General features: G+C 46.7%; 3 protein-coding genes across 3 annotated transcripts; all 3 read left to right on the top strand.

The window, feature by feature from the left end:
- Positions 1-40,419: 40,419 nt before the first annotated feature.
- On the top strand, positions 40,420-41,920 carry LOC136460761 (uncharacterized). Its single transcript, XM_066460341.1, has 3 exons — positions 40,420-40,646; positions 40,730-41,243; positions 41,900-41,920. Exons 1-3 carry the CDS (start codon positions 40,420-40,422, stop codon positions 41,918-41,920), a joined length of 762 nt encoding a protein of 253 aa, XP_066316438.1.
- A 184-nt stretch (positions 41,921-42,104) lies between these two features.
- On the top strand, positions 42,105-54,729 carry LOC136456220 (uncharacterized). The gene is made up of 6 exons (XM_066456007.1): positions 42,105-42,481; positions 46,419-46,504; positions 46,824-46,970; positions 47,158-47,281; positions 53,953-54,236; positions 54,342-54,729. Exons 1-6 carry the CDS (start codon positions 42,283-42,285, stop codon positions 54,432-54,434), a joined length of 933 nt encoding a protein of 310 aa, XP_066312104.1. The 5' UTR covers positions 42,105-42,282; the 3' UTR covers positions 54,435-54,729.
- A 1,513-nt stretch (positions 54,730-56,242) lies between these two features.
- On the top strand, positions 56,243-58,140 carry LOC136458488 (uncharacterized). The gene is made up of 4 exons (XM_066458430.1): positions 56,243-56,553; positions 56,999-57,099; positions 57,622-57,768; positions 58,006-58,140. The coding sequence occupies exons 1-4, from the start codon at positions 56,484-56,486 to the stop codon at positions 58,138-58,140; spliced, it is 453 nt and encodes a 150-aa protein (XP_066314527.1). The 5' UTR covers positions 56,243-56,483.
- Positions 58,141-71,610: the final 13,470 nt, after the last annotated feature.

Below are 71,610 nucleotides of genomic sequence, written 5' to 3'. Positions count from 1 at the left end.
ACCTTGCCCAAATGACTCTAATTGAACTCTACAACAAAAGTCATGAAGGGTTCGTGTTGAGCAAAGGTCAAGAAAATGCCTCAATCGGTCAAAAACTCTGATTTAATCTTTACCATGATGCTACTTTGACTTGGTTTGAACTATGGCTTAGAGTGTCTGCATGGCAGTGGAACTTAAATAAAAGTCGAAGTTTGAGTGGATTAAAACAAACTTTATTTTTAGACCAAGAGCTAGATCGGCTTGTAAGAAAGTCAAACCGAGGCTCAAACTTTGAATCAGCAGCTGTTTTCAGTACTTTCCAAGTCTGGAATTCATTGTCATCGACATTGGCATTCCGCGTTCTCCAAATTTTGTTAAGCAATTCAATTTGGTCCAAAGATAAAAGTTGGAGACAATTTACTGGAGGAGAGTATACAAAAAGATGGCACTCGTTTGACCTTGTCTTGACCATCGATTTTTGGATTTGATTAATTAGCGTCAACACGTTGACACTTGCAAATTGGACGCTAATTAACTGCTATTTCAAAGCCCTAGTGGCTATGACCCCTCAATCAAGTTTGTAGACCATTAGGAGAGCTACAACTTTGCTTTAATCACCCACTCTAGAATATGCCTCGAAGATGCCTAAAACTTGTCTCCAAAGTGGCCACATCGTCGCCCACCAGATGCTCGAGAATATGCCTCTAAGGTGGGAGTGCGTGGCAGCCATGCAGGAGCTCGCCCCACCATGGCTCTCCCTCTCCACTCTGTGTGTCCCAGCAACCCTGCCACGTGTCCTGCTGCTCCAAAGCGGACGCCCGAGCCTCCCCACTCCTCCCTCGCGCACGCCCTTGCCATGGCCATTGCCGAGCGGCAGAGCTCCTCCCAACCACCACCTTGCCCCTCTGCTGTGCCATGCCTTGCTGCTCGCTCCACCCCGCCGCTCCCTTCTCCATTCTCCACCATGGCACGCAGCTCCCCTGGCCGCAGCAGTGGTCGGAGCCGACCTACAGCAGGCCGCCGTCGTGGCTAGCGGGTAGCGCCCGAGGCTAGGCCGGAGCCAGCTATGGTTGGCCAAGCGTGGGCCATGTGTAGGTGCGGCCAGCCTCCAACATGCTCCCGCACCTCTTCCCCGCCGCCGACGGCAACCTCACCGGCCAGGAACTGACATCCCGAGCCCGTACTCTGCTCCGTTCCCGTGAGGAAGAAGAAGAGAGGGTGGAATATGGAAATAGAAACTCTTTGCTGGGTCTAGCTGTGAATCTCATGACTCATGAGAATAGTGCTATTGTACTGCAGGTTGATTAGAAAAATTCCAGGGTTCCCAATGCGAAGTCGCCTTTTCTTTTCCTTTTTCCTTTTTCTCTTTTGCAGGAAATCGGATGAACTTCGGAAAATCATTGTAAATCGTAGAAAAATCCTAAAATAGCAAATTAGGACTTTTTGGAATCCTTGTGAAATTATCTATGCAGTAGATCTATAATATGGCAGGCTTTAGTTTAAATTGTTTGCTGTAAAAATCAATTTATGCAGTTAGGTTTTTAATCCTAGTTGTGTCTTATCTTTTTCATAACTGCAGTTGTTGTGCTCAAATAAATGTGAAATTTTTATGGAGTGCTACTCAGGTGATGGTTGATGTCTGGTAAAAATTTTAGGGGTTTAGGCTTGATAGTTTAAGGGCTATAAAAATAACAAATGCCCTGTGTTGCTTTGCTCCTATTCTGAATAGGACTGCATGTTTGTATTAATTGACTCAATTAAGTTATGAATCATGACTTGATGACAATATATGAGTTGTATTACTTTTCTTAATCTTTTCAAAAAGCTAAATTGCATAATTTTTGGTTAAGTAGATTTTTAGTTTTTGTTGCTTAAATTTTTGTGGTTGTTTCTGCCCAAACCCAGATAGGATTGCCTTGTTGGTAATGTGTGGCCTTGTTAAGAGCATAATTAGCTTTAGGTGTTTATAAAAAAGTTATTTAGAATTTGCTAAGATTTCTAAAAAGTCTAGAACGACATTTATTAGACATGTAGAACTCTAGTTATAGCTATTTAAAGTGGTATGTCAGTTTCTGTTTATGTTTTGGATAGAGATGCATTTATTGGATTAATTGACCTTTTTAAGTGTAGAATCATCTTAAGATAAGAATAAGAAAGTTGTAGGTGATTTCATAATATTTTCAAAAAGTTATGATTCATGTTTGTTGGAGGTCTAGAACTCTAGTTATGCTTCTCTGAAGTTCCTATCAGTTTTCTGTACCACTGCTGTTTGGGCTGCATATGTAGTTTTGCTTGTGCAATTAGTTTTGTGGTGTAAATGATGTTTGTTGTGGTTGTAGTGAATACCAAAGTTGTAGCTAATTTCATAATCTAGCTTGTGATAAATTTTCATGACCATAGACCCGATAATTTAGGAGCTATAGATTTTACAAGTTCATTGTCAGGTTTTGCATGCTCTCTGTACATATCTTAATGATTGTGTTGTTTGACTTAGCTAAGCTTTGAATCATATCTTGGAGATAATTTAAGAAGTGTAGTGATTTTCATGAGATTTCCAAATTGTTAAAGATCACAACTTTTGGTGGTCTAAATCTCTAGTTGTAAGATTGTGAATTTGCATGGCAGAATCTGTCTAAGTCTGGACAGAGGTGCTCAACTGTGCTTGATTGTTCTTGTTAATTGTGGAATCACCTTGTGATGATAATAAACATGTTTTATATAATTTAATAATATTTCTAGAAAGTTAATGTTCATGCTTGTCTGATGTCTGTAACTCCAGTTATGCCATTTTTAAACTACTACTACTTTTCTATCCTAGTTCTGTGCAGATCTAAAATATTGGCATGTTTGACCTAGTTAGCTTTGAATAAGCTTTTGATGATCATAACAATGTTGTAGGCAATTTCATTAGCTTTCTAGAAAGTCTAGGATCACCTTCTTTGGATGTCTGGATCTCTAGTTATGGTTAAAATAAGTGACTGTTGTGCTGCTGTCTAGATTTCTATACCTGTGTTAGGTGATTGCTTTAGTTGCTCTTTGTTTTGGCTAAACATGTTGGTTAGTTCTTGATCGATGCATGTGTGCCATATCTGAACTTAAGTTCACTTGTGTGCCATGCCTAATATGCTTGCTATCCCTCTATAATAGGTTGTGTGATGTTTAGTTAAATAACTCTAGGTGCCTATGTCTTGCATGATCTTATGTTTGCCTTGAATGCTATTATATGATGCATCTCATATTGTGATTCTTTCTATTCATGCACTTGCATCTTGCATCTCATCTAGGTACGCTAGATGAACCATGTGAAGGACATGATGTTGGAGCCGAACCCAAAGACGGTGTATGGTGGACCTATCCCGAAGATGGAAGGACTGGACAAGTGCTAGGATATGAGATACTCACCAAGTGAGTGTCATCTAACAAATACTGACCTATTGTTGGTTCACAGGCAAGCCCCGGAGCATTCTAAGTCTCCCATGTTTTACAAAATACTACTTGAGTCCTTTATGATTGATGCATTAGATTATAAGAGTTGACTGGAAACACTTGATGCATGGAACTACCTTATCTAGATATATACACCTTTAACCCTGTGTAGGTCTAGGATCGAATATATGCTTAGCCATGCTTAGACCGGTAGAAGTCGGGTGATTTCCTATCACTTACGAGATATAGGTGGATACCGAAGTACGGTTGACTATATTTGCTATTGTGCAAAAGAACCATGGGGTAATGTAAATGGAGGCCGGGTGGAGTCTATGTGTAGGTTGACTCATGTGATTCTATCTGTGTCGATTAAGGACCGTACCATTGTTGACACTTTTAACAAGATTGAACACATGCCTATCACTTAGCTAGCCGGATAACTCGTTCCGACCATGAAGCTGAGTAGCTCAACTCAGGCCGGGCCCCGCTCTGTCAAAGTGTGCACTCTGGATGGTAGTAAGGATGTGCGGAGAGCTAGACGTGAGCCCAAGGGCTGGGTAGTCCTGATCGTCCTGGCAGCTAGTCATCCCAGATTGTGCGGCATTGGGTGAACCCGTGAAATGTGTACCTGAGTTGTACCAAAGGTGACCTAAGACTACCTTGGCGCATGTATGTCTGGGTTTGTGTTAGGAATAAATTCCTAGCTGGTTGAAATCAATTTGAATCGCCATATCTCCCGGATAGTGAGAAATTTGGCTAGCCCCAACATGGTAGTAATTGTATTATGGAATATGATGGTTCGGATAAACATGGAATTACTACACCGGCTATGGTTACTATTGTGTGCTATTAAATGATATACTACATGTTTGGCACATGTTAGTTGCTAATCTAGAGATGAATAGCTATAATTAACCTGATGACCAAAGAATAATTGTACAACTGAATTAGTCACTTTTTATGCAAAATGTTGTCAAGCTAGCTCCACCTATAAAGTCTTGCATACTCTTTGGTTTCACTTTATTCCTGGTTTATGATGGGTATGTTGCAGCTAAAGTTCTTGGCTTGCTAAAGATGGTGGCTAACCGCCGGTAGGCTCAGTGACTCTATATTTATTTCTCATCTATATGCTTTTATCAGAGGATGTCACTTATGCTAGCAATGTATTTAGAACTTATATTAATGTAATCATTTGAAAGCTACGTTGTTTCCACTAATCGGTTTTGAAACCCAAACTTGTACTATTATTTGTGAACCCATTTGTAATATTATTTCTGCTGCAACTCTGTGTATGTGAAGTGTATTTGCTTAATCATATGATCTTGGTTGTGATGTTGATTTACCAAGGTCCTTCATGACACTCGGCGGACTACCAGGTTTATATAAGTGAAAGTATGCCCGTGTCAACGTGTTAGCGGGGACATCCATACTTGATCTTGTATAAATTGGGTGGTTCTATCACACGACCGTAGTCAATCCTGATGCTGTATCCATCATAAAAGTCTAGGAACTTCTTCTTGGTGAAGTTAGTTCCATGGTCAGTGATGATACAGTTAGGAACACTAAAACGGTAGATGATGTCAAGGAAGAACTTTACCGCCTCTTCCGAATGAATGTTGGTGATGGGCTTCACCTCTATCCACTTGGTGAATTTGTCCACTGCTATGAGTAGGTGTGTGAAGTTGCCCAGTCCCTTTTTGAGGGGTCCTACAATGTCGAGGCCCTAGCCCTTGAATGGCCAGGTGATGGGGATGGTTTGAAGCTCCTATGTCGGCAAATGAGTTTGCTGAGCGTAGAACTGGCATCCCTCACACCTGCGGATGACCTCCTCTACATCTCATAGCATGGTGGGCCAGTAAAAACCTTGGTGAAAGGCTTTTCTAACCAGTGACCTTGGGGCCGTGTGATGTCCGTAGATTCCAGCATGGACCTCGAGGAGGAGCTGTTTCCCTTGGTCGATAGGGACGCACTTCGTGAGTACTCCTAACAGACTTCGCTTGTAAAGTTCATTACTGAATGCAATGAATGTCTTGGCATGTCGAGTGATTCATCATGCTTTAGTCCTTTATGGTGGGAGAATCTCCTTGAGGAGGTAGGTGAGTAGCGGTGCTCTCTAGTCGGCTTGATCGAGTGCTACCACGGTGACATCGACAGACAACGTCGTCATGGAGGCACTAAGGTCGGAGCCCTTGAGTGCTAGATTGGCATCAGGGTGTGTCTAGATCAGACCTTCCAGGATGCGGGTGGATGACTTGTGAAGGTCGTTATTGAAGACCCCATCTGGAGACGGAACCCGCCTGGCAGCCAATTTTGTGAGAAAATCGGCGGCATCATTGTCCTTTTGGGGGACATGATACAGTTCGATCCCCTAGAATTTGTCCTCGAGCTTGCACACCTCCTAGCAGTATGTTGCCATGATGGGGCTTTTACAAGAGGACTCCTTCATGACTTGGTCGACCACCAACTCCAAGTCATCACGGACATACAACCATGTAGCGCTGAGCTTGATGGCGATGCGCAGTCCGTTGATGAGGGCCTCATATTCTATGATGTTGTTTGAGGTCGAAAAATGGAGGTGGATCACATAGCAGAGCCTGCTCCTATCCAGGGAGATCAAAACCACTCTAGCCCCTAAGCCGGGCGCCATTACAGACCCATCGAAGTACATCGTCCAGTACTCGTGGGTGACATCTAGGGTCAGGAACTGGACCTCCGTCCATTCAGCAACAAAGTCCATGAGAGCCTGAGACTTAATAGCGGTGTAGGGGATATACCTGATGTCATGGCCCATTAGCTCGAGTGCCCACTTGGAGATTCATCCCGTGGTGTCATGGTTGTGGATGATGTCTTCCAGCGGGAATGAAGTGACGACCATGACTTCATAGTCGGTGAAGTAGTGTAGGAGCTTCCGAGTTGCCATCAGCACGGCGTATAGAAGTTTCTACACCTGGGGGTACCGAACCTTGCCGTCGGTGAGTACCTCCCCAACGAAGTATATAGGTCATTGGACCTTAAGGTGGTGTCCCGGCTCCTCCATTTTGACGACTAGGGCGGCGCATACCACGTGGTTGCTTACTGTGACATAGAGGAGGAGGGGTTCTCCCCATTTAGGAGCGATGAGGATTGGGGCTGACGTTAGTGATGCTTTGAGGCTCTCCAAAGCCTATTATGCTTCCTCAGTCTAGACGAATGCGTCCATCTTTTTGAGAAGCTTGTAGAGAGGCATCCCCTGCTCGCCTAGCCAGGAGATGAACTAGCTCAAGGTGGCCAAACAGCCGGTGAGCCTTTGTATGCCCATGATGTTGCATGTAGGGCCCATGTTGGAGATGGCCATGATTTTTTTGGGGTTGGTCTCGATACCGCGTTTGGACATAATGTATCCAAGCAGCTTCCCCTTTGGAACCCCAAAAACACATTTTTGGGATTCAATTTGATATTGAACCTTTGAAGGTTTGTGAATGTTTCTGCCAAGTTCATGATCAGGTCATAAGCTTGAGCAGTTTTGACCACTATGTCATCAACATAGACGGTGATTGTTGGTTTTGGCCACTCGATTTGGTCTGGCTGGTTGAGCAGGTCGATTTGATCAGTGAAGCATTACTGCATGCACCATTGATAGGTGGCGCTAGTGTTCTTTAGACCAAAAGGCATGGTTACATAACAGTATGAACCATATGGGGTGATGAATGAGGTTGCGAGTTGGTCGGACTCTTTCATCATGATTTGGTGATAGCCTAAGTAGGCATCCAGAAAGGAGAGGATTTCACATCCTGAGGTGGAGTTGACTATCTGGTCTATTCGTGGCAAAGGAAAATGGTCCTTTGGACACGCTTTGTTAAGGCTAGTATAATCAATGCACATTCTGCATTTCCCGATCTTCTTTTTAACAAGAACAGGATTGGCTAGCTAGTCGGAGTGGTATACCTCCTTGATGAATCTGGATGCCCGGAGTTTGGCGACCTCCTCACCTATGGCCCTGCGCCTCTCGTTGTCAAAGCGATGCAGGCGTTGCTTGGTGGGTTTTGAGCCTAAGACAAGGTGTAATGCGTGCTCGGTGACCTCTCGTGGTATGCCTGACATGTTAGAAGGTTTCCATGCGAAGACATCACAATTGGCACATAGAAAGTCACCGAGCTCACATTTCTATTTGACCGGGAGCTGGGTCCCGATCCACACTATAACACCCTAGGTGTTAAGCATGTGTTTAACCTTGACATTGCATGAGCACAAGCATCATTGAGCATTCATGAGCATGAGCATATCATGTCTTCTATCTATGTTAGCTTATATTGCATGGGTTATTACTTAATTGCCTTACTTAGGTTAGGGTTTCCTTGTAACCAATGTATAAATTGTTTGTGTGGCCTTAGGAGTACCTTAAACATGTTTAGAATATCATAAGGAACAACTTTGGTATTCATGACTAAGGCTAGTTTGGTCTCTAAGTCCTAGTTATAGTGTAAGTCATCATTTTGAAAGTGGTATGTTTAACCTAGGTTGACCTAGGTCATAGAGTCTTTGCATGGCAAAGCACCCTTAAGTAAAGTTGTAGTATTTGAGTAGAGCAACAACTTTTATTTTTGGGTCTTGAGCTAATTTAGTGCCTAGCTTGGTCATTTTGAGCTCACAAAAATCAGCAAAACATAATTTTTCCACACTTAGAAATTTTCTAAGTCTTGATGAGTTTACAGTTCGACGTGCCTTACTTTGGAGTGATGTATCTTCCTATTCGTTGCGATTTAGACTTTGATCATGTAATCAATATTGGAGCTGGTAGGTAGGGCTACAACTTTTGTTAAGAAAATTTTTGCTAATGCGCCGTGGATTAGGAGATTGAGCATTGTTAATTGGCATTGTCAGGCTTGAACGTGAGCTCTCATGGCCGTCGCGCATCATGCCATGGTGGCCGACCACGGACAGAATCTGGCCGCCATGTGGCTGCTATTGGCCAACGTCGGGCCCCGCCGCTGTGTGCTGGCGCGCATTTAAGGAACACCCGCGTGGCTCAATTCCTTCACTCCCTTGCGCTCTCTTCCTCTCCACTGCCTCCTCCTTCACTCGTGGACCGCAGCAGCGCAGCGCTTGCCGCCGACGCCATTGCTGGCCGCTCAGCTCCTCACGGCTCTTGCGTCGCTTCTTCGCCATAGCCGTAGCTCCACCGTGTTCCCACCACCTCACTGAACCCACCTTGTAGCTAGCAGCGCACGAAAAGCCTCCTGTGCAGCACGCGGCCATCGCCGTCGTCTTGCCGCCGTGCCACGCCACACATGGCCGGGCCGCCTTCGACCACCACTTGATGTACTTGAGTGCGTGTTAGACTCACTGTAGTATGTAGAACCTCGGACGAACCCTAGATTGTGCCATCTCGGCTAGCTCCGGTGGCTCACCGTCGACCCGCGCCCGTTGTGCCGCCGTTAGCGCCGCCATCGTCCTTAGCCTCTGTAATCGATCCAACTAGCTACCCTAGTGTGTGCGGAAGGTCTCTGGGATCATCGTGGTGCCGGTGCCATCGCCGGAGAGCTCGCCGTCAGTGAACTCCGGCTGGTCAGCACTGGTACTCTGTTTTGAGCCTTTGACACGCGGGCTCGGCTGATTCATGGGCCCTAGCTGTCGGCGGCTTAGGTCTAGATGCTAGTACATTTATTTTAGAAATGTATGCCAACTTTGAAAAATCATAAGTGGAGTTGTAGATGTCCAATTCTAGTAAACCAAATTTTGTTGTAATCCTTATGTAGTGTAGTATTTTATAAAAATACTAAATGTACAATTTCTAGTATTTTTATAGGTGAATATAATATATCTAGATAAGTTTTTTTTGAATGTTAGTAATCTTGTAAAATAGATATCTTGAGCTAGAAAACCATAAAATTGTGATTCCAATTTTTTACGTCTTGTGTTGATATGCTCTAGCTTGGAAAAATAATAAACTTGCTGTAAACTTGATTGAAATAGGGTATTTCTATTTATCTATTAATAAATGGTATTTTCAGAGGAAAATTATAGGGATAAAAATAAGCAATATATTGCCATGCAAATTTTTGTACAGTAGTATGGCACTAATATGAAGCTAAGAAAAATATATAATCTATTGTTTGACATTTTTCTATAGGGTTAACTATTTTCACTAAAGATAGGCCTTGCTAGCTTGTCATTTTTGTAGAGGATGTTGTACATGTTCAAATGGTATGAAATTTTTACAGTAGTCTATTGGGAGTACTTGGAAGCCACTGTAATTTTCTGAGAATTTATTGTGCGCATTTGGTATATGTTTATTATTTCCCCTAATTATCTAATTAAATTAATAAAGGCATTTAAATAAATAGATTGGGCTTGACCATTATGTTTTCTTGAGTGTATTATGTATTCTTGAATTGTTGGTATACTTGGTGATGTCAAATTTTGAATGCTTACATGTAGTAAAAATATTGTTGCTTTATAATTCGATTTAGAAGTGCTTTCGGATAGATTCTGTTGTGGGGTATGTTAGCTAGTCAAAATGATGTTTACTGTAGAAATGGTTAATAACAAAGTTGTAGGAAACTTCTTCATCTATCTTGTGTGAAACTTTCAGGGCAATAGGCCAAAGGGTTTAGGAGTTATAGCTGTTTAAATTAGTCTCCCGAAATGCTTGTTCTCTGGAATTTCTAGACAGCACTGGATAGATTGCCTGTTTTGGTTAGGATAGAGTGTGAATTAGCTTTTGGTGATTAAATAAGAGTTGTAGGAAATTTTATAATATTTCCATAAAGTCCAAGATCACAGCATTTGGATAAGTAGAACTTGAGTTATGATGTAAACTTGTAACTGCCATGTGTAGCTTAGAAATTGCCTTGTGTTGAATTTTGTAAGTAGATAGAGAAGAGATATGCACCTACTCAATTAACATGGAGTTAGCATTGCTATCATTGTGTAACTTAACATCATTATCACAGCATGTACCTTCCCATATCACATCATCCATGATCCTTCTTGTGCATTCGTGGAGCTTACTTATGCATATGCATGCAATAGGAAATCACGTTGGTGGAGCTCGACGAAGATCCACAAGAGGAGAACCAGGAAGTGCAACACCAGGAGGTTCCCAGCGAAGGCAAGCCTGAGGTTGATCATCTCCCAGAGTGCCCTGATCATCAGCCAACAACGTTCATGAAAGGCAAGCCCCAGAGCATTATAAGTCTCCCTACTTTATTAATGTCACCTAAAGTTATTCGTATTGGTGCATTATGTGACAGGAGTTAATTGGAAACACTTGCTGCATATTACCTTTCCTTGACCAGAAATATCTACCATGAATCCTATTTTAAGTCCAGGAACGCTTATCATGCATAGCTATGCTTAGACCGGTAGAAGTCGGGTGATTTCCTGTCACCTACGAGCTATAGGTGATAACTTAATCATGGTTGGCTATATGGTGCTATCGTAGAACATAACCTGATGATGTTGAATAATTGGAGACCGAGCGGAGTCTTGTGTTGTGGTAATCATAGTGATTCATCTGTGTCATTTAAGGACTGGCCGTTGGAGGTTATCTTGTCATGTTGAACGCACGCCTCTCACATAGTTGGCCGGATAAGTCGTTCCGACCGCGAAGCTGAGTAGCTCAACTCAGGCTAGGGACACAAGCAATTAAAGTGTGCACCCTAGAGGTAGTAAGGATATGCAGAGAGTCAATGGCATAAGCCCAAGGGCGGGTTAGAGTCCTGAGCCCCCTTGGCAGATTGGTTGTATCTTTGAGGGTGCGGCGCAGGTCCTACCCACGATTGTACTTGAGTTGTCCCAAAGGTGACCTGATGCGACCCCAATAGGGGGAGTATGGGTGTGTGTTAGGAAGTATTCCCTAGCTAGGTAGGAATCTATTCGAATCACCGTCTCTCCTGGATAGCGAGAACTTGACAGGAGTACACTTAATCGTAGTAATTGATGGAAGTGTTGGTTATGAGATTATGCAAGAACTCAACTGGATATGGTTATTATTGTGATGACTTAATGGTACCAACATGTTTGGCATAGGATAGTGCTAATCTAGTATGAGATAGGATTAATAACTGGTGATTCATAATTAAAGAGATATTGGATAACTTATGCTTTTTATGCAAATAATGGCTACCATCTCTACTTATAAAGCCTTGCATACTCCTTGGTGTCTTAGTATTTTAGTTGGATGGGTAAGTTTAGCTGGGTACCTTCTCATACTTGGGGTTTTATTCCCATTGTTGTAGATAATGTTATGTATCACGACTACTGCAAGAACTGCTTTGCTCCTGCAGTGTATGAGGACTAGGACCATGGGCTTGGAGGACTAGGACCATGGGCTTGGTCACTCTGTATATCATCTCATCCTTATGCATTTGGTTGGAGATGACTATGAAACTGGCTTTGTATTAAACTATGTGTGATGTTGATGTTAAACTACTTTGCATCTGCTATTTTCAAACTTGGTTTGTAATAATTATTCAAACTCCGATGTATGAGAAATATTTATGAACTATGATGTAACATGTGACTGGTTATATTGTATCTCTATGATCTTGGTTTGTATGTTGGTTGTTGAGATCCTTTGAGATTTCATCAGACTACTGAGTTTATATGGGCTCAAGTATGAGGGTTTGATCACTTCAGTGATTGCTATTATACTTGTGCTCTTATAAATTGGATGGTTCTGTGACACGCACCATCTTGGTTGGGTCGGTGGGGTCGATCCCCACCGCCTTAGTTTCCTCGAGTGGGTGGAAGGCAGTCAAGGAGGTTGGCTTGTTGTAGTCTAGGACTACTGGGGTCGATGATTCTTCGAGCCGAGGGAGTAAGCTGAGTTGATGATGGTAGTGGCGAGCTCATAATGCTCGCGGTCGCACATGTAGGTGTGCAAAAAGGTGCTACCCATAGTGATGACGCCATTTGGTCCTGGCATCTTTAACTTGAGGTAGGTGTAGTTGGGGATCGCCATGAACTTGGTGTAGCATGGCCGCCCCAAGATGGCGTGGTAGGACCCTATGAAGTCCACCACCTCGAAGGCAAGGACCTTCGAGTGGAAGTTGGCTCGGTCACCAAACATGACGGGTAGGTTGATCCACCCAAGTGGGTATGCCTGCATTCCTAGGATCACGCCGTGCAAGGGAGAGCTCACTGGGTGGAGCTCCAACCAGGGGATGCGCATGGCATCGAGGGTGTCGACATAGAGGATGTTGAGGCCGCTACCTCCATCCATTAGCACCTTGGTGAGGTGCTTCTTGAGGACAATGGGGTTGATGATGAGTGGGTAGCAACCTAGTTTGGTGATGTGGGAAGGATGGTCCCACTAATGAAAAGTGATCAGATATTCTGACCAGCTAAGGAAGGAGGGGATGGCTGTTTCGGTGACGCATGCTTCTCTATAGCGCATGTTGTGTTGGCGCTTGGAGTAGATGGCATTAGATCCCCCAAAGATCATGAGGCATTCCTCAGGATTAGGAAAGTCGTCACCAACCTTGCCCACCATGCCTCCTTTCTTGGTCGCTGCCTCCTTGCCCTTTCCTTCTTTTGGTCCACCAGCCTATCATAGAAAGCACTTGAGGAGTTCGTAGTCCTTGTAGAGGTGCTTGACGGGGTAGGCGTGGTGGGTGCATGGACTCTCCATGAGCTTGTTGAAGTGGTTGGGCTGGCCCTGCTGGGGCTACATGCCCGCGCGATCGGCCATGATGACCAAAGCGGAGTTGGTCGGTCGACACCAATCCTTCTTGTTCTTTTTGCCCCTCTATGTGGAGGGGCCCTCGTCTTGTTACTCGTGCTTGGCCTTGCCCTTGTCCCGACCTCCACTAAAGACTGCTCCAACTACCTCCTCACCGGAGGCGTGGTTTGTGGCAACATCGAGCATGTCGTGGGTGGTACATGCTTTAGACAGCCGACCTTGTGGATCAAGGACTCACTGGTTGTCCCAGAGAGGAACGCGCTAATGATGTCCGCATCAACGACATTAGGAAGGGAGTTGCATTGTTTTGAGAACCTATGGATTTAATCCCATAGGGACTCATTGGGCTCCTGCTGGTAGCTCTTGAGGTCCTAGGAATTCCCAGGATGGACATCCATCCCCTAGAACTTCCCGATGAAGATCCTTTTGAGATTCGCCTAGTCACGGATGCTGTCAGGTGAGAGGAATTCGAGCCATGCTCGAACATGCTTCCCTATGCAAATGGGGAGGTATTGAATGATGAAATGGTCATCATCCACTCCTCTGGCTCAACAAGCGAGCCAGAAGTCTTTGAGCCATATACCGAGATTCGTTTCCCCAGTGTATTTGGTGATGTTGGTAGGCGGTCGGAAGTGCTATGGGAACAATGCTCTCTAGATGCGATGGCCAAAGGCCCATAGTCCTAGACCATTCAAGCTAGGACTCTGGTCATTTGGTCGGTGACCATGCCTAGGGTGTGTTTCCTCACTCCGCTCGATGGTCCAACCATGGCCCGTGCCGCCTGCTCTCACCGCCCCATGATGAACATCATCATCAGCCGGGCTTGATGCCGATTGTTGATAATGATGCGAGCATCTTAGTTTGGCCCAAGCCATTCATGCATAGGTGGTCGGTGTGGAGCGGGTGCCGGGTCAGGTCGTGCTATAGCTGTGGCCTCCCCGTTCCATGCCTAGTGACTGTAGTGGTGAGCAGATGGAGTGATTCGACTGGTGCGCCCCCATTCCCTCGGTGGGGAGCGAGGCCGTGAGTCAGTGTCGCGACATGGAGCTCTCTGCCTATTGAACGGTGGCGGTTTCCACTAGCGCACAAAGGTTTTGGTGGACCACCTGCTCTTGGGGTCAACAGGCTTTGGAAGGCCACGTAGAAACATCGCCGCAGCGATGATGTTCTGGCCAGCCCGAGCGAACTGTGGGGGATCATTCCCCTCGTCCATGATGTTGTGCTGGACCTGGTGGGTGAGACCCTGAGCATCGCTCGCTGGGTTACGTGTGTGGGGCATAGCATGCTATGCCAAGAGCGCCGATGCAGGTGGTGGCTGGCTTTGTCGCCTTTGTCGTAGCTCCTCACCGTGCTCCTGCGCATGTGCGAGGGCCTCTGCATGAGGGTCTAGAGGGGTGTGAGTCTATAGGGACTCTGCTACCATCGGCGGCTATCCCAAAGCATCTACCATAGCACACTCCTATGATAGAGGGTGGCTAGGTGCCACAACGTCGCTGATGCTGGAGTTGTCGCTTTCAACCTCATCATCCACAAGGTCGTGGAAAGAGGCGGGAGCGTAGCCTGCCATCCCCACAAATTCAGATGTGAGAGGGGGTGGCGTCAGCATCTTTCAGAGCCCTCGTGCATATGCATCCATGGGGGACATGAGGCCATAGGGGAAATGGTTGTGTGGCGGTCGCGGTGGGGACAACGGGGTCCCTCCGGAGAGTTGGTGGAAAATATTAAACGGCGAGTAAAGAACAATATGTACGTTACTCATAGTGGGGTTTGAGCCTAGAGTGGGCTCAGAGTGAAGCGTAGGTGTCTCGTCGTTGAGGTCGCCGGGTGTCCCAGTGCCTGTCAGAGGGACAAGTGCCTCCTCGCAGAGGCAAAGCACGCCGAGCCGGTCAGCGATGAAGTCTAGGCTTCCAAAGAGGAAGGTCTAGGATGGCTCGAAGATGGGAGGGACCTACATCTCAATAGGTGGGAGTGTGGGAAACTCCAGCAAGCCAAAGCGAGTCATATCACTTGAGCCCGCCATGACGAAGATGGCGGAAAGGTGGGCCATCCGATGACCAAAAGTGTGAACATACGGTGTCCTCCCAATGGATAGCGCCAACTGTCGGTGCAAAAAGTGACCAACAAGTAAATATTTGTTGTTTTGCCATATGTTGTGATTGGATGTAGCCTAGCCCTCAATGACACAGGGTTTATACTGGTTTAAGCAATGTGCCCTATGTCCAGTTTGAGTCGGCCAGTGACTTTATTCCTGAGCCCAGGTGCTTGAAGTTTGTTGTGGGGCTACAAACAAGTGGGAATAAGATGGGGGTGTTAGAGGTCTGGTCAGACTCTGGACTGAAGGACCGAGAGTGACGGGAGCTCCTACGTGTGCTATGTATTGGAAAATATGCTCTGTGTAGCTTTAGTGTTCTAGAACTATGAAGCTGTTCGAGTGCTTAGAATGTCTAAAGCTAGCAGAGAGAGAGTCAGAATGATCCATCTGTTGTTCGTCGTCCTTTTAGGAGGGAGCGCATCCCTTTAATAGGTGAAGGGGATGACCTTACAAGTTAGGAGAGAGAGAGAGAGTGTGTGTGTTTCCTAGTCTTGTTGCCCACGTCGTCGGGTACAAGACAGTTTCTCGGCGCCCACAATACTGCTGACGCCTAGATGCATGTGTTAGGCTTCATCGTGTTCTTTTGGTGTGGCAAATGTCGGCACCTACCATACCGTTGAACAAATGTCGGCGCCCACAACACTATTCATGTTTTGACATGTCTAAAAGGTTGGAAAGCACCCTTCTAGTATGACATGATGGTATTGTCCTACATGTGTGCAGGGTATGGTCCTCGGTATTGCGATTGACTTGAGAACCTTACCTTATCTGCCTTGCTTGATTTCTTGGGTCCTCACCGAGCAGGCGTCCCCAGCCAGTCATTCCCAGTCGGCTCCAACCACGCTGGTCAAAGAAGAGCCATAAGCAGAGGTTCGGTGTATTCCTGGTCAGAGAGGTAGGTCAGAGTCGAAAGCGAGCGTCATCCCCTCCTTGGCTAGGCCTTCTGGTTGGAGGCGGAAGCGAGCGTCGTCCCCTCCTTGGCCAGGCCTTCCGGTCAGAGAGGCAGGTCAGAGTCGGAAGTGAGCAGTCGTCCCCTCCTTGGATAGGCCTTTTGGTCAGAGACTAGATCGCTCTTCTGGCCTATCATTAGGTATCTAGGCCAGCCCAGGAGTTGCGCGTTGTTTGTAATGTCATCTGCTAGGCCAAACTTTTGCTGGGAAGCGGGCCCATTAGGGACCCTGGGTTTATGAACCCAACAATTAGCTAGTAATATCATTTTTCAACCTCAAGTATTTCATCATCTTCTACAAAGTTCACACTCCAAACTTTATTTAAGCCCCATATATAAGTTCTATAGTAATTTTACTCAATAAAAATTGCTTTACAACCATACTTGATAATTGTACGAATCGTGGAGTAACTTTTCGTTTTGCATTCTTATTGATCGTTTTAGTTGAAATACTTCACCTATTCGTTTCATCACATGCATTACCCCATAAGTATGATGCTCATGATTTGTTTTAGTAAAATATTTAGGGTGTAACACCAAGGGTGTTACACTCCTCTCGCATCACGTCGCGCCTTGACTCCACGTGGTAGCTTATGCTTGGCTCTGTTTCGCTGCCGCATACATTATCCACAAGGGATGAGCCATCCCATCCCGGTAGCTCATGATGGCTCCCTCTAGCCACGCCATGAGCTTGTCCTCATGTATTTATCATGGCCTTGGCCGGGTTTGGCTGGGTCAAGCATAGCCATCGTTGCCTGCCTTGATCAGTAGAGTTGCGCCATTTTCACCTTGCTCGTGGTCTGTTACACGCCACCCTAGATCAGTGCTCTAGCAGCTAATTATGAGCTACCGCTTGTGGGTCGACTCATATTAGGGCACAGGTGCGCCTCGTAGGTAGCCAATTTAGCAATTTGGTCACCGCTGGCCATAGGCGCCGCCGTAGCCATAGGTTTGGGTTAAGTCCCACGCCGTGGTAAAACAATCAAATTGAGGGTGTTTCTAAGCTCATGTTAACTTCCTCTATCTGGTGCTCATCTCTATTTGGCCAGGGTGTGCATTGTCGACATGCTGACGCCACCTTGTCCGCACTAGAGCACCGCCACACCCACCGAGCGCATGTGGCTAGCTTGGCTTGAACTCCCTCCGACTCAACTATCACCACAGCACAAACTGTGGTGAGCTCCTGATGCCTCCCCACCATCTCGACCACCTTATTCGAGCTCTAGATCACCGAAACAGTAGCACCATCATGTTATTCCCCCTACCATCGTGGATAGCATTCGGTGGTGCACCGTGGAGCTCTGTTTTGCTCCTTGTCATTGCAAGTTGGCTCGTAGTTCCCCGTCGGCCCGCTTATTGCATCAAGTCAGTCCCTGGCTGGTCGGCATGGCCACACAACGTTGTCCAAGCGGCGCTGGTGAGCATCGGGTGTCTCGGGGACCAGCTCAGTGTGAGGATGGGTTTGTTGGGGGTGCTGGATGAAAAATGCGCCTCTTGTGCAATAGTGAGCAAAGGTGTCGGGAAATAACCGTGTAGTACAAGGACTTTTCTACAAAAGCGCGGGCACGCGCGTGGGCTCCCCACCATGGGCCGCTTGCTTGGCCGGCCTACTATGCGCGTGGCTGCTCCACGTGGGCCGCATTGGACTGCTGGGCCAAAGTGGTTGCCACTGGCCCGTTTTGAATTCTAAAACATTTTCTAATTTAGTTTCTAAGGCAAATTGTAAATTCAATATAAATTTGTGTAGTGGACCAAAAATTGTGAAACTAATCTTGTTAGGTTCCTAAAATCATGATCCATCCACCAGTATACCTTATCCACAAAGTTCTATAATATTTGCAGGAGTTCATAAATTAAACTAAGATGCTTAAGATGCAAATATGTGGGAATTTTTGTGATAGAATGATGGTAGTGTTAGCTTTGAAAATTTTACAGTAGCTCCATAGTATTATTATGTCCCATCTACAATTTTTGTAGCTTCAGAATAATTAGTTTGCTGAGGTAACTAATGAGCCCTAGTTTATATATATAGTAAATAAAAGGAAATAAAGAAACACCTAGGGATTTTATAACTAAAACATTGTGGGAAATTAGCGCCTAGTTCAATAACTTGGATACGTGGTCTAGTACGTTAGTTGTCAGAGCTAGCTCATTAGCTTGAGAGGCGTAATCATATTTTAAGAGTTGCGATCGCCGTTGATTATTTACGTTTCTGTGTTGCATCCATGAATATCATAATAGGGACAACGATGGATCGTGGAGTCGACCAAAGTAGCAGAGAAGATGGTGCCTTGACGATCGTGCCATCATGATAGAATGTTAACTTTGGTTATATCTTACCCAGGCAAGCCCTGATGTATAGCCCTATTATTCTGCACTTTATCTTATGCTTGTGCATTAAGTTTTAAGGAGTTGACTAAAAACCACTTGCATATATATATCCTTATCCTATGAGTCATACTAGTATGTCAGGATCATGTAGATTACTATGCTATAGGATCCGGTAGAAGTTGAGTGATTACCTATCACTCGCGAGAGATAGGAAAGATATTATTGTTACTGTCACATGGAATATATATGAATGATAATTGGAGACCAGGCGGAATGGTACTTTGGATCTAGACTTGGTTAGGCATTCGAGCAAGGCTCAGATTGTACTTGTTCCACCTATGTTGATTGAGGACTGTCCATTGCTGTGGATAGTAGTTAGGTCACAGACTTATTATCCTGAGCACATACTTGCTTATGGGAGCAGGAAGGCTTGTTGCTCTCTTGTTGTGGGTTCTGGCTCTTTCTGGACCGACTGATTAGAAGCAGGGATGGTGGAGGTCTAAGCACCACACTAAGTCTGGGACTTAGGAGTGGGGGCTTGGAGCCCAAGTTTGGACGAGGACCTAGACCCCTTGATAGGAGAGTGGTGGGTTGGTCTTGCTTGTGCCTGGGGTACAAGCGAGGCATTTGTTTCAGGGTACCCAACTGGGATACATCGGTTCGTGAATCACCATGTGATACGGTATGACTTGGCTATGGTCTAGCACTGTAGTAAGAACTAGAATATGAAAGATGGTAAAATGGTTCTGATTGCTTACCACCTACTTGAAAGTAGCATAGTGCTTACATAGAATGGTTAGTTAATGAACTAATGATGACTGCTAATAAAATTGAATATAAGGACGTATGTTTAGTAATGCTTTCCACACATGCAACAACCCATAAGCCAAATAAGCCTTGCATATCCTTGGAGTCTTTTATTTTCCTCCTATCGGGTAAGTCTTGCTGAGCACATTCGAGTACTTAGGGTTTTATTCCCCTGTTGCAGGTGATCGGAGAATGCTTAGAGCTAACTCTTGTGTGTGAAAACCTCCTGGTGGGCTTAGAGAGGATTCCTTTCATACTATGACCATAGTGTTTATTTATAACCCTTACTAAAGGTTTTTATAAGAAAAGATGTAAAATCTATTAGCATCTCTTGTATATAAATGTCTGCTATACTCCACCATGTCATTAAATTAATCCTGCTTCCTCTGTAACTCTGATAACATTATTATATTCCACTGTTATAATTAATTGAGGTAATATTCTGGTACTGTAATAAAGTGATGTAAGAAATGACTTAAGAATATTGTAAGCTTTATTCTCTCATTTATGATCCTAATGGAAAAATATGGATTTTTGAGTTCTCCCTTAGGGTGTGCTCGACAAGACTACATAGTTTAGTGTCCTCTCTAGAGTACTTAGTGTCTAATGGAAGACAAGTACTCCTAGGAGACACTAGACTAGGCAGTTCTACCATAGACGGCTCCTGCCATTCACCCACTTTACCACCAACGATGGGGTGAGATGGCCACCATTGTCCTATACTTGCAAAATAACTTAACGGTAGCACCGTGAGTACATTGCGTACTCGCATGACTTAATTCTAACATATAATATTTGGTGGATGCATAGGGTGATTATCAGGCATTTGTATAAGTGCAAAAAGTAATGATGTTCATTAAGAGTATGACATGCTATGTTTAACATTAGAAGTAAAGGTATTTATCATTATAGCAAGTGCTCATAGTCCATCATTCATGCTACCATGGGCATAGAAAGAAAGAACAACTGAATAGTTCTGTCCCAAGGGACTCCAGGCTTTCAAGACTCTACGGAGGTGTACAACTGTACCCACATGGAAGGACAAGACTTGTAACACCCTTAGTCATTTTCTTAAGTTAGAAAATAGGTCGACGAAGCTAAGTTTGGGATTTTTTATAGGAGAATCGGGTTAAGTAGTGGCATGGTCTTAGGGTTTGTTTTAGTAGTTTGATATACCATATCGAGCGTAAAATAGTTGGTTTAGCAATTGAAGCATTGAGGTGGGTTTTGGGGATGCTTTAAAAAGCGTGCAAGGCACATTCCCAAGCAGGTGCAGTGTCTGGCCACGGTCACGAGGCTGCGGTTCAGCTTGGCACGTGGCACTGGCCTGCCCCTGGTGTGCACGCACACACCACCACTCATGTTTTGGGCCACGCGGTACAATTAGGTTTTCCATTTTCCAGTAAGGTAATAAATGCTTATTCAATTTAGTTTTGAGCTGAACTTTGATAATTTGTAATAAATCTTATAGATGTCCAAAAATAGTAAAACAAAATTTGTTAGGTTCACAAAAATGCCATCTATCTATTAGGGTAGTTAGTTTATAGTTAGCTATGATAATGATATGTTCATAAATTCAAATTAGAGACCTTAGTATTATGTAGATTAATATTTGTAGAAATTTTTGTGGTAAATTGATGATAGCTTTAGCCATAAAATTTTTACAGTAGGATCATTAGATTATTATGTACTCACTATAATTTTTGTAGCACTAGAGTAGGTTGATAAATAGAATAGCTAGTACCCTTGATAGCTATATTTTTATGTTAAGAGTTGCTGTTGCCGTATTACTAAGTGTTGCATCATCATTTCATGCATGTAGATCATGAGTTGGTAGAGTTCATGCATGTGGACGAATAGGATTATGAGGAGGTCATTGAGGAGTATGAGGAGGAGATCCTCGTGTAGGAGAGAGCCCTGGAGCCTTTTGGTGCTGACTTTGTTGACCCACCGCCTGTCCATGGCAAGCCCCGGTGCATAACCCGTATTTTTAATGATCGCTGAATATATATGATGTGCATTTATGTTATAGGTATTTTATAGAAACTACCTGCATAAATATATCTATCTATGAGTCCTACTAGTATAGGTCGAGTAGCTGCTATGCTCAGGATTTCGGTAGCGTGAGTAACCAGTCGTTACTCACAATAAGTGATAATTATGATCTCTCATGATAAAATGGTGGAAAGGAAAAGTGGCGACCGAGCAGGGATATGGTTTGGGTACTGGTGGGTGTAAGAGGTTGTGTCCTGCGGCCAATAGGGCATAGCTCGGTTATACTTTTTCTCTGTCTATGTCGATTAAGGACCAACCGTTGCATTGGATGCTAGGCAAGTCACAGACTTATTATCCCGAGCACATACTTCGGTATAGGCGTAGGGAAGACTTGTTGCTCTTTTGTCATGGTTTCTGGCTCTTTTTGGACCAACTGATTGGAGGCGGGAATGGTGGAGGTCCTTGCACCACACTAAGTCCGGGACTTAGGAGTAGGGGTTTGGAGTCCAAGTTTGGATGGGGACCTAGCCCCATAACAGGAGGGGTTGGTCCTACTTGTGCCTGGGGTACAAGTAGGGCGTATGTTTTTGGGCTACCCAGCTGGGGGCATTGTTTCATGAATCGCCGAGAAATCCAGTATGGCTTGTCTAAACTCTAGCACCGTAGTAAGAACTGAAAGATAAAAGGTGATAAAATGGAACTGATTGCTCAACTCTTGCTTAAAAGTAGAACAGGTGCTTACATAAAATGGCTAGATAATCAATTAATCATGACTACAAATAATAACATAAATAAGGACTCACTATTAGTATTGGTTTCTGCAAAAAGGAAACCAGCAAACCATAAAGCTTTGCATATCCCTTGGAGTCGGGAAATTATTTCCACTAGTCAGATAAGTCTTACGAGTATATTATGTACTGAGGGTTTCTTTACCCCTGTTGTAGGTAATGCTTGAGGAGTACCATTGTGTGAAGGATTCTTCTGGTGGGCACAGACAGATCCTTGTTCTTTATCGATAGATGCTTATTATCATTCCGCTATTTAATCTTCCGCACTCTAAATTTGGCAATGTAATAATGAATTTCTAAGAATTCTGGATGTATGAAATGTATTAAGTATTGTAACTCGTTCTCATTATTGGATCCTTACGGGAAAATGTGGATCTTTTGGGCTCTCCCTTGGGGTGTGCCTGACGGACACTGCCCATTGTAGCTTGCTTTTGAAGTGCTTAGTGTCTGGTGGAAGACGAGCGCCTCCGTTAGTGTGTTATTTCGGGCGGTTCTGCCATAGTTGGTACCAGAGCCAATAATGAGTTTTGAGTTCATCACTCTTTTCCAAAACTTAAAAATTGACCAACAAAAGTTTTGCAAAAAGTAGGATGCGATAGAATTATGTAAATAAGTATAAGCCCTAGCAATATGGTCTATTTAGGATAGCGGCATTGGTTTTATCTAATCAGTTTTCTATAGGTACACTAACTTACGTTGCGTAAGAAATCACTTAGCAAACGGAAAGCGAGTGTGCGATGTGTCGAAATTTTGTGAATGCCGCTATATTTCGGCCTGAGTGAACATACAGGCCGATACATGCATCATGATAGTAGCATCTTGCTTAAACTAAAGTCCCCCTACACGTATAATTTAGATTAGTAAATTGGTAAGATAACTTAAAAGAATGCTTTAATAAATGCCTAGTCATTTCTCTAATCCCTTGCTTCTGATCTGGAAGGTTGTCCTAAGTGGTTGGTTCCTATCTCTTATAGATGAATCTAAGGTTCAGACGTGGGAGCACTAGTGCTGGAGTGGGCCATGGTCTTAGCGAGGGCCAAGGTGAAAGTGGCCGAGCCAATGAGCACGGTAACGGGTTGAGCCATGAGGCTCCACTATTGGCTCCTCCTCCACCGCCACCACCGACGACTCACGTGGAGATGATGGCAGAAATGATGGCAGCTCACCATGAGTCAGCCCGTGCCATGGAGCTACTGGCACAGGCTATCAATGGCTTCGCCTGTGGAGGCCTCGGGGGCAATGGTGGGAACGGGGATGGTGCTCATGGTCCTAAGGAACCCTGCTCTTACTAGGATTTCCTCAAGACGCACCCGCCCACATTCACACCATTAGCTGAGCCCCTAGATGTAGAGCATTGGCTTCGCATTCTAGAGTAGAAGTTCCTGTTGCTCAACATGATGGTTGAGCAGAACATGCACTTTGCAGCGCAATAGTTGTTGGGGTCCATGAGTGCATGGTGGGATACCTTCAATGCCATGCAGCAGCCAGATCACCGGGTGACTTGGCAGGAGTTCACCGCAGCATTCAGGGAATTTTATATTCCTACTGGTGTCCTCAATAGGAAGCCGACTGAGTTCCTAGACCTATGACAAGGTAGTTTGTCAGTGATGGACTACATCAATTAGTTCAATCACTTGTCCCAGTATGCTAGAACTCATGTGGATACAGACGAGAAGAAGAGGGACTGCTTCTATCGCGGCCTCTCTTGCAGTCTTTAGGAGAAATTGTATACTAGGAACTATCAGACCTTTGGGGCAGTGATGAATGCTGTCATCGCCATGGAGGGCTTGTAGCGGGATTCCTAGGTAGAATGGAAGCAAAAGCGGGTGGCTACAGGGTCTTCTAGCGCCCCCCATACTCAAAAAGTATAGGTTGTCTGACGGGTGCCCTATCAATCATCAGGCGGGCATTCATTTCGACAGCCCCAGCATACTTCTCAGGCTTCTTCCACACAGTACCGTACACCTACTCAGCAGGTACCACATTAGCAGCCCTAAGGACAGTAGGCCCCACCTCGGTTGGGATAGGGAAACAAGCCAGGTGCTTGTTTCAAATGTGGAAAGGATGGCCACTATGCCCAAGAGTGTCCCCAAAACTAGCCAGCCTAGTCTGCTCAACCATCGGCTAACTCTAGGCTAGTCAAGCGGACAGTCATTAAGAAGAAAGTGCCAGTCAACCAATCTAGATAGGTGAATTTCACAGATGCTGAGCAAATATTGCAGCAAGAACCGATGATGGCTGGTATGTTTATCATTGATTCCCATCCAGCTTATGTGTTGTTTGATTCTAGTGCATCACATTCTTTCATGAGCATAGGATTTGTAGACCGGTACAATATACCTCTTATGGTTATATCATATGCCTATAGAATTCGTACTCCAAGTGCGTAGATGTGCATCAATACTCAGACGGACATAGTGAGCTTGGCATTAGCCACCCACACTTACCATCTCTAGTTCATGGTGCTACCTAGGCAAGGCATTGATGCAATTCTAGGAATGAACTGGTTGCGGGTATATGGGGTAGTATTGGATCTAAAGTAGAGAGTTGTGGAGTTACAACTTCCTTCTTCTGAGGATAGGATGTCTCTTCTGGTACCCTCAGATCCAGTCTTACCTATTGCTGCTCATGCTAAAGCCTCTCTTGATCTTACCTCTATTCCGGTAGTATGTGAGTTCCTAGATGTTTTTCCTGAAGATCTACCTGGGCTACCACCGGACAAAGAGGTGGAATTCTCCATTGAGTTAGAGCCTAGTACTGCCCCTATCTCCCGATGCCCGTACCGCATGGCTCCAAAGGAGTTGGCTAAAATGAAGAAGTAGTTGGAAGAATTGTTGGAAAAAGGCTTCATCCGTCCTAGCTCTTCACCATGGGGTTGTCCAGCCATTTTTGCAAAGAAGAAGGATGGCACCCTTAGGATGTGTGTGGATTATCGCCCCCTTAATGCGGTAACCATTAAGAACAAGTATCCTTTGCCCCGCATAGATACTTTGTTCGATCAGCTAGCTGGTGCCAAGGTGTTCTCCAAGATTGACCTTCGTTCAGGCTATCATCAGATCAAGATTAGACCACAAGATATACCAAAGATAGCTTTTTCTACTAGGTATGGGCTATATGAGTACCTAGTAATGTCTTTTGGTCTTACCAACGCTCCTACATTCTTCATGTACCTGATGAATTCGGTCTTTATGCCAGAGCTAGACAAGTTTGTTGTGGTTTTCTTTGATGATATCTTGATATATTCCAAGAACGATGAAGAGCATGTCCAACACCTTCGGATTATACTGACTCGGTTGAGGGAACACAAGCTGTATGCTAAATTTAGCAAGTGTGAATTCTGGTTAGATCAAGTGTAGTTTTTGGGGCATGTGTTGACACCTGATGGCATTTCTGTAGATCCCAACAAGGTGCAAAATGTGCTAAATTAGAAGTCTCCCAAGTTTGTGCACCAGATTCATCAGTTCCTTGGTCTAGCTAGATACTATCGGCATTTCATTCTAGACTTCTCCAAGATAGCACAACCGATGACCAAGCTTCTCCAAAAAGAAGCCAAGTTTGATTGGAGCCCAGCCTATGAAGAAGCCTTCCAAGCTTTGAAGATATTTTTTACCACTGCTCCTATGTTGGCCCAACTAGATATTGACCAACCTTGTGATGTATATTGTGATGGCTTGAAGATGGGGTTGGGATGTGTGCTCATGCAGGATGGGCGTGTGATAGCTTATGCTTCGTGCCAACTAAAAAAGCACGAAGTGAATTACCCCACTCATGATTTAGAGCTGGCTGTTGTGGTCCACGCTCTAAAAATTTGGAGGCATTATTTGTTGGGCAACAAAGTATACATCTTTACAGATCATAAGAGCCTCAAGTACATTTTTACTTGGTCAGAGCTGAACATGAGGCAAAGGAGATGGTTGGAATTAATCAAGAATTATAACTTGGAGGTACATTACCACCTAGAAAAGGCCAATGTAGTAGCTGATGCTTTGAGCTGAAAGTCACATCAGGTTGAAGAAACACCTTTGTCTCTCAACCATGCAGAGGTGCTTGCTCAAATTACCTTGACCTTAGAATTGCTGGAGCAGATTATTCTGTAGCAGAGGCAAGACACTCTAGAAATTCCTCCCATCAAGAAATTAATTGCCGAAGGGCGTGGTCCTCACTTTAGTATTGATGAGCAAGGAGTAGTGAGATACAAAGATAGATTGGTGGTTCCATCAAACGAGGATCTGAGAAGGAAGATTTTGAATGAAGCCCATCATTCAAAGCTATCTATCCATCCTGGCAGCAACAAGATGTATCATGATTTGCGTCAATTGTATTGGTGGTCCAACATGAAGCAGGACATCACCCAGTACGTCGCGGAGTGCGACACTTGTGGGAGAGTTAAAGTAGATCATATGCGCACTCTGGGATATTTGCAGCCCTTACCCATTTCCATTTGGAAATGGGAAGATATCTCCATGGACTTAGTGGTGGGTTTGCCCCACACATCCAAGGGCTATGATTCTATTTGGGTCATTGTGGATGATCTAACTAAGTCTGCTCATTTTATTCCGGTGGACACTAAATATACAGCCAAGAAGTATGTTGAGATATATTTTGATCGAATTATGACCCTACACGGAGTTCCCTTACTATCATCTATGATAGAGGGTCAATTTTTGTCTCTCATTTCTGAGAGCAACTACAACACTGTCTTGGTACTCGCCTCCTCAGAAGTTTAGCATATCATCCACAAACTGATGGTCAAACTGAAAGGGTGAACTAGGTGCTCGAGGATATGTTGAGAGCTTGTGCCATTTCCTTTCCTGAGAAGTGGGATGGATGCCTGAAGTTAGCTGAATTTTCTTACAATAATAGCTACCAAGAGAGCATTTGCTCGGCACCATTTGAAGCTCTATATGGAAAGAAATGTAGGACGCCACTTAATTGAGTTGAAGTGGGAGACTGTGGATATTTTGGGCCTAATTTCATCAAAGAGGCTCGTGAACAAGTCACCATTATTCAGAGTCATTTGAAGGCAGCTCAAAGCCGACAGAAAGCCTATACGAACAAGCGAAGAAGGCCCTTCCAGTTTGTAGTTGGGGATTATGTGTACCTCAAGGTGTCTCCTATGAGAGGGGTGCATCGGTTTAGTGTCCATAGCAAGCTAGCTCCCCAATACGTGGGTCCTTACAAAATTTTGAAGCAGTGTGGCCTAGTTGCTTATCGTCTCTAGCTTCCTGATATTTTATCAGCGGTACACGATGTGTTTCATGTCTCATAGTTGAAGAAATGTTTGCGGGTCCTAGATGAAGCTGTAGAAATTGAAGGACTTCCACTCTAGCCTGATTTGACTTATATTGAGCACCCTATCAAAATCTTGGATGAAAGGGAAAGAGTGACAAGGAACAATGTGGTGAAGTTCTATAAGGTGTAGTGGCAAAACCACTCTGAGGATGAGGCCACATGGGAACAAGAGAGCTACATATTGAAGCATTACCCCCACCTTCTCTCTAGTTCTGATAGGTAGTTGTTAAGTTGAAATGTAATTCCAATCTCCTTTCCCACACTAGGCACATGAAATCTTAGAACGAGATTTTGTTTTAGGGGGGTAGATTTGTAACACCATCGGTGTTACACTGTACAATCTTTTGCTAAAACACTATATGTGCATCATGTTTATATGATAGTGTATGAAATATAATGTGTAAATAAATTCCTATGACTTGAAATGTTTATCGGAAACGTGAAATGAATGTTATATTTTATGTTGCGTTATATCGCTTAGAGTTGTAGACGAATTTTTGTTGAACGAAAATGCTATAGAACGCATACCCGGCACTTTAATAAAGTTTGTAGTACAAACTTCATAGGTGACGATGAAATACTTGTGGTCAAGAATGGGATTCCCTAGATAGCTTACTGAATAGCTTGGAAACCAAACTTGGCACGAATCCGAACAAAAACTTAGTCATTTTCTTAAGTCGAAAAATAGGTCGACAAAGCAAAGTTTGGGAATTTTTATAGGAGAATTGGGTTAAGTAGTGGCATGGTCTTAGGGTTTGTTTTAGTAGTTTGATATACCATATCAAGCATAAAATAGTTGGTTTAGCAATTGAAGCATTGAGGTGGGTTTTGGGGATGCTTTAAAAAGCGTGCAAGGCACATTCCCGAGCGGGTGCAGTGTCTGGTCGTGGTCACTAGGCTGCGGTTCAACTTGGTGCGTGGCACTGGCCTACCCCTAGAGCGCATGCACGCACCACCGTGTGGGCCCGCACCACCACTGCCACGCTCGTGCAAGCACACGCACACGCACGTGCACGCCGCGCCCAGCGACCTAGCTGCTCGGCCAGCACCACCGTCGTCGTGGGCCTATTGCTATGGCTCGGCCACTGGTGCCACTTCACCATGTTGCTGACCCCGTGCGTCGTGCCACTACGCTGCTGCTAGCCATGGCTACTTGTGCGAAGTCGCCCGTGTGCGCTCTGCCACTGCCGTCGCGTCCACCTACCGCCCTACCGCCTCACGCTCGCTTGTGTGGTGCCATGAGCGCGTGGCCACACTTGGCCCTCCCCGTATGTTGCCTTGCCCGCCTGCCATGCCATCACATCCATGCTTGTTGTGATGCTATGCTGCTGCCTCCCCTGATCGGTGCCATGCCACTACGGCGCGCAGAGCCAAGCTACCATCATCGGTTTGCAAATTATGGCCGTGTGGCCCACCGTCCTAAGCACGTTGGCCGCTTCCTCATCGCCCTATAGCCATACACGATTATGCACCGAAGTGACAGCCACGTCCCGCCATGGCAGCGACAAGCCATGCCTTGCCTGTCTCCCCTGTTCCCTTGTCGTCATGGTCGCCGGACCCGCTCCTCTAAATTTGGCCTGGTGGAGCCACCTTAGTCCAATTAACCTTGTCTGCAGCTCCATCGTGTAGTCAGCCAACCACCCGACCCCACTTTCCAACGAGCCTCGCCGTGCCATGCTCCAATTCAGAGTTTTCCTCTTGTCGGGTCATTAAGACCGCCGTGGCACGCGTCGAAGGCAAGCTCCCTACCCAGTGCTGCTCGTGTCAATTTGCCGCACCGCTAACTTCGCCTCCACCTGCTTGTCACCCTGCGCACCTTTGCCTAATTGCTACCACCGCCAAGCCTCCCCTAATGTAGCCTTGCCACTGCCGTGCGCCACCGTACCATCCATGCGCACGCGGCCAACTCGGCTCGGGCCGCCTCCGGCCAAACCACCACGTCGTCTATGTCCATGGTGAGTTCCTTGAGCTCACTCACTACCCCCAAGTTCTTTGACATTGTTGTAGCTCACCGGAACATCGTCGTTTCAGTGCAAGAGCTCCGCCGCCATGGACTAGCCTTACTGTGGCGTCTCAGCTCATGCTTCCTTCGCCTAGTGCTTCGCGTTCAAGCCTAGTAAGGTATCAGCTCCGTAGATAGGGCGGAGAGGGACTGGTGTGGCTGGTGTAACCGCTCGATGCCAACGGCACCGCATCGGTGCACACGCGGGAGCCCGAGGGTATGGCCATGGTAAAGAAGGAAAGGGGAGGGGTCGAATTGTAAGTTAGTTGACTGTTAGAATAGTGTGCTTATTGCTGAAGCTATTACTGGGAAGTCCGAGGGCATTTTCGCAAGATGACTGACGCGCGCGGGCCTCCCCATCGCGAGCCATCGTCGCCCGGCTAGGCCACGCCGTGCGTCGCGCGCACGCGCGTTGCGCCGAACTAGGCCGAGCCGCTCGTGTTTTGGGCCGCATGGTAGAATTAGGTTTTCCATTTTCTAGTAAGGTAATAAATGCTTATTCAATTTAGTTTTGAGCTGAACTTTGATAATTTGTAATAAATCTTATAGATGTCCAAAAATAGTGAAACAAAATTTGTTAGGTTCACAAAATGCCATCTATATGTTGGTGTAGTTAGTTTATGGTTAGCTATGATAATGATATGTTCATAAATTCAAATTAGAGAGCTTAATATTATATAGATTAATATTTGTAGGAATTTTTGTGGCAAATTGATGATGTCTTTAGCCATAAAATTTTTACAGTAGGATCATTAGATTATTATGTACTCACTATAATTTTTGTAGCACTAGAGTAGGTTGATAAATAGAATAGCTAGCACCCTTGTTTTATCATATATAGAGTAAATTAGTATTAAGAGTAAGAATACCTTTAGTTGCTAAGATAATATATGTCAGGCTTCATACTTGTTAGTGGTAATAGTAGGTAACTTAGCACCTTAGTCGGTAGAACTCGCTTAGTATCTTGATAGCTGTATTTTTATGTTAAGAGTTGTTGTTGCTGTATTACTAAGTGTTGCATCATCATTTCATGCATGTAGATCACAAATAGGATTATGAGGAGGTCATTGAGGAGTACGAGGAGGAGATCCTCGTGTAGGAGGGAGACCCGAAGCCTTTTGGTGCTGACTTTGTTGATCCACCGCCTGCCCAAGGCAAGCCTCGGTGCATAACCCGTATTTTTAATGATCACTGAATATATATATGATGTGCATTTACGTTATAGGCATTTTATGGAAACTACCTACATAAATATATCTATCTATGAGTCCTACTAGTATAGGTTGAGTATCTGCTATGCTCAGGATTTCGATAGCATGAGTAACCTGCCGTTACTCATAATAGGTGATAATTATGATCTCTCATGATATAATGGTGGAAAGGAAAAGTGGTGACTAGGCAGGGATATTGTTTGGGTACTGGTGGGTGTAAGAGGCTATGTCCTATGGCCAACAGGGCATAGCTTGGTTACACTTTTTCCCTGTCTATGTCGGTTAAGGACCAGCCATTGCATTGGACGCTAGGCAAGTCATAGACTTATTATCCTGAGCACATACTTGGGTATGGGCGTAGGGAAGACTTGTTGCGCTTTTGTTGTGGGTTCTAGCTCTTTCTGGACCAACTGGTTGGAGGCGGGGATGGTGGAGGTCCTTGCACCGCACTAAGTCTAGGACTTAGGAGTGGGTGCTTGGAGTCCAAGTTTGGATGGGGACCTAGACCCCATGATAGGAGGGTGATGGGTTGGTCCTACTTGTGCCTAGGGTACAAGTGGGGCATGTATTTTTGGGGTACCTAGCTGGGGGCATTGATTCACGAATCACCGAGAAATCCGGTATGGCTTGTCTAAACTCTAGCACCGTAGTAAGAACTAAAAGATGAAAGGTGATGAAATGGAACTGATTGCTCAACTCTTGCTTGAAAGTAGAACAGGTGCTTACATAGAATGGCTAGATAATCAAATAATCATGGCTACTAATAATAACATAAATAAGGACTCACTATTAGTATTGCTTTCTACAAAAAGGAAACCAGCAAACCATAAAGCTTTGCATATCTCTTGGAGTCGGAAAATTATTCCCACTAATCGGATAAGTCTTGCGAGTACATTGTGTACTCAGGGTTTCTTTACCCCTGTTGTAGGTAATGCTTGAGGAGTACCATTGTGTGAAGGATTCTTCTGGTGGACATAGACGGGTCCTTGTTCTTTATCGATAGATGTTTATTATCATTCCGTTGTTTAATCTTCCGCACTCTGAATTTGGCAATGTAATAATGAATTTCTAAGAATTCTAGATGTATAAAATGTATTAAGTATTGTAACTCATTCTCATTATTGGATCCTTGGGGAAAAATATGGATCTTTTGGGCTCTCCCTTGGGGTGTGCCCGACGGACACCGCCCGCTGTAGCTTGCTTTCAGGGTGCTTAGTGTCTGGTGGAAGACGAGTGCCTCTGTTAGTGTGTTATTTTAGGCGTTTCTGCCATAGGACTAGCCACCATACCTTGTGCATGAGAGTAAGGGTTGCCTCACACCTTCCAACCTTTCCCTAATCTAGCCCGAATGTCACATGAAAGGTTCAACTAGATGCCCGGGTCAGGTTTCCACCATCTTCCCAGTTCCTCGGGTCAGGCTTCGGTACTATAATGGGTCCCTAGTTCATTACGTACACCATCTTCCCGACGCCATCACCCTTGCCAGTTTCACGGATAGATAGGTCGCAATTAGTTACTTGGCTTATCGACCCCATCCGTGACATGTGGTTTGTATGGGTGGTTACTTGGACTTACGTATCCCAATACACAGTCCTTACTACTCCACGAGCTATGTCAGCTGAGATCCCACACTCACGGTGACCTACCCCTCGCTTGAGCAAGATATCCAAGTTATCATCAAGATTACCATATTAGGGATATCATTCCTTAGCTAGATTAGTAAGGTGGGTCAAGTTATACCCTCATTGGTTTTAGTAGTTCATTATCCAGGTGTAGCATCCAACACGTGCGAGTATGAGTTCCCTTCTCATGCTCGACTTCTACCATTGCCCAAGCAACTAAGCAATAAGCATTAAGTGTTCCTATTCCCATTGTTAAGGTGAGAGGCTTCTAATAGATTATTAAGCTACTCTAGGTGTAGTATGAAGAGATCATTATCCAAGACTATATGTAAAGCAAAACTCATAATGTGACTTGATAAGTATCCAAAGTAGGGTTCATAATAGCGGGGTGCCTGCCTGTTGGAAGAGCAAGGTTCCCTTAGCTTGGAACATCACTTGGCGTCTCTCTGATATTACGTACCTATATATATCCATGTATGAGATACTTATGTATGCATGACATTATATTAAACATGCAAGATGGAGCGTTCAGGTATACATTGAAAGACTGTCAGTTTGTGTCATCGGGTAGTCCGCGTGAATGTCGGACTGTCCGGTGATTTTGGGACTTAGTGGGAAAAGGACATACTGGGAACATCAGACTCTCTAAACTAAGATCAAACTCTCTGGTATGAAGTATGTGCTCTCGGAAAACTCCTCTATCAGTGATTTATAACTTATTAGACACTCTGGTGCGTGTGGTGGAGCCTCCGGTAAATTATAAGGACTTAGCCTCTTCCGGTGGCCAAAAATGAGATATGCCTTTTTGGTGCCAAAGTTATGTCTAGCTGATAGAGGATATTCTATGGAGCACAACGAAACTCGTTTCACCATTTTTGGAGGTCAAATGCACCTTCTATGGATTTTACCAGTGTAGGCTGTGCACACATACAAAGATTATAGGCCACTCCAAACTAAGATCGGAACATTCAATAAACACAGTCTGCTCTTGGGTTTTGGCTATAATTCAATGAACACTCCACCAAAATGATGGACCATCTGATAAACGACGAACAACAGCTGTGCAAACATGTTGGGATCGATTCCCGGGGCATCCGGACTCTGAATCGAGTGCAGTTTGTTCCTATGGCTTTCTAGTGATGTAGGGAAGCTTCTACAAGTGATGGATGTGACATGCATGGGCTATGGTGAGCTCATGGGTATGGCCATGGGTAGTTGGGGGAGATGGTTGGGGACTTGGGGGATGTGCTCACCATGTCTTGGGTGACCTCTATGTGCAGCAGCTCAGCTTGGAATAGCTTAAGGAAGTAGATCGACGTGGGGGACCTCCATGGAAGCTTGGGGAAGATGAAGACCTTAGGGACGTCGTCTTGCTCGGCTTCAGCGAGGTTGAGGACGTGGGGAGCAGCAACTTGTCATCGGTGTTGTCCTTCGGCCATTGGGTGACGTCCTCCTCCTTCCTTCCTTCTTCTTCCTCTCTTCCTCTCCTTCTTCCTCTCCTTCTCTCCTTTCTTTCCTTCTCTTGTTTCCTTGCTCACGTGAATGATAAATGGGGAGGGAGAGAGAGGTCTAGTGTGTTGGTGTGGGTGAGGTGGTGACATGTGGGCTGACAAGTGGGACTAGGTGGTGTGTGTGTGTGTGACAACGCAACAGCTGCATGAGATAGGTGTCGCCCATTTTTTATGGGTGGACCGCCACAAGCAATGGACGATACGCTAGTGCCCGACCGTGTCTGACAGACTGACTATTTGTGCATGGATTTCAACGGACACTCCGTCAGTGCATGGGTTGGCCAAGATTATCCTAAGCCTGTGAGATGTCTTGATGGATGGTCCGGTGGTGATGTCAGACAATTCGCCAAAACTGGCAGTGCTCGGTTTTGGGTTGGCATAGTCACAAGTCAGATTCTAATTGTGATTATGACATGCACACTAGGATGGTCAGAAATGACTACCTACATTGTAATGGTTTTTGGGTCGTTACAAGGACCGACCGGACATGGCGTGTGACCACCGCGGGGCTGGCCAGGGTAGGAGCATGGCGAGGGGGTGGCACGTGGCCAGCTAGGGCGGTGCAAGGCTGGCAAGGTGCGACCATGGTTGGGCCGGGCATGGCAACATGTAGCCATGGCTTGGGGAATGGCTAGACACAGACAGCGGTGCTCTGCTATGTCATGAAGAAGAAGCAAAGAAAGCGACGAAGAAAAAGAACAAACCATTCTCTATGTAACCGGTGGCAGAGGTGGGTAATTTTTCTCAACTCCACCAAACTTGAGTTGGTAGAGTATTCCTTGAGGAGCTCCACCAAAATGGTGAATCTGCCCCCCAGATCCACCATTTTGATGAATCTAGATTTGGTGGAGCTAGAGCGTTTGGGCAACTTTTCGTGGTGTGGGACTGTTTTTGGTGAATTTGGAGCTCGTGGAGCTGTCCCAAATGGGCCTTAACTACACATAGTCTCAAAAGCAATTCGATGCCATGGATACCTTATAGCACCTCCTTGATGAGATGAAGAGGACGGAGGATCATTCATCACTAACAAGTTTGATACCCATTTCCACTACGTAGCTCAGAAGCACGGTATAGTCAAGGAGTCCTACACGATGTTGTCGGCCTCAAAGTCCAGCACTAACTTTGCATATATGGAATTCACCTCGAGGTTGAAAAATTGTTGATGACCATTTCATCATTATTCTGGATAGTCAAAAATGTCACAAAAGTGTCACATATGAAAGGAGACAAGCCAACCATGAATGTGTTTTTTGTTCAAATAACTTGGTTCCACATGTACATGCTCTCTATTTGAATGTAGGTATAAAATGGAAGAAAAACCAAGTCTAGGAGCCCAACTTGGGTGGTCGGTTGACCTCCCAAGTATGGCCAATTGACCATTTAGGTACACCAACATGATGGAATTGGCATATGATGGCTACCTACAAAAGATGGGCTTGTTTGGCCAAAATTGGTAGGTCGACTGACCTATGAATTTTGGCCAAATGAGCTCATCTTTGGTGTGGAGTGTGAAATTAAAACACACTCCCAAGTGTCCCCCAGGTGTTGGATTGAAAGTGTGCTTCCTCTAGATGGTCAAGGATGCTCTCCCATGGATTGAAGGGCCCACAAATGGTGTATCCAAGATATCCAAGTGGACCTAGCAGCTCCTATACACCCACTAGAAGGCTAAAGGAAGCTTCCCCACCTAGTGGGGAGGGCCCACAAGGAAGCCTACCCACAAATGGTGTATCCAACCTCCCTCTGGTGGCCAAACCGCCTCTCCTCGATCAACATGCAAAGGAAACACAAGTTGGATTCATTGCCACCATCCATTTTATGATGGTTTAATCCAAGGGAGGAGGTTTGGAGCACACAGATCCATGGGCCCACACCTAAAGTGCTATAAATACCTCCTCACTCTCATTCATAACTACAAGGAGGAAACTACTCTCTTTTTAGATAGGTGAGCCATGCTCTAGTAGCAGTAGTATGCAAATAGCGAGAGAGTGAGGGGAGTGTGGAGCAGAGTTAGGCCTGTCTAGCATCTTCTCTAATGTAACACCCTAGCGTTATGTACCTAATTAGCACCTGGTAAATAGAGAATTTCATCATGAAAAAATGATATTGGCACTAGCACTAAGTTCGAATCGCATAGGATACCTTAGGTGGAGAAACATGGTAAAACCATACATAAACTGAAGTCTTTCACCAATAAAATAGCCAAATAAGTAGATGCATTACAATCCCACTACTAAAATATTCGTAGGTTGTATAACAAGACAATCTCATGGCACCTAAACACGGATTCTCACACGCACAAAACATGGATTCGCACATAACCCAGGAAGGGCAAAGGAGGAAGAGAGTAGAAGCATTATCGCCTCCTCCTTCAAAGTGCCCCCTAAACCAACTCCCCAAAATATCAATCAAGCTATTGTGGGAAGTGTCGCCAAAATCATCTAGGTTATCACCCATGTTGATACAGTGTAACAAATATGTGAAACCACCATAACCATCGCCCTAGGGCGCCAAACCAAGAAACGCCTAATTCAAAAGACATCGTGGAATGGTCTTGTGAGGTCACCGATAGGGACCACTAGGTTTGATGGTAGTATCTTGTAACCCCTATGTTCTAAATTCAGAAAGAAGAGATCTCGAATTACATCGGCTGTCCACTCCCACTACACCAGCTGCAACATCATCGTCGGCCGGCCATGGGTGTGAGAGAGTAGGGGTGGCAGAGGTGGGGTTGGAGGACAAGAGGGGGCTAATAGCTCAAAAACCCTAGCTACGGGGGTGAGTCAGGATTGGAGACGAGGACAGAGGGTAAGAGGCAGATGGCGGCTCCAAAACCCTAGCTAGAGGGTCAGTAGGGAAGGAGCCAAGGAGGCATATCTCTATGTCTTCTCTATCTCTATGTGTACCACTAAAAGCGATAAATGTCCAAGTCTACTCAGCTCCTCATCTTGCTCAGAGTCCCTACACCCTCGGTAAAAACGTTGATGTCGCGACTTCGCATGCTGACAAGTGGGCCCGCATGCCGCAACGCCTCCCCAATCTCACGCAAGACTCCAAACTAGTATCAAAATAGCCAAGAATGAAGATAAAATGGCATGTGCGAGTTTAGAAACAAACAATATCTCTACAACTAAAAACCGGTAAATGTCTAGGTCTAGTCGGCTCCTCATCCTGCTCGGACATCATACACCCCATCAAAACATTGAGTCTGCGTGCCAACAGGTGGGCCTGCATGCCGCAACGCCTTCTTAATCTCATGCATGACTACATACTGGTATCAAGATAGCTATGAGAAGATAAAATGGCATGTATGGGAGTTCAGAAATGAACAATAAAAAAACTTAAGCTACAACCATATATCGCTAAAAAACATGACCGGACAAAAATGAACCAAAATATTTCACCTTCCTCTTGCCCCGTTCCATATTTATATATAAAAAAGTATAGAAACGGATAGGATCGATGAAAATAGATCCTATCCTTTTGCAAGAGTATCTCCAATTTCAAAATTCACTCTCTAAATTTTCATTTGAATAGTTTTTTTAATAGAGTTTACTCTCTGTATCTTTGTACTTTTCAATAGTTTCTCTAGATCTTAAGAGTACTCTAAAGAGTCATTTCTATTCTTTATTTTTGGCTAGCGAGAAATTAAGAAGAGAGAATAGTAATATTTGGAGATCTAAGGGCAGCACCAACATAAGGCCCCAGTACAAAAGCTTTGCCCCCGTAGGGTTGGGTATCCAAACTCTCAACGCAAGGCACAACTGCACAACCATCTTTTTATTGTTGGGTCCCATCATGTTCTTTTTCTCCTCTTCTATCTCTGCTTTTACTTACATGGACTACATTCTCTCTCTCTCTCTCTCTTTAGTCATTAGTAGGCTGCAAAAGTACCGCTACCATCCTATAAAATCATGGTTTCCTCTCTAGGTGGCATCTAAAACTACGTGTTCTCCGTGCGTTGGAGAAGCCCTAATAGAAAAAGCTGTTGAAATACCTTTTTTCTCGAAAATTTCTATTGCTGTTGTTTTTTTGTGAATACTATTGCTGTTGTTAATACCAAAAGATATAAGAGGCTGGAGTTGCTCTGACGAAAGAGGTTAAAAATGCCATAGTGGTGATGTGGAAGTAAAAGAAAAACTCGAAATTTCAGGGCCTGTTTGATATAGAGCGCAAGGGTGGCTTGGCCGGCTGGCCTAGCTGTGGCTAGCCAAAGCTTGACTTCCATGGTGCAACACCTCTTATTTGATTGCCATGTTTCTAATGAGCCAGGTTAGTTTGGGATTGTGTTTGATTTGGTGTACAGATGGCTAGGATGACCTTGCATTTGGAATACACGGTGAAGTTACCCTCCTGTTTCTCATTTCGGCATTCTATCGAGCACTTGCTAAGCGCCGACAAGGAACATGAGTAGGAGCAGCACCACCACGATGAGCTTGAGTCAGTAATGGTAGAGGCAAGTTTGGTGGCAACGATAGATGACGAACAAGCCCATGGCACCTCAGATGCGAGCAAGCTTGAGTGGCCCTCCATCTCCGCCGACACCGATGTCTAAGAAGAAGATGGTCAGGGGCAGGAGGAAGAAGATGTTGAGGGAGAGGGAGACCTCGACCTATGCCATGAGCGGTGGGTCCTGCGACCGTGGAGAAATTGTAGAGCGGAAGGATCCTGGTGAGGGAGCAGAATGCGACCTCCGCGTAGGGGAGGACGAGGATGCCACCGGCGCCGGCGCCCATGAACCCGAACTCCTCCTCGGCATGCCGCAGCAGGGACCGAAACTCGGGGCGGTCCAGTAGCATGATGGGCACCACAAACCGGTGCTGCCGCTCGCGCACGTACACCGTGAAGTGGCCCCGTGGCACGTCGGACGGCAGCCTCGTCGCCTCTTCGTCCTCCTCATACCCCTCCTCCTAGCTCGGTGGCAGAGACAAGAGCGGCAATGGCGGCACCTTGTGCATGCGTCTGCCTAGGTCTTGGCTGCTGGTGCTGCCTCACCTCCTGCCTCCCGCAGCGGTGGCGGCGACATCAGCTGCGAGCGTCGTGCGTATGGAGAACCGGTGAAAACTCGACAACATCTCCACATGGTTACTCCAGCGTGCCCTTGAGCGCTTCAGCCAGCTTGGCCCAGAAAAAATGACCATGGGTTTCGTTTCTTGGGAACCATGAGAGAGAGAGGGTATTTTGCAGCTCGCGGGCCTGGCTCGTTGGTGGACCAAACAAATCAAACAAAGCAAGTTGCAGTTGGAGGGCGCTAGGCCACCACAGAGCCCATATCAAATAGGCCCTCAAAGACAGTGGCGGATCCAATGGTGTGGGGGGGGCTCGAGCCCCCCTACCGATACCGAAGCCCAAGAGCCCCTCTGGAGCCCCCCCTAAATTTTTAGGCAAAGTTCTATTGTGTAGGTGGGGCTGAAACTTAAGATAGGTAGAAGACAACGTTCTCACGAGTTGGGCTGGCCAGCAACATCAGTTCATTTGGCCCATAAAGTTAAGTCCACTAGTCTAGGCCCAAGGATGAAGGCCCAAAAAACCTATTCCCCATCGAACTTCTAGAGAGCGTCGTGACTCGCCACTCACGTGCTTCTGCTTCGGCCTCTGGCAGTGGCCGGCGGGGAAGTGGGGAGCGAGTAGCGGGAGCGGGCGGACTATATCACACCGTCACCCCTTCGCGGCGGCGTGCAGCTAGCGCGCGAGCCCAGCGAGCGGTAGGCGGCCAGGCGTGACCGCGTGTCTACGCAGGCAGCGGTAGCGGTAGAGCGGCCCGCGGCACTGGCCAGGGCACCGAGGCAGCCAGTGGCGGGACAGAGTGGGGCGCTGGGGTGGCCGAAGGCCAAGAGGAGTCCAACAAAACCGCAGCTAGATGCCTAGATTGTAGCTTGCATGAGCTGATGAGCATGAAGCCGAGCACGAGCAGCGAGCAGACTAGCAGAGCAAGGTGATTTGTGAACCAAACTTAAATCCTTATTTGTCTTTGATTGTTTCATTGTTGAATTGAATATGTGATTGGAAATTTGGAATGTTAGATTTGAGATTTCAGAATGACAAAAAGAACTCTGCGCAATTACTTTTCAAGTTCTAGTGGTAGTGGTCCATCTCCATCAACTCCACATACCAGTAATGAGCAGCGGGTTGGTAATGAGAGCACAACTCAACCAAAGAAACCTAGAGTAGAGTTTAGTCAATCGAACATGATTGCAGACCCTAGAAATCGCAAACCAATTGATGATTATGAACCTAAAATTAGAGACCAAGTAAAGAGAGCATATGCTTTGAGTGGTCCAACCCAACCTCGTGAATTTCAATTTCCTCGTAAAATGGATTCGTGGTGAATGGAGATCATTTCAAAAGACTTGGTTTGATGAATTTGATTGGCTAGAGTATAGTGAGTCCAAGGATGTAGCTTATTGCTTATATTGCTATCTCTTCTTTAATTCGGCGAAGCCTAAAAAATTTGGGAGTTCTGTCTTTGCACATCAAGGTTATGTGAATTGGAAGAAAGCTAAGGATACTTTAAGTAACCACAGTGTTTGCAAGACTCATGTAGAGGCTAGGCTAAAATGTGATGACTTTATGAACCAAAGGACAAATGTGGGTAGAAAATTAGTTGAAGTAAGCAGGGAGGAAGAAAAACAATATGAGATACGTTTGACATCTTCTTTAGATGTTGCAAGATTTCTCATATCGCAAGGGGATGCTTTTCGTGGACATGATGAGACTTCTTCTTCCCTCAACAAGGGAAACTATAGAGAGATGGTTGAATGGTACAAAGATAAAGTTGAGGTAGTGAAGGAGGCATATGAAAAAGGTTCAAAAAATTGTCAGATGTTATCTCATCATATACAGAAAGACCTTACAAAAGCTTGTGCGGAGGAAGTCACGGCTGTCATTATGGATGAGATTCGAGGAAGGAAATTTTCGGTGCTTATTGATGAGTCTCGAGATGTATCAATTAAGGAGCAAATGGCGGTAATTCTAAGGTTAGTAGTCGATACTTGCATTTTCTTGCCTAGATTATTACCTCTATTTCTACAATTATACTAACACATAATGAAATGTGCAGGTTTGTGAATGATGAAGGGAAAGTGGTGGAGAGATTTCTTGGACTTCAGCATGTTGAGAGTTGTACAACTATTGCATTGAAAGATTCTTTGATCGGTATGCTTTCAAGTCACAATTTGCCAATCTCTATGCTTCGTGGACAAGGGTATGATGGAGCTTCTAATATGAGAGGTGAATTTAATGGGGTGCAGAAATTGATTCATGATGAAAATCCTTATGCTTTCTATGTGCATTATTTTGCCCATCAATTACAACTGGTGGTTGTTACCATTTCAACATCTAGTGCAAACATTGCAGATATTTTGTCACGTGCTTTACAAAGGAAGGATCAAGACATAGTTAAAGCATTGCATTTGATCACTGATGTGAAAGATGGCCTGCAGGACATGAGGAACAATGGATGGGAGCCATTACTCAGAAAAGTGAAAACATTATGTGAGAAGAATGAGATTGAAGTGCCAGATATGGATAAGAAAATAAATGTTAGAGGGACATCTAGACGTAGAAAGCAAAAGGTAACAAACAAGCATTACTATCATGTGAGATTTTTCTTGTTGCCATTGATGCCATCTTGATTGAGTTGAATCATCGGTTTAGTGAAATTAGTTCAGAGTTATTAGTATGCATGGCTTGTTTTAACCCAAGGAACTGCTTCTCTAATTTTGATGTGGACAAACTTGTGAGGCTTGCTTTATGCCAAGGATTTTGATATTGGTGACCTTACTGTTTTACCAAATCAACTTAGACAATTCATCAACCATGCTAGAACTCCATATTTTCTTGGATGCACTGAACTTACAAAAGTTGCTGAAATCATGGTCAAGAATAATATGCGCACATCTTATAAATTGGTTTACCGTCTCATTGAGCTAACCTTGATACTACCTGTGGCAACGATTTCAGTTGAGAGGATATTTTCAGCCATGTCCATTATAAAGACGGATTTGCGTAATAAACTGGGTGATGAATGGCTCAATGACTTGACGATATGCTATAACGAGAAGGAGATATTTAGAAAGATTGGTAATGAAAAAATCACAAAGAGGTTTCAAGAGATGAAAAAACGGTGTACGTTATTGCCTAAAAAATTAGTGGTACGCTCTATTCTCTTCTAAATTCATAATTTAGAGGTCCATATATGTTTGACTATCAATTATGTCTATTTATGTAGATTTCTTCTTCGGATGATTAATGGCTGTCACACGTCATCTATTAGTTTCGTAATTTCATCTTTCGGTATAAATAAACCGCATCCTTTATTTTTCATGATGTATTTTGTGATTTTTATCGTACTTCAAACTATTAAATTTGACTATTGTGGGAGTTAAAGTGAAGATATGTTACTGTGGCACTTTGTTCAGCCCCTGAACTTTTTCCTTATCCGCCGCTGCTCAAAGATCCAGAAGAAAAAGAAAAGAACAGAGATATCGCCGACGCTTTCGGCCTTCGCCGAGTCTCACGCCGAATTCTCCAAATCCCCTCTCTCAGTCAACTCCAAGAGCCCAAGGCCCCCAATTTCCGCTCGAGATTGGGATTTTGTGGGTTCAGCCAGCCATGCTCGAGCCGCAGCGCGTTCATCGCGACGCCGACGGCGATCTCCCCGACGCCGTGACCGCCCCCCTTCTCGCGCACCCACCGTCGCCGGCTGAGCCTTCGCCTGCGACCGTTGGTTCACCGGAGATAACCGACGAGGAGATCGACGCCGCATCCGCCGCCTGCTGCCGCATCTGCCTCGAGTCCGACTCTGAGCCTGGTGAGCCCCCGCCCCCCAATTGACTGCCGGTGTTCCTTACCTTTTCTTTTTAGTAAGTTTGTGCGCAAAGCAAAGGATCGTCGGCCCGTGCAACATTTTTTTTTAATAAAAGGTTTCCCCCGCTTTATTGCCATAAAGCGATAACAGCGTTTCAGTTCAGTGTACGTCGCGTAAAAACGCACAGAAGCCACAAACGGCCATAACAGACATAATCCCAGCATCGGAGCACCAAAACTAAGCCCTATTACATTGGTTGATCACATTGCTGGAGCCTTCCGAACGCTGAACACCTGATCGATCCGACCCTGAAGAATCCCTCCATTGGATCAGCGGCGGCGAGCTTGCTTCGGCCTCCATTAACAGAATCACCTGCTCCAATTTCTCCTGGACCTCCAGTTTTAGCATTGGCAACCATCCTCTTAGCATCTTTCCAGTCATTGTAAACACCATCTTCATACCCCTCCACGGCACCCCCTGAAAACACAAGGAATTGCGTAATTTCCATAGAACCCACAATACCACAGAAGAGGTGATATTACAGACCATATGTCTCTTATTTGGCAACCAAAGAGAAGCTACTGACTCAAAATCATTTCCCATTCTCCTATTACACCAAACTGACACCGCATCCCAGACAAGCTTAGCAACACAGCATTGGAAGAAAAGGTGAGAAATCGACTCATTTTCTCCACAGAAAAGGCAAGTCGGATCATTAACCTCTCTCCTTTTAGCAAGATTATCTCTGGTTAAAAGTCTATTATTAGATAATAACCACAGAAAAAATTGTACCCTCGGAGGAATACTCAATTTCCAGACAGCCTGTACGAACACAGGAACCACACCTCTATGTTTTATTACAGCATACAAGGATTGGACAGAGTATTGGCCAGAGGAGCTGAAACTCCACATGATTTGGTCATCTTCCTCTGTCAAAACTATACTTTCCCCAACAGAACTTAACTCTTCCCACATATGCATAAGTCTCTCGGAAACCCTCCTCCTAAAAGACAGCTGCAACTCCTCGCCATTCCAAATTTCTTTAATTGACTTCCCCTGTTGCTCATTTATAACATACAGAGGCCAAAACAAAATGGCTAAACTAGTGTTCCCTAGCCATTCATCTTCCCAGAACCTAATCTTTTCTCCATTACCAACCACCCATCTAACACCCATATGGGCAGCTTGCATAGCCCACAACACCCCCTTCCAAAAGGGGGATGATCCCACATCAGGGCAACAAAAAATGTTAGGTTTCATAGTCTTGTACTTGAAATCAACAATTCTGATCCAGATGGAATTAGAGTTCAAGTGGTATCTAAAGATCCACGAACTTAGAAGAGCCATATTCAAACTCCTCAGATCAGGAACACCTAGACCACCTAACTCCTTTTTTTGAGACACAAGTTGCCAATTGGCAAGATGATACTTATGTTTATCCTCAGTATTGTTCCAAAGAAAATGACCCATGTGAGTATTAATCAAATCAATAGCCCACCTGGGAAACTTAATAACAGAAAGAAGGTAAACAGGGATGCTAGCCAAACAAGACTTAAGTAGGGTTAATCTGCCTGCATAGGACAGAAGTCTCCCTTTCCAGCCAGCAATCCTTTTGACAATCTTATCAATAACCGGTTGCAAATCTTCTTTTTTAACTTAGTAAAATGGAGAGGAACTCCCAAATATTTAATTGGGAAGTCACTCCTTTTGCAACAAAAAATCCTAGCAAATTCATTGGCCCTATATTTATCAACCCCAATTACCAAGAGATCACTTTTGTCATAGTTGATTTTCATACCAGATAATTGTTCAAAGTAAACAAGTAACCATTTCAAATTAGCAGCTTTGTCTAAATTATTCTCCAAAAAGAGCAAAGTGTTGTCCGCATACTGAAGGCAAATAATACCCCCAGGCTCTGCTTGAGGCAAAAGACCAGAAATGAGATTAACTCTAGCTGCTCTCATGAGCATTCTAGAAAACACATCTGCTACCAGGTTAAAGAGAAGTGGAGACAGGGGATCTCCTTGCCTTAAACCTTTACCTGGTTTAAAAAAAGTGCTATTCTCATCATTGATCCTAATGCAAATGGACCCACCTTGGACCACTCTTTTCACCCAGCTCCTCCACTTAGATCCAAACCCTCTTGTTTCTAACATCTCATCTAAAAAGCTCCAGCTAACCCTGTCATAAGCCTTTTCATAGTCTAATTTCAGGATAACACCAGATTCTTTTTTCCTGTGGATGTCATGAATTATTTCATGAGCAGCCACTACACTTTCAAGAATATATCTGCCCTTAATAAAGGCAGTTTGGTTGGAGGCAATCAATCTATTAGCAACTTTAATCAGCCTATTATTAAGCAACTTATCAAAGATCTTGAAACTGCAGTTAATGAGACTAATAGGCCTAAACTTCTTAAGAGTTTTAGCCTCAGGTTCCTTAGGTATAAGAGTGATCATAGCAAAATTCAACCTGTCCAGATTTAACTCATTTTGTTCGAAACTATTAACTAGATTCATCAGGTCCTTATTAATAACATCCCAAAACACCTGATAGAATAAAAAAGAGAACCCGTCAGGTCCTGGAGCACCCTCTGCATAAGAACCAAAAACTGCTTCTTTAACCTCTACCTTAGAAAAGGGTGCCTCCAGCATATCATTTTCACAAGAAGACACCTTCTCTTCCTCCTCCCAAAAATCGCTCCCCAACTTCACACCATTATCATCCTCCTTACCAAAGAGATTCTTATAAAAATCAACAGCATGCTTAAATTATCGTCAATCCACCCCTCCTGTCCCTCAAGGCCAGGAATACGTTTCTTCCTATTTCTCTGATTTGCTACAGCCTGAAAATAGGCTGTGTTCCTATCGCCTTCCTTAATCTTCCTATCTCTAGATCTCTGTCTAACTTTTATTTCCTCCACAAGGCTTCCAGCTCATTTGTAATGTTATCCATTCTGGCTTTTTCTTGTTGATTCAGCCACCCTTTCTCCTGCTTAATGTCTAGCTCATCAAACTCCTTAAGGAGTTGAAGTTTCAGTTTTTTTACTTCAGCATTTCTATTCCAGGACCACCCCTTTGCCTTCTTTCTAAGGAGCCTAATCTTAAATTGCCAAATATCTAAGGGATCAGTGAAGGCACAGTTTGTATTCCACACCTTCAACACTAGCTCCCTGAAATCAGACTTTTCAAGTCACCATTTCTCAAACCTAAAGATACTCTGTTTCTTTCTCTCACCACTATTAAGATTCAAAATTAAAGGCACATGGTCACTATGAGCCCTGGCTTTTGTTGAAACAAAGGCCAGAGGAAATTTTTGCTCAAAAGAATTTGTACAAAAGATTTTATCAATTGCTGCCATAATTGGCTGATCCTGGTTATTAGTCCAAGTATAAGATCTATTGGATGGTTTCAGCTCTATAAGGCCAAACTTATTAATCCAATCTTTGAATAGGTCAACCCATTTCAAGTTCACTATGCCATTATTTTTATCCTTACAACTAGACACTAAGTTGAAATCACCACCAATCACAGTTGGCCCATCCCAGTTATGTAGGAAGGTTTCCAACTCTTGAATGAAACCAAGTTTTCCTTCTTCATAAGGAGACCCATAGACAACAATCAATCTCTAAACGAAATTATCAGCACAGTTCTTGACCATAACCGAGACACAAAAATCACCCTTCATGCAAGCAAGTACAACATTTGTTCAGGGGTTCTATGATTGCCGTGTCATTGGATCATGGATGCTGCTGTCGCCGTTGGATTGTATGTTTGGATCGTTTGCTAGGACCACATAGTTACTTTGCAACTCTGATAATCGCCAAAGCGTTAGTGGATCTTGGCCTCTTGGTTGTTAATGTAGCAGCGAATTATTAGTCTTCGAGGTTATCCTGTGGCTCTGTTGGTGATAGATATTGCTTCTCTTGGCTTTGGTGCAGGTGATGAGCTAATATCTCCATGCATGTGCAAGGGGACACAGCAGTTCGTGCATCGCTCCTGCCTTGACCACTGGAGGTCTGTTAAGGTAACACCTAGTATTTGGTATGTGCGTACATTCTTCTGTCACAAATTGCTTTTCTTATAAGCTTATGTCAAAATTCAAGATCCCAAGCATAGGACAAGGAGCACACTTAGGTGCAAATTCCCGGTTAACAAAAGTTCTTAATAAACCCTTATCGGCAGCACATTGAATATCCTAACATATTTAATATTGTTGGGTTTTGATCTTTCGTGGGTAAACTGCCTATGCCAATTCAATCATAATATACTTGCTAGTTACTGATATACATTGTTTAGTTAAGCATAGTAGCCCTAAGTTATGTTTTCTTAAAATATCTCCTCAGGAAGGAACTGCCTTTTCACACTGCACAACATGCAAGGCGCGATTCCATCTACGGGTTGAATGTCTGGAGGATGACATTTGTCGTAGAATGAAGTTCCGGTTGTTTGTTGCAAGAGATGTTATCTCTATATTCCTTGTTATACAAGCTGTGAGATCACCTTTTCCTCTTATTGCACTATATTGTTCTTTATTATTCATAGTCATTTGTCATTAGTAATAGACTGTGAATAGCTTGCATATATTATTTCTTTGGGTTAAAGCTTAGTGAACCAGGTGACTACAGCAGGCGTGCATTTTGATGTGTGCACCTCATTTGCTCCTCAATGCTTTTTCAGACCATCGCAGCCATAGGTGGTATGGCATATTTTTTGGATAAAGATGGAAGCTTCAGAAACAAATTTTCTGATGATTGGGAACGGTTTCTGTCAAAGCATCCAGTGCCCTTTTACTACTGTGTTGGTATGCATTCTCTTCTGTAGTTGCACTTTCAATTGTTATGAAGATTCAGATAGCCGGATAATACAATGATGACTAGTGGCTGGTTGCTAAATAGTAAATACATATACCAGACTGTATGTGTTATGGTCGGGGTCACATATGAGAGGAGCAGCAAGCAGCGTGGGTGAGTCAATTGGGTCCGGCTCAGTTAGGTGAAGTCCAGGGCCGGCTCAATCAGGTGGAGGAAGATTTGGTTAGTTAGCATTGTTAGGAGTCCTAGAGGGTTTGAGTTTGTTAGCAACTAGAATCCTTATTTCCAGCGTCAAGTTGTTAGCATCAATTGTATAAGAGTCCAACTCTTGGTTAATGGAAAAGGTAGCCTGGGATTGTGACTACAAGTCACCCTTTGGCGCTCGGCGTCTCTCTGTAATTGCCATCTACTGTTCATCGCCATCTACTGTTCATCGTCATCCCATTGCCGCCGCAACCACGGCTCCTGTCCGTCGAACTCCCTCACGCTCTCACGTTCCTAAATCCCCCCGTACTTCCTTCGAAGCAAGGCCCGTCGCCGTAACAACCTAGTATCAGAGACCATGGCGACATCCGGGGACTCATCCACGACGATCCCTCCTTCCTCCGCTGTTTCCACGACCGGTGTGCCGGCTGCCGCCGTGCCACAATCCGCCGCCCTGCTGCCGCTGGGTGCACCATCGGCCCTCCTTGTGCCCGCGGTGCAGTCCGCGCCCCAACCCATGTCGACCGCGGACGCGCTCCAGGCGCTGACGCAGACCATCGCGGGCCTCCAACTCCAGATGATAGTCATCAATCACCACCTGGCGGACCAGGGTGCCTGGCTTTCGGTGCTCGACGGCCGGCTAGCGCTCCCGCAATTCGGCTTGCCGGGGTTCGGTGGGGTCCCAGCCCTACCGGCGGCCTACGCTCCGGTGATTTCTGAGGTCGCTGCGGCGTCCGCGGAATCCGCCGTGGCATCGCCACCGGCGATGCCATTCTCATCTCCAGCGGTGCACAGATCGCGGCCACCTACTCCACCGACGACGGGTGTGCCGATCACCCAGATTACTTTTCCACACTCACCGTCACCGCTGCCTGTGTTCCCATCTACAGGACGGCCCTACGTCCCGGCGCCGACATCGCACATGTCCTCGACGCCACCCCAGATCCCATCACCGCCGGAGGTGGAGGGCGTGGCTGTGCCAAAGTACCACAAACTCACGTTCGCCACCTACGATGGCAAAGAGGACCCGCTCGGCTGGCTCAACAAGTGTGAGCAGTTCTTCCGCGGACAGATGACACGAGAGGTGGACAAGGTCTGGCTCGCATCGTATCACCTCACGGGCGTCGCTCAACAATGGTACCTCGTCTTGGAAGGCGACATAGGCCGCCCCGCGTGGCCGGACTTCCGTCGCATGTGTCAGCAGCGCTTCGGCCTGGCCCTTAGCACCAACCACCTCGCCGACCTGGCCCGGCTGCCGTTCGTAAGATCGGTGGACGCGTACATGGCCGAGTTTCAAGCCCGTGCCGCACACGCCGGCGATCTCTCTACGCTGCAGAAGGCGTGACTGTTCACCGGGGGTCTGCCGGAACACATCCGCGTCGACGTCGAGCTCCTCGAGCCACGGGACCTACAGCATGCCATGCGGCTTGCGCGTGCTTATGAGCGCCGCAACGCCCCGCAGGCTCCTGCCTTGCCGGCACCGCGCTTGCCGCGCCGCCCTGTTGGCGCACCAGCCGCGCTGCCTGCCCCGGCCGTTTCCAGCGCCACTTCGTCGGCATCAGCGCCACGCACGTTCAAGCGCCTTACACCGAAGGAGATGGCGGAACGGCGCAAGATGGGCTTATGCTATAACTGCGACGAACAATACGTAAGGGGGGCACAAGTGTGCTCGGCTCTTCTACCTCGAGGCCTCAGATTACATCGTGGAGGAGCCGGATGACATGGAGGACGGCCCGGCTGCTGATAGCTCTTTCGACCCGGACAAGCCCCTGATATCTCTCTCGGCAATCATCGGCATCCGGACGGTGGACACCATGCAGCTTCGCGTTTGAGTGGGCGCACAGGACCTCACCGCGCTCCTGGATTCGGGCTCTACACACAACTTCATCAGTGGTGCCGCCGCACGGCGCGCTGGCCTCCAGTTCCACGACAGCGGTGGTGACCATGTCGTCGTGGCCAATGGTGACCGCGTCATGTGTCGCGGCCTGGCTCGTGACGTCGACCTCCGGGTCGGCGGGGAAACTTTCAAGGTTGACTGCTACTCTATTTCGCTGCACTCCTACGACATGGTACTCGGCATCACATGGCTCCGCACGCTCGGCCCAATACTCTGGGACTTTGACAACCTGTGCATGGTGTTCACATACCAGGGGCGTCGCGTGCTGTGGCGGGGTGTCGGCTCGCCGACCGCGGCCCTTCTTCCGTCAGGATGCCTCTTCGCCGCCCGGGGGCTCTCGGCCAAGGGGACCGAGCCTCCATTGCTCGAGTGCCTACTGGACTCCTATGCTGATGTCTTTGCGACGCCGACGGGTCTGCCTCCGGCTCGTGCGTGTGACCACCGGATCCACCTCAAGCCATCCACAGAGCCCGTGGCAGTACGGCCCTATCGCTACCCTCAACTCCAGAAGGATGAGCTGGAAAGACAATGTGAGGAGATGTTGCAACAAGGCACGATCCGCAACAGCACTTCTCCGTTTTCGGCACCGGTGTTGCTCGTCAAGAAACAAGATGGCTCATGGCGATTTTGCGTGGACTACCGCGCACTCAATGCAGCCACCGTGAAGGACAAGTTTCCTATACCAGTTGTTGAAGAATTATTCGATGAACTCCATGGCGCCAAGTTCTTTACAAAGCTCGATCTCCGTTCGGGATATCATCAAGTGCGAGTTCACCCTGACGATGTGGCTAAGACAGCGTTCCGCACTCACCACGGCCACTTTGAATTTTTGGTCATGCCGTTTGGGCTCTCCAACGCGACGTCCACGTTCCAGGCGCTCATGAACCTAGTGTTGAAGCAGTTTCTCCGCCGCTGCGTGCTGGTGTTCTTCGACGACATCCTTGTCTACAGCGCAACGTGGATGGAGCACCTCCTACAACTGCGTGCGGTCCTGGATGTCCTGCGCGCCCACAAGCTGCACCTCAAAAAGTCCAAGTGTTCATTCGCTGCTACATCAGTTCAGTACCTGGGACATGTCATCTCGCATGAAGGTGTCTCCATGGACGTGTCCAACGTCGCGGCAGTGCCATCGTGGCCGCAGCCGCGATCGGCGCGTGGTCTCCGCGGATTCCTCGGCTTGACGGGGTATTATAGGCGGTTCATCAAGGATTATGGCACCCTCGCGGCGCCATTGACAGGCCTCTTGCGGAAGAACGCGTTCCTGTGGACAGAGGCTGCCGACGCAGCATTCACGGCCCTCAAGTCGGCACTATCCGCGGCCCCGGTACTGCATCTTCCAGATTTTGACCGGGAGTTTGTGGTCGACTGCGACGCGTCGGGCTTCGGGTTTGGGGTTGTCTTGCATCAAGGGGCAGGCCCCATCGCGTTCTTCAGCCGGCCTTTCGCGGCGCGGCACCTGAAGGTGGCGGCATATGAACGGGAGTTGATCGGTCTGGCGCAGGCTGTTCGCCACTGGCGCCCGTACCTTTGGGGGCGGTCCTTTGTCGTGCGCACAGATCATTATGCGTTGAAATTCCTCCTCGACCAGCGTCTCTCCACCATCCCACAGCATCACTGGATCAGCAAACTAATAGGTTATGATTTCAGGGTTGAATACCGACCAGGGCGATTCAACGTCGCCGCTGATGCTTTGTCTCGACGGGATGGCGACAAACCTCTGTTGGCGGTGCTGCACGGTATGGAGAAGACCGTGGTGGCACTCTCTGTGCCCACGTTTCAGTTGTTCGATGAGCTGCGCCGCGAGTTTGAGGACGCCGTCGACCTGCGCGCGCGCCGGGACGCGGTGGCCGCTGGTGACTACGGCGACGATTGGTGCCTGCGCGAGGGGCTCCTGCTCCGTAAGGGCCGTGTCTTCGTGCCGGCCTCCTCGTCGGTGCTTGACGACGTGCTCCAGCTGGCGCACACGGGCGCGCACGAGGGGATTCAGAAGACATTGCAGCACCTCCGCACCGAGTTCTTCGTCGAACATGATCGCCGCGTCGTCCGTGATTTTGTGCGGGCGTGCTCCACATGTCAATGCAACAAGACGGAGACTCTACATCCAGCCGGTCTCCTGCAGCCGTTGCCCGTGCCATCTCGTGTGTGGGCGGACATTGCGATGGACTTTGTCGAGGCCCTTCCTAAGGTCCACGGCAAGAGTGTCATCCTCACCGTCGTCGACAGGTTCTCCAAGTACGCCCACTTCATTCCGTTGGGGCACCCTTACACGGCTGCGTCGGTTGCTTGTGCCTTCTTCCATGACATCGTGCGCCTTCATGGTTTTCCGGACTCCATTGTCAGTGATCGTGACCCCGTTTTTACTGGCCATGTGTGGCGTGACCTATTCCGGTAGGCTGGTGTCCAGGTGAAGATGAGTACAGCCTTCCATCCCCAAACCGATGGATAGTCTGAGGCTGTTAACAAAACAATTGCCATGTACCTTCGCTGCCTCACCGGTGATCGTCCTCGCGATTGGCTCGATTGGCTTCCTTGGGCGGAGTTCTGTTACAACACAGCTTACCATTCGGCTCTTTAGACCTCGCCATTCACCGTGGTCTACGACCGGGCGCCGCCGGAACTGCTGCCCTATGTGCCTGGTCGTGCCGAGACTGCGGCGGTCGATGAGCTTCTCGCCAACCGGGATGAGTTTCTCGAAGAGGTGCGTTCCCGGCTTCTTCAGGCGCAAGAGCATGCACAGCGTTTTTATGATGCTCATCATCGTGCTCTGGAGTTTGCGGTGGGCGACTGGGTGCTCCTGCGCCTCCTTCATCGGTCTACCCAAGCTCTGGAACCGGCTAGTCGTGGCAAGCTGGGCCCTAAGTATGCTGGACCCTATCAGGTGGTGGAGCGTGTTGGTGAAGTGGCGTACCGCCTTCAGCTGCCAGCAGGAGCACGGATTCATGACGTCTTTCATGTTGGCGTGTTGAAGCCGTTCCGTGGTGACCCTCCGTCAGCAATTCCGGCATTGCCTCCTCTTCGTCATGGTCGTCCGCTTCTTCGGCCTGACCGTGTGCTCCGTTCCAGTCTCCGGCGGGGCGAGTGGAATGTGCTTGTTCAGTGGGAAGGATTACCAGCTTCTGAGGCGACTTGGGAGTCTGTCACCGAGTTTCGCGCTGCTCATCCTGAGTTCCAGCTCGAGGACGAGCTGTTTCCGGAGGAGGGGAGAGATGTTATGGTCGGGGTCACATATGAGAGGAGGAGCAAGCAGCGTGGGTGAGTCAATCGGGTCTGGCTCAGTTAGGTGAAGTCCAGGGCCGACTCAATCAGGTGGAGGAAGATTTGGTTAGTTAGCATTGTTAGGAGTCCTAGAGGGTTTGAGTTTGTTAGCAACTAGAATCCTTATTTCCAGCGTCAAGTTGTTAGCATCAATTGTATAAGAGTCCAACTCTTGGTTAATGGAAAAGGTAGCCTGGGATTGTGACAAGTCACCCTTGGACGCCCGGCGTCTCTCTGTCATTGCCATCTACTGTTCATCGTCATCCCATTGCCGCCGCAACCACGGCTCCTGTCCGTCGAACTTCCTCACGCTCTCACGTTACTAAATCCCCCCGTACTTCCTTCGAAGCAAGGCTCGTCGCCGTAACAGTATGCATGCATCAGTTTTTTTAATTTTCGTATCATTATATTAAGTCGAAGAGTTTAAACAAACAAACAACGCGCTTCTATCGAGCACCGAAGGAGGTCGACCTAAAACAGCCGTAGCTGGACCATCCTAACAAAAGACCTCTAGTTTCAATATTACATAAATGAAAAACAACCAAGACCAACGCCGCGGTGCGACCTAGGAGGTGACCTTGCGCCTTCGCGGCTGCCTAGACGAGCCCTTTCCACCGTCCGGGAAGAGCGCGTCCCGTGCTTCGACGTTGGACGCAGTCAGGTTGTCGTCGAAGATCTTGTCGAAGGCCTCCAGCTCCGATGCGGATGGCGCTGATGGACCGTTGGTGTAGCCCATGCGCTGCATGATCAGTACCTCACCTCACTTGGAAGCAGGTACTCAAGAGAGTCTTTGAGCCGCCAACCGCCTGCTCCGACACGGCAGGACTGGCTTAGCAGGAGGCTGCTTGGGGGGTTCACGAATAAGCGGAGAGTCAACCTTCTTCAACACGCACCTGGTGAAGCTCTTGAGGTGGCGTGCGGCGGAGCTGTCGTTGACATCGACCGTGCGGCCCTCGCTGGCGTCGACCGTGCGGCCCTCGCGGCATGCATCAGTTTGTCTGAGTCTGCTTAATCAGAATCACTGAGACATCTCTTGCTTGCTGCTGACCTGCTGTAATACTAATTCATGTACATTGCCCTGTAAGGCCTCAAGTTCTTCCCCTTATACATTGAAAATAAAATTGTGTAGTTATTCAAATTCAGATATGTAATTTGACACCCTATTAACGCTGCCTTTTCTGGTTCTCTCTAGCTTAAACAATCATAACATTCCAGATTGCAGTTTTTACAGACCTGTTCAAGTACAAGATGCTAATATCTCCTATTGAATCAGCTACTGATATTTTCCCCATAAATTTGGTTCAGGTGTGGTTGCGTTCTTTGTACTGGTTGGATTTGTTGGGCTAATATTACACCTCTCCTCTTACAACAACAACGATCCGTGCTTGGTTGGATCCCGTGATTGTTGCTTTGGGTGGGGTCTAGTGGACTTACCAGCTTCATTGGAAGCCTGTTTTGCTTTCGCTATCATATTTGTTATTATGTTGGCCATCCTTGGAGTTGCATATGGGTTCTTTGCGGCAACTGTGGCCATCCAGAGGATCTGGCAGCGGCACTACCACATACTTACCAAGAAGGAGCTGACAAGGGCAAGTTAACCCTGCTTAAATTAAAGTGCCTGCACTCATGATTTTGCTTCGAGCCAGGGAAGGAGAGTAATAAGTGTTCTTGTTTTTGTATTTGATGACACGCAGGAATATGTGGTGGAGGACCTTCCTGGGGGTTACACACCGCCAAAGATGGATCCAGAGCATGAGCAGCGCTTGAAGGTGTTGCAACTCTTGTAGCACTTTTGCAGGTGATGGACATGAAGTATCGCATCTTTTTGTTGCATGTTTTTACTTTTGCATTATGTGTGTGTATATATAGTAGTTCGGATAAGCATGTGTTCTAGTGACGAAGTCCATGTACTTAAAATACAAATATAGAACCACGGTTGGCAGGTGGGAAATCACATACAGCTCTCTAGTGAGGTTGACTCTGGGGATATAGGTACATATACTACGTGGTATCTTTTTACTGCTTTAACTTACGTGATTTTGTGAGGAACAATGCAAGTTAAATTGACTGACTGTTTCGCCACTTACTGCCGAGTCATTGTATCGAAATGATTGTTTCCTTTTTGGTTTTCTTTCATTGCCTTTGGCTTTTTATCTGGTATGTTGTATTTCACCTGGATGAATCACTCTACTAGCTCTGTGTACTAATATAACGATTGGTGGCGGTAGCCTGGCTGTTTCTCTCTCCCGATGAATGGGCATGAATCATCTGCATCACGTCTCTTGAAAATGTGGGAAGGACATCATACCTTTTCCTCTTGGACTCTTGGTTATTGGATACGTAGTATATAAGAAGTCAAAGACCCGATGCAATCATCACCCTGTTCGTTTGTTGGTTTCAGTCAGGCTTATTTAACCAGCCAACAGTGTTTTCCTCTCACAACAAATCAGCACCAGCCAGCCTAGAAACCAATCAGCGAACACGCCGCATCTCTAGCTGCTGCTTGATCCTCTCCAGGAATTAGGCGCTCAAAGAAGCCAGCATCTCTGCATCTGTAACACGTGAAAGAACTCTGCACGCCAACGCCACTGCAAGGATGGCTCTGTTCTCAGTGGTCAGTGCGCTGCTTTCCTTTGGTGGGCATGCGCTGAACTGCAGACCAGTGCAGCACGGCAGATGGCCCGACGAGTCCATCGGGCCAATGCAGTTAGCGCCTGGCTGTGTATCGCGGGTGCGTGCGTGCAGCGCATGACGTACCTACGCATGCATGGCTGAGGGCCTGTTTAGTTCCAAAAATTTTTGCGCAGTAACCATCACATCGAATCTTACGGTACATGCATGGAGTACTAAATGTAGACGAAAAAAAAAACTAATTACACAGTTGGGTGAGAAATCGCGAGACTAAACTTTCAAACCTAATTAGTCCATAATTAGACACTAATTGCTAAATACAAACGAAAATACTATAGTAGCTAAAACCTAAAATTTTTTGCATCTAAACGCGCCTTGAGCTATGGTATAGTTGCATAGCACGGCAGGTTTCGTTCGTCGCGTCGCCGTCGCCGACATTTGCACCGGTATAGTTCTCAGCATTGATGGTTCGTAATATAACGCTGAAGCTGAACCGGTGATGAACTGCAGCATGCCGATAGATCCCGATGGAAACCGCGTGATCAGGAATCCAGGATCGGTCCGATGAGCGACCGACGATGCTTCCCTGAGGTAGAGCCAACGGCCACCACTCCTCGGCAGTGTGGAAGGTCTTAGGTCAGGTGGTGACTTCCATATACTAGAATCTAGATTCCTGTAGGTACGTTTTGGATCAAAATTATTTTAAGAATTGAATAAAAAATTATTTTAAGAAACGTTTTGAATGACGAATTCAGATCATTTTAGGAGACTATTTGGCTAGTGATTACTGGTTAGAACGATTCAAGAAAACATATACATAAAATATGCTTAAAAAGTTTCTGACTTTTTGTGAACAACTTAAATACAACTCATTGCACTACAAAAAAAAAGGATTATAACTAGCAAAAAATTATACAACTGCTAGCACAGGACGAGGAGGCAAACCTTTTTACCAGTTCGATGATGCACTGCAAAAAATACGACTCTAGTCGAAACCTTTTCCGTGTGCCATAGCCCATAACTGTTCGGCACCGATTCAGAATCTGACACGTTTCCGTGCGCCAAACGCCCCCAGAGGCGGTTTTGGGGGTTTTAAAGCGGAGTCCCTCCCTGCACCAACGCAACGTTCGCTCTAGAACAACGATCGCCACTGGAGTTAGCGTTCGGATCATCAACCCGCCGCCGACCGGAGCCCGGAGGAGACGATGCGCAGGGACATCGAGGCCGAGTACGCGCCGTGCTGCCGCATATGCCTCTCGACCGACAACCACCGCGGTAATCTTCCTCGCCCTAGCTACGCAACTTGATACATCTCCATGGAGATGGAGCCGAGCTAAGGCTCCCCCTAGTTACAGTACCGTTTCTTAGCCTAGGTTTGGTTTCAAGACTGAATGATTATATCCTCACTTCCGCTACTTTTTGCGCCCGAAATTATTTTTGGTTAATTCTTCTCAAATCATCAAGTGGATTCCAAAGTTTTAAAATCGAGCTATAAATCTCATCCCTCCACCATCCTATTACCTAAACTCCTGGCTAATCCTTTCCTAAAGATATATAATTCAACTAGGGCATGAAGTAATCATACATCTAATTCTTGTGGATCCATCATGCTTTTCAGAGCTGTATTAGGTTTACCAAGTGCTGTACTGTAGCTGCATTAGCTTATTACACAGCAATCCTGCTGCTGAGCTGTTTCTAATTGATGCTTCTCTTGGTTTAGGACTTTTTGGTGCAGGTCATGAGCTCATATCTCCCTGTAGGTGCAAGGGGTCGCAACAGTTTGTACACCGTTCCTGCCTAGACCAGTGGAGAGCTGTCAAGGTATTACATTTAGTCTCCAAATTTCAAAATTTTCCTTGAAGTTTTATAAAAAAAGGACATATAGCACCTGAACAACTATATACTCCCTTCGTACTTTTCTAGTTGTAATAATTTTGATGCAGTTTTTCACCTTTCTTTTATCTTGCAATTGACACGTAACCTAAGACAAAACAGTATTACCGAGTACATCTGATGACAAATCTAGTGACACAGTTTCCATATATTTAACTTTTATACCTTTAAACTCACTGACTAGTTCGTAGATTTTGCAACTTGTTGGATTCTAAAGAGTTAATAAACAAAAAGAAAAAACAGTACTACTACCGTTTGGAACTCACAAAAGTGCTCACCAATGACTTCTTTAAATTGCGGCAGGTTGAACACAGCAGCAAGAATATTAGCTAGCAAAGTTTGATAACGCCTGATAGAATTGCATGATTGGGAGTTGCTAATCCATTGTTAAATTAAATCCGAAATCAGAAGCCAGCACTAGATAATTCATGTCTTAACATTTCTCTACAGGAAGGGACTGCTTTTTCACACTGCACTACTTGCAAAGCACAATTCCATCTCCTGATTGAGCTTCTGGAGGATGACATTTGTCTTAGAATGAAGTTCTGGTTGTTTGTTTCTAGAGACGTCTTCCTCGTCTTCCTTGCAATACAAGCCGTGACATCGCCTTTCCTCTAATTACTTTCTGTTGTCTTCTGTTATTGTTCAAAATAATTTGGTACTGGTACTTACTAAATTAGAGCATTTAGTGTAGTGTTTCAGCAAGAGGTTTTACCCTAGATTATTATGTAATGTTGTGTATTCATCATGCAGTGTTACATTAGGCATTGTTGAAGTCATACTGTGCAAGATACTTGTGATGCATATCTCATTTGGTTTTTTTTGCCTTTTCAGGTCATTGTTGCTATTGCTGGCGTGGCATTTCTGTCGGACAGAGATGGAAAATTCAGAAACAGGTTTACTTATTGGATGCTGTCAAAGCATCCTCTACCCTTCTACTATTGTGTCGGTACGTATTTTCTACATTAACTGCTTGCAATTGTTATGAAGATTGATGTGTTCTGATGATGCAGTGCTTACTGAGTGACTGGGTGCTAAACAGTAGTACCATGCATACTGTTGGTGTGCATTGATTTGTATAAGTAAACTCGATCTCTATTTTAACCGTGCACTCTCGTCTCTGAAGTTGTTTTCTTGTTCATTAGTGTTGTACAGTAATTCAAATTGAACATGTCATCATGTCACACGATTGCAAATGCTATCTTCTTCTTCCTAGATATTGATGGCGCCATTGCAGCCACAATACAATCAAATCACTTTTTTTTTTTTGACATATCTGTTCAAGCAAAGGTGAAAAGGTAGCTAATGATATCTCATGTTCTGTACCAATCTTGTTTCAGGTGTGGTGTTCTTCTTTGCACTGGTTGGACTTTTGGGGCTGCTGTTACACTGTTTTTCTTTCGATTACCGTGATGATGATAATCCATCATGCCTGCCCGAGCCCGAGTGCTCCTACGGATGCCTGGACTGCGAGACCTCACGCTCAGGGGATGATGATGATTGCGTTTGTGTTGTTATCATGGTCGTTGTCCTAGTTTTCGCTCTCCTTGGAATCTTTTACGGTTTCATTGCAGCAACTATGGCCTTCCAGAAGATTATGCAGCGCCACTATCACATACTCAAGAAAAAAGAGCTGACAAAGGCAAGAACCTCTATTCTACTCTCAACACTTTATCCATTCAAATTTTGCTGGTTTGTCATTTGTTCAATAACCAGTCAAAACTCAAAACATTATCGGTGAGCAGGTGTACGTGGTGGAGGACCTTCAAGGGGGTTACTCGATGCCACCCAAGATGGACCCAAAGCACGAGCAGCGCCTGAAGATGTTGCAGCTCATGTAGCCGTTGCCACTATACTTTGGCTCGCATTTCTTACCGACACATCTAGAACATTAGCATGACGTATATACATTGCGGGTAGACATATAGGCCCCGTTCACTGGTCTGAAACTGACTGAAAAACACTATTCCGGCTGAATTGTTGATAGAGAAAAACACTGTTCCGGCTGAAAAAAGAAACCGAATAAACCGAATATGGGGTAAGCCGAACAGAGCCATATGGTCCATAAATAGAGCCATGGTTAAACATGTCTAGTTGTGCATATATACTGGAGTGGACGTGTTGATTAGCCGCGGATATGGGGAGAGAATGTATATAACAGTAGACATGATTGGATTACGGACCAACGCTAACTAAATAAGCAACTGTCATTATACATGTGTGCCTCGCTTGTATTGACTAGCATGGTTGTCTGTGTCTGGTGGTCCTTGAGATTTTCTTGAAAATCTCATACTGACGCCTCTACTTGCGGCAGAACCGCCCAGGCCGACTCGGAACACGCGCATCTGCTGACCACTCGGCACTAGACACGCCAAGCTAGACTCGAAGAAGACCTTAAGCACCCGCGTTTTTCAATTTCCATAGCCACATCCATAAGTTTTTTATATATAAGTTTATCAAAACCAAACACAATCATTCCAATACATGCACATAACCGAGTACTTCCGAACATAAAGTTACATCAATGGCTCAACAGAAGACTCTGTTAATTTACATGAAAGACTGAGTTAAATGAACACATAGCGGAAGCAAGTTTTAATTTACAATAAAGTGTTTTTGAAAGCTTAGTGCAAGATAATGTTCCATGAAACTCGGACATGGACATGGGACTGACGTAAGATGGGCCGGCCCAACTTGGCTCCCCTCCCCGAACCCTAGGGGACCCCTGGGGCTACCCTCCCCACCACCGCTGCCGGCGCCGGCGCCGTCTCCCGCCTCCCCACTCTCCTCCCCTCCCCTTCCCAAGTCCAGCGCCCACTCCCCTCCCCAACCATGCTCGGGATCTGACGTCGCGCGGCAGCTGTCGCCGTCACCCGCGTCGTCCTCAAGCCGTGCCTCTCCGCCCCCAACGACGCCGGCGGGGGCTGCCGCCGTCGTGTCCGCCACGCATCCTGGCGCGGATGCCACCACTGCGGCCGGCTAACACGCGGAGGCTGCTGGGCCGGGAGCCGGCGCCTCGGCCACTCGCGGGGTGACCGCGCCACCGCCTGTGGCACCTGCTCCTTCCTCTACGACGCAGACGCCGCCACCGCTGCCCCCTCCGCCGCCGGGGCTATCGCCGCTGACGCAGGCTCCCATCAGCCCCACGGGGGAGGCCGTTCCGTGCGCTGCCACCCCGCCGCCGCCGGGCGCAGCCGTCGCGGCCACCACCGTCGGCGCCCAAGCACCGGGGCAAGCTGCGGCCGTGGTAGGTCCGTGCGTGGGGCCCACGTCCTGCTCTTCCATGGCGCCGCCTACTCCGGACGACCTGGAGCCAGGGTCGAGGTCTGGGTCTAGGACCGGGGAAGCGAGGTCACCTCCCGGATCGCCGTGCCGTCAGTCGCAGACCGCCGCGCCAACGTCGGCCACTCCAAGCTCCTCCTCCCTATCGGCCGCTGCGGCTCTTTTCTGGCCAGTCTCGGGAGGCCGTCCAAAACACCGCCAGTGGGCGGACGATGACGGCGAGGAATCCGACGACGGCCACCCCTCAAGCTACGCGCGTGCATTTCCTGGCTTAGGCGGTCACGGCGCCCTCTGCTAACGCCAAGACTCGACCTGCCTCGGGTTCGAGGCTTCGAGCCATGCTGGAGAGGACCCCGATCGACAGGGACACGACCATAGGAGGAGAAAAAGTGCAGCCGGCCGCCTCCACAACTGGTGAACGGTTTGCCTGTGCGGCCAGTGGAGGCTCGTGCCCCTGCTCGCCAGCGTCTTGGCCGCCATGGATGGGTACTGGCTCACATGCGGCTTGGTCTGCGCTGCGGCGCCCGCTAGCGCATCTGCTCTCTAGACATCGACGGCTGGCGTGAGGTCCTATCGCAGGGATCGTCATGCGGCGCTAGCGGGGCACGCCCCGTCCACACTGCATCGGCGAACCAGCGACCCCCTACCCGCTATTCGGCGGACCTACTCAAAAAGTGTTTCGATTGTCTTTCCACCACGCACAGGGTGGCAACCTGCAAGCTGCCTCTGATGCAAAGGGTTTTGACACCTCGTGTGGGTGGCGGACAGTGCCTCCTTCCAGCCCTGGTACATCTGGTACCACATAAGGCTGACCACGACGACCTGATCGGGAGCATGCCTCGGGCACTCAACCGTGTACTCAGGGCGACACGCCCAGCTCGGTGGAACTATGCCGGGTGCGGCTGTAGCTGTGCCGAGTGCGGCTACGCGTGGCAACAGTGGGCGCCGTCAGTGGCTGAAGGGGGCCGCCGCCGCCATGGCAACGAGTGTCGCCACCGACAGTCACAGGCGGTCGACAGGGGCCGCCCATACAGCACTGGCCTTCACCTCGGTCGCTGTTGGAGCTCAAGCAGGACACAGTGAACTGACCAACGAGATGGGCATCGTCAAGCCCGACCCGTTGATGCTGATGTTGTGCCCGGACGCCACGCATGATCTCGACATCACGAAGGACCCGATGGTGGAGGAGTTTGTAGCCTCGCTTGTCAACAGTCGGATTGTCGCGTGGCCTCCCTCGATGCCCCCCGAGCTACAGGATGAGGCCCCGATGGTTGCGGTCCCCCAGTTGGAGGATGAGGACCCAATGGTGGTCTCCTGTGAGCTACAGACACCAGCCCCGCTCCCCATTCAGTTGGCAGGGGACTCGTCGAAGACACACTCGGAGCACAGCTACCCACTAGACTTTGGACCAATTGACCCCACGGTGGATGCTGGCCCTCCCAGTTCACCGCCGGTACCCACCAGACTATGGACAACGATGACTCCGTCAAGTGCTGCCTCGACAGCTTCATCAACAAAGTGACGCGTAAGAGGGACTCTCCGCTGATTCATGAGTCTCCCAAACAACCTCCTGCTAAGCTAGTGCTGCCATGGCGTCGCAGACGGTTGGCGGTTTAGAGCCTCTCCCGAGTACCTGCTTCCAAGCGAGGCGATGTACTGATCCATGCAGTGTATGGGCTACACTGTCGGTACAGGACCCACGGGATACTCCACAAGAAAGGGAGAAGATCTAATCTAACTAGGACTTCTTTTCCCTGTAATCTTAGTAGTAATATTATTCTGTGATCCTACTAGAAACCTCATTGTAAACCGGCTAGGACTCTGGCCTCTTGACTATATAAAGGAGGACGGAGTTCCTAGAGAGTGAGACACAATACTTTACAATCAATCCAACGCAAAGGCTAACGCCGACTGGACGTAGGGCTATTACTCGATCACGGTTGAGGGCCTGAACCAGGATAAATCGACTATCTCTTGCGTTTACCGTCGAGTTCTGCATACGCTGAAGCCTGAACAAACTGCCCCGGGTATCCCCGTGGCAGGCTATCGGTGGTGAAACATCGACAGCTGGCGCGACAGGTAGGGGCTTTCAGCGAATTTGCATCCGAGAGCTCGACGGACCTCGACAACATGATCTTCTCGACAGGATTAACCTTCATCTTTGGTTCATGGATCTGCGAGGCAGGCGACGATGGCAAGCTCCAAAGTCCGTCTCCTCGAAGATTCGGATCACCATGAAGACCTTTCTATTTCAGCGACTACGACAGATCAACTCGCCGGAAGATTCACGCAGCTCGTGATGTCCGATCCAACTTAGACTTCGTGGCTTTGTGCACCGCGTTGGGCCAACCCTAGAAGACGTCGCTGATCATGCCGCGCCACTTGACCTTAAGTACAGCGGATCCGGCGGCGAGCCCAAATAACCCGAGGATCACGACAACAACTTGGTGACCGCTAACGAGTACCAAGAGGGCAGCATCGTCCATCTCGTACAGGGCTCCTCGTCGGCTTAGTAACACGTTGGAATTCATCCGGACTCCAACCAATCTCGCGATTGCCCCGAAGTTCCTCAGCTCCATACTCACGCATTGCTGTGATGGAAGCCACTTTTTGATTCGAAGCCAATCTCTCGGATGAAGAGAAGATCGAGTCGGAACTAGCCAATATCTGCGGGCCGTGAGCGAGGCCGGGTTCCACATGTTCACAGGGAGTAGTACGTACTGCTCGACTCATAAACGGGGCCAGGAAGTTTCTACGTGGTGTACAGGACCATTCATTAATGGAGTGCGTATACATGTATATGTCGCCGTCTCTAGCATAGCATGGATGGAACAATTTCCTTGCCTATCTACGTCATCAAAGATCCAGCCTCCCACTACGATCAGGACAGGGGCTATGTCAAGGAGTCCTAGAAATAATATCTCTGGCTAGCGTACTCCGTTCAAGTCCAAGCCGGATCGACAAGAAATTAGCAAATCATAGCCGGTGTCGGATTATTCAAGCATGCCATCCCGAGCCGTCAACAAGCCGTTGAGTCTCGAACGAGCCGACATAGCCGCAAGCTAACCAAGCGATGCCTTACCTCCCCCGCAACCGCACGCGCTGAGATCGGAATATCCAAGTCAACAGATGCAAAGCCAGAGATCGAACCGAAGAATTTCACCTATTCTGGACTGCATCAAGGAGTCAGCCAAATAGTTCCCAAAACCCAACTTGAATTGGTTACGTGCTTCCATCAGCAAATAAATAAAGAAAGAAAGCATCATGATGACGCAAGCAAGCTAGCTACTGGGAACTACGTACGTCAATACGAGATACATGTGTACAAGCCTCAACGGCAATGTCAAGTGGCTCCTCATTCGAGTGAGCATTGCTGTACCGGGTCCGTCACGACAAAACTCAACTCGGCACGCAACGTCCACACATGAGATCGAGATGTACTAGGAAGATCTTAGACCGCGCACCCATCCGACAGCATCAAACTGTCCAGGCCGGAAGCAAGCCAGTTGTCTGACTACTCCTCACATTTTCCGACTACTTTGGCTGCGGTGACTAACTACTCGACAGCTCATGTCCAAGTACTCGCAAGCTGATGCTCGGGGGGAAAAGATGCTTGAGTCCGCCGATAAGGGTAGCTAATAAGCTAATACCCGAACCAAAAATCAAAATGGCTGAAATTATACCCGAGCATACCGGCCGAAAGCAAAAGAGCTGAAAAGACGCTTGAGCCCGCCGATAAGGGTAGCTAATAAACTAATACCCGAACAAAAAAAGCAAAATGGCTGAAATTATGCCTGAGCATACCGGTCGAGAGCAAAAGAGCTGAAAAGATGCTTGAGCCCACCGATGAGGGTAGCTAATAAGCTAACACCCGATCAAAAAAGCAAAATGACTGAAATTATGCCTGAGCATACCGGCCGAGAGCAAAAGAACTGAAAAAAATGCTTGAGCCCACCAATAAGGGTAGCTAATAAGCTAACACCCGATCAAAAAAGCAAAATTGCTAAAATTATGCCTAAGCATACCGGCCGAGAGCAAAAAAGCTGAAAAGATGCTTGAGCCCACCGATAAGAGTAGCTAATAAGCTAACACCCGATCAAAAAAGTAAAATGGCTGAAATTACGCCTAAGCATACCAGCTAAGAGCAAAAGAGCCGAAAAGATGCTTGAGCCCACCGATGAGGGTAGCTAATAAGCTAACACCCGAACCGATCCTAAGATGTTTTTACAACCAGGTAAAGAGCCAGATGCTGCCCACATCTCAAGTTAAGCAAAAAGCTAAAAAGAAGAAGCTGAAGATGCTTGAGATCATTCGTCCTAAGTCTTTTCAGTTCTAACAAGAACATAAAATGTTGTAAAGACAAAGATCTACTTACCCTGAGTTGTTTACACGGCAGCCAGACAACTCAACAAATCAAGAAAGTTCGTCAAGACAATGATCTACAAATACCGAATTGTTCACACGGCGCAGACGAAAGCATGACAAGCACTTGACAAAATCAAAGGCATCCAGGTAAAGAAGGCGTCAACAAAAAATAAAGGATATTCATTCAAAAAGAAGTATAATATCCTATTACAGAGGCTGGAGTGCAAAGGTCAAATACATTAAACATCGTCATCAGGAGAAGAAATATTAATATTAAGATTATCTACAATCCTCCTGGCCAAGTCTTCGACCTCAGGCTCTATCTTTTCAACAGCATCCATATATTCTTGACTCTCGGCTTCCTATGCAATCTTGGACAAAGGCATCTCCGGAGCAAGAACCCGGACCTGGGCAAGAACATTTCTAGTGCAGAGTTGGGCGCACCTCTTCACGAACTCCTGGAAACGAGTTGGAACTTGGGGAATAAACTGAGCCCAAGATTGACTATCATCTGCTGGAGTTCGGAGGAGATCGGCTACTGACCGAAATGATTTCCACAAAGCATTCCAGTTCTCAGTAGCCGTCGCCAACTTGCCATTCAAGACTTCAACAGTTTTTTGGACCTGCACAAGATCCCTGTCAGCTCCACACCTAATCAACTTGGCAAGCACGAGTTTTCTTCAGCACGAGTAATTACCTCTTCAGCCCTGTTGTGACTATTGCGAGCAAGTGTCTTCATTTCCTCAATACCCTCCGAGAGCTTCTGCTTTTCAACTCGGAGAGCTAGAAAAAGGCACCAAAAACAAGTCAGCAGAAAGAGAAATTTGAATACAAGAGGAAACAAAAAGAACCCGCAATGCCTTTGCACTCACTCTTCATGGCCTCCACATTCTTAAAAGCCTCCTAGACAGCTGCATCCCTCTGTTTCTTCGCCTGAACCACCCGGGCGTGGAGAGCCTGTTCCTCCCTTTGGTGCGTTTGACGCTCAATCTCCATTTCAGCCCGACAGAGGTCAAGATCCGTTTTTAGAGCACTAACCTCAGAAGACAACTTTTTCTCGGTTTTAGACGAGAAAAAGAAGCTGGTATGATCCCGAGAAAAAGACTAAGCAAAAGAGAGAGAGAAACAAGACATAAGAACAGAAGAAAAACGAACATCCAAAGAAAGAACTTTAGAAAAAACTTACCTGGAGTTTTTCCCCAAAAGAAGTCGCGAAGGTTCCCCAGGCAGCGGTCAGCTCTGACAACCGATGAGTGGCATCGAATTGTTGCACCACATCATCATCCAAACGCTGAACACCACTAGGAAGAGGAGCAGAGGGAGAAGCCTGTCGAGGCAAAGAAGACAAGACCAGGGCCGTACCCTGGGAAGCCCCGGCTACCTCCTCAGATGGCTCCATCGCCACGGCCACGGTCACCTCCGGAGCCAGCAAATCGGCAGCTGTGGGTTCACCAGAGAACCCGGTCCCCCTCACAGCCACCTCGCCGACCATACATTCCGAGTCCCGAGACTCAGAACATAGGGGCCCACCAGAGGATTGACAAGAAGTCGACTGAGGGTTGAGGGAAGGCGAAGGCCTGCAAGATAATAAGGAAAATCGACAATAAGAATATGAATCAGAGAAGAGGAAAACAGAAGCAGAGAAACATAACCATGATTCACTCACTTAGCTATCTTCTTCTTCATAAAAACCCCCAAGACCAACAGAAGACCTCAGAGGGGGAACTATAATAGCAAAAATATCGCCGCCACCTTGCAACGAAACTGGCGTGGTTGGTACCGGAGCTCCAGAAGAACTCGAGGTCGACGACCGCTTACTACAAGAGAACAAGGTCAAAGTCAGAACAAAAAGAAGTGTTCAAATAGCAGAAAATCGAGAAAACAACTCACCGACGCGTAACAAGGGCATCATCATCATCCTCACTTTTGAACATGGCAACCACAGCGCCATCTGAAAAAGAAGAAAAGTACTCGGTTAAAGGCAAAAACAAACAACAAAAAGACAAAACAGATTAATATGCTCACCTAGGAGCACGCTACCTATAACTTGAGTACCTGGACGAGTACTTGATTGGTGAGACTTCTTGGTAGCAGGCAAACTAGAAGAAGAACAATCCGCTTGCCCCCTATTTTCGACACTACGAGGAGCTCGAGGAACTGGACGAGGAACATACTCTACATATGTGTCAAGAACTACGGAAGAAACACCAGGAAACATCGTGGTGGTTTGAAACTTACTGGTTAAAGATACCCCAGCAAGATTCTCCCTAAGCTCCACAATGGCAGGGCAGTCATCAAGGGGGATCAGATCAACGAAGTTACGCCCCAATTCCTATAAAAGAGTAAAACAACCAGATAAGAAAGATTAAGCAAAAAGTGGAGATAGCGAAAATACGAAAAGTACCAGCATAAGAAAAAACAACTCACAGCAGAAAGAGGGTTGTTAGCACAGTACTCAGGGACAGTATGCGAGACGACGCTTACTCCCTTCAACATCTTCTGAAGGCACTCGAGCACCTTCTCACCAGTCAACTCAAGGGCAGGGACCATATGAGAAGGGTCCTCCGCTCCAGAGTATTCAAAGCCGTAGTTCTCTCGCTCCTTTAGAGGTTGAACTCGATGGCGAAGAAAACTAGAAATGATACCGAAGTCGGTCAAGCCTTGCTATTTCAGAGCACATATCCTCTCAAGAAATGGCTTGATCGTCTAGAGCTCGTCCACCGTCAGGGGATTCTTTTCCCATCGGTCGTTAACCACGGGACCAGAACTAGAATGAACAGCAAGAGGAGGAATCATATTGGCGGCATAAAACTAGTTGGTACGCCAATCCCTCACAGAATCAACCAAGTCATAATCAAAGAATCTACTCTTATGACCCTGACGAAACTGAATCCTGCAGCCACCAAGAACATGGGTGTCATCGCTATGGGGTTGGGGCTTCAGACGGAAGAAGTAACGAAAGAGAGAAAGAGAAGGAGGAATTCCAAGAAAAGTTTCACAAAGATGAACAAAAATAGAAAGATGAAGGATAACATTGGGAGTAAGATGGTTCAAGCTAATCCCAAAATAATTGAGAAAGCGATGAAGAAAAGCAGAGGCAGGAAGGCAGAGTCCAGCACGGATAAAGGAGACAAAAAGAACAATCTCACCAAAGCCTAGAGTTGGGACCCGATGCTGGCCTAGAGCTCTCCACTCAATAATCTCCTTGTCCTAAATCAGGCAATCACTAACAAGCTCATGCAACTGATCCTCAGTCGTAGTTGGAACCAGCCAGACCTTCTGAGCAGCCCTCATGGCCATGAATTCTTGATTTTCAATCACAGAAAGTGATGCCTCCTCGTCTACAAAGGCTGCCTGGGACTTGCTCGCTGATTTCTTCCTACCCATATACTAGCGAAAGCAATAAGGCGCTAAGAAACGATGACGGTCAGGTGGCAGCGCTCAGATGACGGCGGCAATGGCGAAGGCGGAGTGAGGACTAGGGTTTCAAGGCAAAAGCAGGGCAGTAAAGAAAAAGAAGAAAGAAGGCCTTTAAATAGATTTTTACAGCAATAAAAATACGGCCCATTAGGCCCGTTTTAACATGGCATGAGAACACAACGGTTCATTTCCAACACAACTGACAAAGCTAAAATGACGGACGACACACTTCTACACAACGGTACAGTTCAACAGGTAGATTTCAGACTTATCCATCCAGCACCAAGGCAGAGTTAACATATTGCTACAAAAAGAACTCATCAACAATGAAGCAGTGAAGGGTTGCCTCACAATAAACACAAGAACTCGGTTCTTATAGAAAGAACTCGGGAATCTCACAAACAACCAGGACATCAGCAGAGAAAAGAATGACAACCCAAAAGACAAGATTCTTTCCATTACAAATGGCTTCAAAAAAATACAAGATTACACATCTTACAAGACCCAATGAACTCGGTACTACGATGAGCAAGGCAGCAAAAAGGAACTCGGACACAACTAGGTTATGGAATGACTACGTGCTCCAAGTTGCTACTCGGTAGAACAAACCGCACTCGGCTACACTATTTTCTTCAAAGGACGGATGCAGTACATCCGAGGCGGAAGTCAGCAGCACGGTGGGACAACATGGAATAGAGAAGCCCAGCAGGCATCTGTCTACCCAAGAACGATGTGACACTGGATCAGGCGTTGATCTGCACCGGACAGTCATAGGATAGGCAAGGGGGATCTACCCAGAACTGCTGGATGAAGGAAAGCACCCCACATCACAAGACTTCCTCCAACTACAGCCACATACCTCCTGGTACAATGCTGCTGCGAGATTAGTCTACCTCTAATCTCTATCACAAGACTCCCTCCAGCTATGACAAGATATACAAGAACTAAAATATAAGCCCGGGGGCTACTCTACTTCAGAAACTATCATATTCATGACTACAAAGATTTCAGACCACGCAACAAAATGCTCGATGAATCAAAACAGCACAACAGGAGGGTATTTATAGACCAAAGAAGCGGTGCACATGGACCGAGAGCACCAACGGAACAAATCTAACAAAGGACAAAGTGAAAAGATAGAATTCAATGAAAGAGGACTCAGGCGTGAAGGAACAGTACTCAAGGACAAAGCATATTCGAAATGATATACCAACACTGTACAACTCATATACAAACAACATTTACACTCAACCACCACCATACAACTACATCTGACAACAGCAGACTACCAGAGAATATGCCAAGACCCTGCATCCAAGTTCTTTCTAAATAAAAGAACCCGAATATATCCTTGGAGGCTGCAATAGGAGAGGTTTTTAGTTCTTTTGAACAACTCAGATTCAAGACCCTCCAACTCTTTGTTCCAAATAGCAAGAGGCCCGGGGGCTACACTCAATGAGTGCACTTTTTTAGAAAAAAAAGTGCATGTCACCAAGAGGACTACTTCAAGATAGCAGTTTTCAAATAACACAAGATTTAAGACCCTCCAACTTTTTATTCCAAATAGCAAGAGGCTCGGGGGCTACACTCAGTGAGTGCACTTTTTTCTTCGAAAAAGTGCACGTCACCATGAAGACTTCTTCAAGACAAACCACTTCAAGGACTCACGACAAGAAGAACCCGGACCAAGCTATATCCGAGTTCTTTTTGGTAAAAAACCAAACAATTTCAAGGTAAGACCCTCCAGCTCCTTGTTTCAAATAGCAAGAGGCTCGGGGGCTACACCCGGATAGATATACTTTTTCTTTAAAAAAGCACATACCACTCGAAGATCCCAAAAAGCGCTACATGGTTTCACTTAAGAAAGTACTCGAACGATGCTTGTTCCTGCTTGGCAAGACCTGAAGGAACAAGATGAGGCTTCTAGAGCTCAACCATGAAGTGCTCGGGGGCTTGTCGGTACAGGACCCATGGGATACTCCATAAGGAAGGGAGAAGATCTAATCCAACTAGGACTTCTTTCCCTGTAATCTTAGTAGTAGTAGTATTCTGTCATTCTACTAGGAACCTCATTATAAACCGACTAGGACTCTGGCCTCTTGACTATATAAAGGAGGACAGAGTTCCTAGAGAGTGAGACACAACACTTTACAATCAATCCAACGCAAAGGCTAATGCTAACTGGATGTAGGGCTATTACTCGATCACGGTTGAGGGCCCAAACTAGGATAAATCGACTGTCTCTTGCGTTTACTGTCGAGTTCTGCATACGCTGAAGCCCGAACAAACTTGTTAGGTACCATAAAAAGGGGTCCCCTAAGCAAGAACCAAAAAAATCGCTTAGACCCTACAAAAATCAAAGCCAAGAGACAACCACTGGCAAACCCCCACCTTATCCGAGGCTCAGCTAGGCCGCCCGGCCCACCTCGAATGAAATCCGAGCCCGCCTAAAGCGAGCATGGCCCAAAATGAAACCATGAGGCCTCGGATAGGGTATCGATTCTCTGTCTCGCTCGAGGCCCCGCACGTAAGGCCTCGAATGGGGTACCAATTCTCTGTCTTGCTCGAGGCCCCACATGTAAGGCCCCAGATGGGGTACCAATTCTCTGTCCCGCTCGAGGCCCCGCACGTAAGGCCTCAGATGGGGTACTGATTCTCCATCTCGCTTGAGGCCCCTCATGTAAGGCCTCGGACAGGGTACCGATTCTCTGTCTCGCTTGAGGCTCCGCACGTAAGGCCTTGGATGGGGTACTGATTCTCTGTCCCGCTCAAGGCACCACACGTAAGGCCTCGGACAGGGTACCGATTCTCTGTCTCGCTCGAGGCCCCGCTCATAAGGCCTTGGACGAGGTGTCGATTCTCCAGACGAGGTGCCAATTCTCCACCTCGCTCGAGGCCATCTCGGTGACAACCCCGTCGCCTCCACCTCGATTGATTTCCCTGACAGAACGTCATGTCCAACTAACGCGACCAACCACTCCCGCGACGTCAGCCGAATGATGGCTGGACATAGCAGAGTGACTGACGAGACATGAGTCACATCGATGCCATGCCATCCAGGACAGGACGGGGCAGGGGTTACCGGCCGCTGTGCTCGGTGTTGTGCCCACGACTGACACCCATACTACACTGTGCTACCTAACCCCTGCTCTGAGGATAGCGCGGCATGGAGAGTCATGTCCGGGTCCCTGTAGCCTCAGAATCAGCGCACAAGACCAACTGCTCCCTCTGAAGCCTTGGCTACCTGCTTCGAGGTCCCTGTAGCCTTGGGACTCGTGCCCGTCGAACCCCCCATGATGGTTTAGCCTTGGCACTGACTGGGCCTCGGCTCTCTACGCTGTCAACATACAGCGACCGGCATGTCATTCATAG

This window comes from Miscanthus floridulus, chromosome 6 (genome assembly GCF_019320115.1).
Source record: "Miscanthus floridulus cultivar M001 chromosome 6, ASM1932011v1, whole genome shotgun sequence".
NCBI classification, from domain to species: domain Eukaryota; kingdom Viridiplantae; phylum Streptophyta; class Magnoliopsida; order Poales; family Poaceae; genus Miscanthus; species Miscanthus floridulus.
This window is presented reverse-complemented; position numbering and strand designations above follow the sequence as displayed.

Excerpts from the sequence above, each read along its gene's own strand:
- LOC136460761 (XM_066460341.1), top strand. The coding sequence starts at position 40,420 with ATGGTTGAATGGTACAAAGATAAAGTTGAGGTAGTGAAGGAGGCATAT. Across the intron at positions 40,647-40,729 it reads CAAATGGCGGTAATTCTAAG|GTTTGTGAATGATGAAGGGA; the intron begins GTTAGTAGTCGA and ends TGAAATGTGCAG. Across the intron at positions 41,244-41,899 it reads CTAGACGTAGAAAGCAAAAG|ATTTCTTCTTCGGATGATTA; the intron begins GTAACAAACAAG and ends CTATTTATGTAG.
- LOC136456220 (XM_066456007.1), top strand. The coding sequence starts at position 42,283 with ATGCTCGAGCCGCAGCGCGTTCATCGCGACGCCGACGGCGATCTCCCC. Across the intron at positions 46,505-46,823 it reads ACCACTGGAGGTCTGTTAAG|GAAGGAACTGCCTTTTCACA; the intron begins GTAACACCTAGT and ends ATATCTCCTCAG. Across the intron at positions 54,237-54,341 it reads CCAAGAAGGAGCTGACAAGG|GAATATGTGGTGGAGGACCT; the intron begins GCAAGTTAACCC and ends GATGACACGCAG.
- LOC136458488 (XM_066458430.1), top strand. The coding sequence starts at position 56,484 with ATGCGCAGGGACATCGAGGCCGAGTACGCGCCGTGCTGCCGCATATGC. Across the intron at positions 57,100-57,621 it reads ACCAGTGGAGAGCTGTCAAG|GAAGGGACTGCTTTTTCACA; the intron begins GTATTACATTTA and ends ATTTCTCTACAG. Across the intron at positions 57,769-58,005 it reads TCTTCCTTGCAATACAAGCC|GTCATTGTTGCTATTGCTGG; the intron begins GTGACATCGCCT and ends TTGCCTTTTCAG.